The sequence below is a fragment of the Phascolarctos cinereus genome, unplaced genomic scaffold, assembly GCF_003287225.1.
Source record: "Phascolarctos cinereus isolate Bilbo 61053 unplaced genomic scaffold, phaCin_HiC Scaffold_726;HRSCAF=1367, whole genome shotgun sequence".
NCBI classification, from domain to species: Eukaryota; Metazoa; Chordata; class Mammalia; order Diprotodontia; family Phascolarctidae; genus Phascolarctos; species Phascolarctos cinereus.
In genome coordinates this window covers 75,534,708-75,606,796 of record NW_027556098.1, presented here as the reverse complement: position 1 = coordinate 75,606,796, position 72,089 = coordinate 75,534,708, and the positions used below count along the sequence as shown (strand labels likewise).

General features: G+C 34.6%; 1 pseudogene; it reads right to left on the bottom strand.

The window, feature by feature from the left end:
• Window positions 1-27,658: 27,658 nt before the first annotated feature.
• On the bottom strand, window positions 27,659-47,223 carry LOC110210864 (large ribosomal subunit protein eL20 pseudogene; annotated as a pseudogene).
• Between the last annotated feature and the right edge of the window lie 24,866 nt (window positions 47,224-72,089).

Here is a 72,089-nt window from a genome sequence, read left to right as displayed (position 1 = left end):
TCCTGCCCTCCCATTTATTTATTCTTTCTTTTAACCCTGTCCCTCCTCAGAAGTATTTACTTCTGATTACTCTCTTTCCCAATCTGCCCTCCTCTCTATCATCCCCCTGCTATCTTGTCCCCTTCTCCCCCTATTTTCCTGTAGGGTAAGACAGATTTCCATACCCAATTGAATGTGTACGTTATTCCCTCCTGTTGTGCTGCATTGTATGCTGTAACATTTTAATGTTTTGGAAGAGTATGATGCACACTATTTTCTAGAAATTTGTTTCTTTTTTACAGATTTTTTTTGCTACAATCTATGTTGATGGCTGCTCGACTTGATTTATTTTTTTTCCTCAATTGGTAACATTAGTTATTCTGATTTCATTTGTTTTTTCTTGTTGTTTTGTTTTGTTTTTACTTGTTTTATTTTTTCTTTTTTTATTTTTATTTTATTTTTGCTCTTATTAACATTGGTCAAGGATCTGAGTATATGACAGAAAGGTGGAATAAACATTAATTGTGTGCATTCTTTGGGTTTTTTTGTTTTTTATTTTTGTAACATTAGATCTTTGCTACAAATTTATGCATTTCAGTCAAATCAGTGACCTATATGTGATTTTCTAAAGATAATTATGTATTTTAAAAAACTTAACATTACAATTAAATTCCTAACTAGATATAGTATGTCTGTTTTTGTATTTATGCTTTATTTTAAAACTTTGTATTATTTAGGTTATACTTTGTTTAGTTAAAAAATAGCTCAAATAGATGGCAGAGTAAAAGCAGTGACTTCCTTGAGCTCTCCCCCAAACCCCTCCAAATACCTATGAAAAATGGCTTTAAACAAATTCTAAAGCAGCAGAACCCACGAAAACACAGAGTGAAACAAATTTCCAGACCAAGATAAATGGATGGTTGATCAGAAAGATATGTCGCACCAGGCTGGAAAAGGAGTGCAGTTTGATGTGCACGCAGGCCGCAATGAATCTGGAGCAGGGCTCAGAGGACTGAATCACAGGCAGCTGTGTCAGTTTTCAGACTTCTCAACCCATGAACGCCAAAGACAACTTGGAAGGTCAGTGGGAAAAGTCTGTTTCTGTAGTGAGAAAGAAGTATGCGATCCCGGCCCCATTCCTTAAGCTTGGCCCTGGGTCAGTGGCTGCCTCCTGAGCTTCTGGCCCACAGACTGAGGGCGAATTGAGTGGCTGATCAGAAGGGGATTACAAGGATCTCTCTGCTGGTGCAGAATTCTCTTGCTTTGCCCATGCTTGGATCTGGGTCACAGCTCTGGGTGACTGTCCTGGGGTGAGAAGGAGTGCTGGCATGGTGGAGCTCATAGTGGTGAAGGAGAGAATCCTCCTCACAGTTCCAAGACAGAAAAGAGTGCTTGTGATCACTCATAGACCAGAGCACAGGCCAGAAAAGGAGTAAACTCCTCGCCCTTGATCATAGCACCTTGGAAGAACTGAAAATTTACAGGTCCCCAGAAGTATCTTTGAAAATAGCTGCACAAAACCCCTGAAACTTGGGACAGTACATTCTCCACACTGGAAAAAGACCTCTACCTTAACAAAGAGTTTATAACTCAAGTAATTGGCTGGGATCCTGAGGAAGAATCACAAGAAGAGTCAGACTATATCATCTTATTTTGGTGACAAAGAAGATCAAAATGTACAAAAAGAAGAAGACAACAAAGTAAAATCTCCTACATCCAAAGCCTCCAAGAAAAATATGAATTGGTCCCAGGACATGGAAGAGCTTGAAAAGGATTTTGTGAAGTAAGCAAGAGAAGTAAAGGAAAAATTGAGAGTGATGCTAAAGGAGACCCCCCAAAAATACTGAAGAAAATAACATCTTAAAAATAACCTAACCCAAAGGTCAAAAGAGGTTCAAAAAACCAATGAGGAGAACAATGCCTTAAAAAGCAAAATTGGCCAAATGGAAAAGGAAGTCCAAAAGCTTACTGAAGAAAATACTTCCTTAAAAATTGGAATGGAGCAACTGGAAGCTAGTGACAATTTGAGAAATCAAGGCACTGTAAAACTAATCCAAATGAATAAAAAAAGTAGAAGAGGATGTGAAATATCTCATTGAAAAAAGAGCTGACCTGGAAAATAGATCCAGGAATGAGAACTTAAAAAATATTGGACTATCTGAAAGTCACGATAAAAAAAAAAGAACCTAGACATTATCTTTCAAGAAATTATCAAGGAAACGTGGCCTGATATTTTAGAACCAGAGGGCAGAAATGGAAAGAATCCATCAATCACCTCCTGAAAGAGATCCCCAAAGAAATACTCCTAGGAATATTGTAGCCAAATTCCAGAATTTCCAGGTCAAGGAGAAAACATTGTAAGCAACCAGAAGGAAACAATTCAAGTATTGTGGAAACACAATCAGGATAACCCAAGATTTAGCAGCTTCTACATTAAGGGACCACAGGACTTGGGATATAATATTCTGGAGGACAAAGGAGACAGGATTACTACCAGGAATCATCTACCCAGTAACTGAGCATAATCTTCCAGGGGGGAAAATGGACATTCTGTGAAGTAGAGAAATTTCAAGCATTCTTGACCAAAAAACCAGAGCAGAATAGAAAATTTGACTTTCAGATACAAGACTCAACAGAAACATGAAGAGATAAACAGGAAGGAGAAATCATAAGAGAATTATTAAGGTTGAACTGTTTACATTCCTTCATGGAAAGATGATATTTGTAACTCATGAGTCCTTTGTCAGTATTAGGGTAGTGGGAGGGAAAAATTATATAGATAGATAGATAGATAGATAGATAGATAGATAGATAGATAGATGGCACAGGGTGAGTTGAAGATGAAGAGTGATATCTGGAAAATGAAATTAAGGGGTGAGAGAGGATTATACTGGGAAAAGGAGAAAGGGAGAAGTAGAATGGGGTAAATTATCTCACATGAAACAGACAAGAAAAGGCTTGGAGGGGAAATGGGGGAAGGTGAGAGGCAATGAGTGAATCTTATCCTCAAAGTATTTGGCTTAAGGAGGGAATAACATACACAATGGGATATGGAAATCTATCTTACCCTACAGGAAAATAAGGGGGGAAGTGGACAAGAGAGCAGGAGGTCGATAGAGGAGAGGGCAGATTAGGGGAGGAGGTAATCAAAAGCAAACACTTCTGAGGAGAGGCAGGGTCGAAAGAGAGAATAGAATAAATGGAGGGTAGGATAGGATGAAGGGAAATATACTTAGTTTTTTTCACAATGTGACTACTATGGAAGTGTTTTGCATGACTACACATATATAACCTGTAGCGTGATCCTTGCCTTTTCAATGAGGGTGGTGGGATGGAGGAAAAGAGAAAATTTGTAACCCAATGTTTTAAATACCCATGTTAAAAAAATGTCTCAAATAGAAATGTGGTCCCATTCATATTAAGACAGTGTACAAAAATGTAAATAAAGTGTGTACAGTGAATTGCCTTTAAAAAAATAAATTATCATGGAAAACTGCCAAGATGTCCTAGAAGCAGAGGGCAAAATAAGCTTTCATAGAATCCACTGATTACTTCAGGAAAGAGATACGAAAATAAAAACTCCAAGGAATATTATAATCAAATTTCAGAACTATCAGGTCAGGAAAAAAATACTAAAACTGGCCAGAAAGAAACAGTTCAAGCCAGAAAGAAACAATTCAAGTATCAGGGAATCATAATCAGGATCACACAGGACTTGACAGCTACAACATTAAAGGATCAGAGGTCATGTAACATAATATTCTAAAAAGCAAAGAAGCTAGGAGTACAACCAAGAATCACTTACCCTGAAAAATTAAGCATAATACATCAAAGGGAAAATGGTCATTCTATGAAATAGAAAGATTTCAAGCCATAATAAAGAAAAGACCAGAATTAAACCAAAAATGTAATCTCTAATATCTAGACCCAAGAGAAGCATAAACAAGTAAAAAGGGAAAAAGAGATTAAAGAGAGCCAAACTGTTTACATCCCTATATGGGAAGATGATCATTGTAACACTTAAAAATTGTATCACTAACAGTGAAGATGAAAGGAGTAGACAGAGAGTATGGGTATAAGCTGAATTTGAGGAAATGACATAAAAATTAAGGGATGAGAAAGATGAGCACAATAGATATGGAAGGAAGAGAGAGGTAGAATGGGTATATTATCTTACGTGGAGAAGTGAGAAAGACTTTTAAAAGTAGACATCAGTGTCATTGTTATTTGCTCAGAGAGGGAATAATACATACAATCAGTTGAATATCAGGAGACAAGGAGATTAAGTAAAAGGGGATTGGAACCTGACAGAAAGGAGAGCAGATCAAGGGAAGTAGTAAACAGAAGCAAATCACTGTTGAGGTGGGAAAAAGTGAAAGGAGACAGAGGACAAACAGGAGGATGAATAGGATCAAGGAAAAAACACAGGTAGCAATCATAACTGAATGTAAAAGGGATGGACTCTCTCATAAAATGGAAATGGAAAGCAGAGTGAATCAAAAACCAGAATCCTACAATATGTTGCTTACAAGAAACACACTTGAAACAGAGAGACACATACAGAGTAAAGGTAAGGAGCTGGAAAAGAATCTACGATTCTTCAGCTAAAGTAAAATAAGCAGGGGTAGCAATCCTGACCTTAGACAAAGAAAAAGCAAAATAGACCTAATTAAAACAGATACAGAAAGAATCTACATCTTACTAAAAGGTACCATAGAAAATGAAGCAATCAAATTGGAAGATCAAAGAATAGCATACCTGTCAGATCTATGGGGAGGAGAAGAATTCATGACCAAACAAGAGATAGAAAGCATTATGAAATGTAGCACAGATAATTTTAATCATATTAAATTTAAAAAACAAAAACTATTGTAGAAACAAAAGCAATGAAACCAAGATTAGAAGGAAAGCAGAGAGCTGGGGGAAAAATATTTACAAGTATCTCTGGTAAAGGCCTCGCTTCTCAAATATATAGAGAACTGAGTCAACTTTATGAGAATATAAGGCATTCTCCAACTGGTAAATTATCAAAGATATGAACATGCAGTTTTCAGATGAAGAAATCAAAGCTATATATAGACATATAAAGAAGTGTTCTAAATCACTTTTGATTAAAGAAATGCAAATTAAAACAACTTTGAGCTACAACCTCACACCAATCAGATTGGCTAATATCATAAAAAAAAAAGGAAAATGACAAATGTTGGAGAAGATATGGGAAAATTGCATAATACATTGTTGCTGGAGTTTAGAACTGATCCAACCATTCTGGAGAGCAATTTGGTACTATGCCCAAAGGGCAAGCAAACTCTGTGTACCCTTTCATCTAGCAATACTATTACCAGGTCTGCATCCCAAAAAGATTTTTTAAAAAAAGGGAAAAGGATCTATATGTGTGTGAAACTATTTATAGCAGCTCTATTAGTGGTGGCAAAATATTAGAAATTGAGAGGATGTCCATCAATTGGGGAATGGCTGAACAAGTTTTGCTATATGAATGTAATGGAATACCATTGCACTATAACAAATGATAAATAGCCACATTCCAGAAAATCCTGGAAAGACTTGTAGGACCTGATGCAAAGTGAAATGAGCAGGACCAGGAAACATCATAAGCAGTATCAGCTACATCATGTGATAATCAGCTATGAAGCACTCAGCTTCCCTCAATAACACTATGATCCAAGACAGGTACAAGGGACTCATGAAGGAAAATGCTCTCCACATCCAGATAAAGAACTGATGAGCTCTGAATACAGATTGAAGCATATTTCTTTTCACTTGCTTTATTCTTTCTTGTGTTTTTTTTTCTTTTGATGTTTCTTTTTCCTCAACTGTGATAAATATGGAAATATGTTTTGCGTAATAGCATATGTATAAACTTTATGGAACTGCCTACCATTTTCAGAAGAGGGAAAGGGAAGGAAGGAGAAAAATTTGGAACTCTAAATTTTGTAAATATGATTTTGTAAATAAAATTGTGTGAAAAATAAGATACTATTTAAATAAAAAAAAGTAAGGGCAGCATGCTATTAATAAAAGGATGGTCATTCGGCCACCTCTTTTAGAGAAAAGACAATCATGGCAGTGGGCTCAGAGTTTATATGTTCTTTTGGAAGAAAATTGTCCATCAACTTTGATTGATTAACAAAATAGGAGTTGAGCTATATTAAAATGAGGGGTTGAGAGTGACATCTTGTTACTTTTGTACAGAGAACGTATCTCTATAGTCAGACCATCCTCAGTTTTGGGCAATCTAGACAAAAGTATCTGTCTCTACTCAATCTTGATTAAATGACATCACCTGAGACTAGAGATTCCTTATAAGGTCAGAATTGGGTCAGATAGAGGGAAAGTTTAGCTTGACCTTCATAGACTGAAGTCTTGAAAATAGGAAATAAAGGGGGTACTCTGAATCTCCCAAGTCATTAAATATTAATAATCATCTCTCTCCTGATCATTACTCTGTTGGTACAGGACCACTATCAAACCTTCCAAAATGACATCTGTGTGGAGAAGAAAAGTTTAGTTGGGTCTCCATAAGCCTATATTGGTGCATAGGTAAGGCAGTTGACTAAGTTCTAGAAGGCTTATTCACATTTGTCTTCCCATTTATCTCCAAAAAGTTTGGTAGGACAAAGGCTTGGAGAGACAATTTTTCCTTTCTTAACTTCATTTCTGGGGTCTCTTCAATTACATGTTTACAGATGAGGTCATTTAATGATTTAGTTCTTGGCAGATTTGTGATAGTAACCACAAAATTCCCAAAACTTCTTAAATTTCTAATGTTTTCTGGGTGTAGTCACTTGAAAGCTGCTTCTACCTTGTCTCAATCAATCCTTATCCTTTTTGGGAAAGAATGGGACTCATATAATTAACAAAAGCTCTGCAAAATTGGCATTAGTTAATTGAGAGTTTTAGACCAGTTCCCTTTAGCCATCTAACAAACATCTTCCTTCCAAAGTTGCTTCCAAAGCACAGGAAAAATAAATCAGGCTATTTGCACAAAATAGTTCCTATTTAAATCCATTCCAGGTCAGCAAAATTAGGTGGAAAATCTAAAACAATAGTTTTATAGAATTGAAGGCTGGAGTTTTCAGTAGCCATTCAGTAAAATCCTTGAGTAATTTGGGCTAAAAAGTGTAATCAAGGAGCTTCATTCTGAAAGCAATGTAGTACTCTTGAGATAAAATATGTATAGAACCACAAAATGACATGAAAAAGAAATGCCCAAGGCTCTGAAAACTAGCAAAACTGCAACAATATCTTACAAAAATAATCAACCAGAAATTTTTGTTGTATTTCTATCAACAGAGCTTCCACACATAGCATGGAGTGTCAGTTGTGTGGTTCATGGACAAGAATACATATTTCTATGCTCTCTTTCCCTGACCCTTCTCCAGAGGAGGCTTTATTTCAGTCTAGGAGGGAAAGCACGAGGTTGGAGCTGTGGGCTGGTCGAAGAGATGGAGTACCAGACTGGAATTATATCTATTTGCTTCCTTAAGGATTGTTAGTTTGAGGGGAGTATATGTAAGGTTCAAAATAAACTCCTGACTACTATTCATTAATGGAGAAATGAGTGGGGAAAGGAAAAAAAATTAACTCTAAGAATGTTCCTTTTTAACCAAATACCGTTTCCTCAATTAACACCTACATAGTGAATAACAAAGAAATCTGTTTGTCCAAGGTGATAGTACCACAAAATTAAGAGAAAGTATACATCTGAGAATATGTTGTAGATAATGCAGATAACTCTCCTGGAAGAAGTCATATGACCTAGACATCTCACAGTATAGATTTTTTAACAGATGCTTAGTTCTTCTGAGATCTTTCATAGTTTTGGTCTTTTCCCCTTATATTTCCTATCGCTATTATTCTATACTCTTCCTTAGCTTCTACTGGGTGCAGAATAGTTTTGTTATTGAAATTTCTTCTACGTTAGAGGTCTGTTCTTCCTAACTTCAAGAATTTCATATTTTTATTGTAATTCTTAAATTCTGGCACTGTGTTTTGGATTTTGGAGAGTATTTTTTTCCTGGAAGCCATATGCAGATTCTTTCGATTTTTACTTGGTGCTGGATATCTTTCTTGTATTATTTTTGGCCTTATTGTGTTTAAGGTATTTAACATGTGATGATCTTCTGGGAGGCTCCTTGGGGAGGATCATCAAGCTGTCTAAACACATTCTGTATTCCTGATGAACATGGTTTGGTTTTCCTTGTATAGATATCTTCTGTTTCATTTAATTTTTTGTTCTTCTTCTGCTAAATTGTCTTTCATTTCAGTACGTTTGTATTCCTAGCAGAGTTTTCTCTCCTTTGCTTTTTTGGAGAGACTATCCACTGACTTCAGTTCTACTTACATGTTGCTGAACAAAGCTGGAGAAAATCAGCACATCATTCTGACTCAGTCCACTACAAATTTATGTTACATAACCTCAACAAGACTTTCATATGGCAAGGCAATATTTTTAAACCTCATTAATTGGTTCACTATTCCATTCACTACAGTGACTTTTCCAACCCTTTTCATTCTCTCTTGAAACTTTCATAGCACCCCTTTCCCACTCATGCAGCTAGGAACATTGCCGTATGTTTCACTGAGATAAGTAGAATCCATTTGCTGAAAGCTTCTTCTTTATACCCTCCTCATCTCACATCATTCAGGTAGCTTATACCTCTTTCACCACTATTTCTCATGAAGAGATGGTCCTTCTTCCAAGGACAATGTCTCTTCCCTTCTATTATCCCTTCTCCTTTTATATCCAAAATCTCCCTAAGTCTCCATTTCCTTGCTTCCTACAGATATGCCCATATCTCACCATCTGTGAAACAAAATAAACAAACAAAAAACCCTTACTTTATCCACAACCCTACCAGATACAATCCATGGTTTCTTTTCTTCCCCTTTCACTTTTTTCTTAGTCATTTCCATTTTGGTTTCTGGCCTCTTCCTTATTGTTTGAATAATAAATTGATTTAATCTATCAATCCATATATCTTGGGCAGACATCAAGCGTGGGCAAGGAGCTATGGTCAGAAATGGAAGAGAATAGGCTGGATTGCTTTTAGGAAAGGTAATGATCCTTTCAAAGGTCTAGAGCACCTCCATGGAACAAAGGTCTTTTTTTTTTTCTGTCCATAGACAGAAACATAGATGGACAGACAGACACAAAATCATGTGTCTGGACAAGAGATAGAGACAGAGAGATAGAGTGATCATATTGCTGATTAAATTATATTTTTTAATTAAGAATATTTTTCTCCCTCTCACATGCTTAGTTCATTAGAAAATAAAAAAGAAACATAAATCAAGTAAAACTAATTCTGACACTGGCCATGTCCAAAAACATATTTCATTCAGTATATTAACGATGAAAGGGATTATTTCAGAGAAAACTGCAAAGATTTGTATAACCTGAAACAAAGTGAAGTGAGCAGAACAGAAGAGTAATTTATAGATTAAAAAAACAACAATGTAAAAAAAGGAACAACATTGAAAACTTTAAAAAAAGACAACCTCCCATATAACGATTAACCTGCTCTATATGAAGCTAATAGATAATGATTAGAATTCTACAACACTATTGACTAATAATGTTGCCCAGTTCCTGACAGAAGTATCACATTCAATTTCATCAGTGTAAAGGAGCTTCCAATGAGGAAACTCCACCTAACAGAACTGATTAGCACATGCTTTGCATTTTATAGTTTAGAGCAGACCTGCACAATATAACATCCATGGGCCACTTGTGGCCTGCCAAAGGATTGTGGATGGCCCACCAAAAATGTAGAGAATGTAAAATAAAGTAAAGATGTAACGAGTACATTGTCTGTGCTTTGCTTAACCCACCTTCTACTAGTCACTATTGTGCCTGTCATGTAACTTGGTGGGTGGGTTGCCACAATGCATTCTCTCCTGTTTGTCACGTGATCAGTGGCAACCAAACATTGTCAGTCTGCCTCTAGTCTGAGAGAAGCAAAAGTTGTATCTTTTCACTGTGTTTTCAGTCATTGCTAAATGAAAACAGTAAGAAAACCTGAAAAATGTATTAAATGTATTAAATGTATTAAAAGGTGTATTTTTTAACATTAATATGATTCTTAAGTAATCTCAAGAAATCTTAAGTAATAAGTGTAATTAATTTATATTAACTGAAATTTCTGTTTATAAAAAAATATGGTTTATTTCCAAAATAGTTTAATAATAAATTATACCTTTACTTGGAAAGTGAGCTATTAAAAATTTATCTGTGACCCAAAGAAGTTTAACCTATTTCAATTTTGGCCCTAAGCTACTGCTGAGTTGCACAGATTTTGTTTAGAGAGTTGTCTGAGGTACCAAGTAATTAAGCTATTTTCCTAGGGTCCAAGCAGAACTTGCTCCTAATTCTTCCTTACTGAAACTAACTCTCTATGATAGGTTGTTTTTACTTAAAACAATTCCTAACTTTACCACAAGTGTTAGCTATCAAGAAAATATGCAGATCTAGAGGAATCCTCACATCCTAACCACCAGGGAGTCAACCTTGGATCTTGCACTAATGCCTTTGTTGTTGTTATTCAGTTAATTTCAGTTCTTTGTGACCACATTTTGGGATTCTCTTGACAAAGATACTAGAGTGATTTTTCATTTCATTCTGTATCTCATTTGCAGATGAGGAAATGGTGGCAAACAAGCTTAAGTGACTTGCCAGGGTCACACAGCTAGTAAATGTTTGAGGCTGGATATGAACTCAGGTCTTGTTTACTCCAAAACTGGTGTTCTATCCACTGACCCAGCTTTAAACAATTTCTTTTTCTTATACCTACCAAGAAGTGATTTTCTTCTTATTACTTTATACTCTCTAGCCAAGAGAGTAATTCACTTAAATCCAATGAATGAAGGCTTCGCACAGATTAGACCCTAGTGTTAATACTGTAATTATAGTAACCCTGAGGAGATGTTAGGATATGGCAAAATGCTCTGTAATTGTACTACTGTCCTGAAGGCATGCCTAAGTGATAGTGCTTGGGATATTCAAGGAGGCTGAAAGTATGGTGACTTGCTGGCAGATAATTTTACTCTATTTGGCTGTTTTTGAAAAAGGATTGGTTCCAGGTTAGCCTAAGGAAGTGGAGAACTTTACTGTAAAGTTTCTTGGGAATTTTCTCTAATACAGCTATCTATTTGCCATCTCTTGGGAAGACAGCCACAGAAGCAACATTTTGTGTCACTAGCTTCTCTGTTCCTAAGAAATCATAGAAGATATACAATAATGCTTGAGAACAGTTTCTATCCTTTACTGCAATCTTCTCTCTCATCTGTGGAGAGATCACGTTCTTAGTAAGAGATCTGTGATGATAAGACAATTGAGATAATAGATTGTGATATGGGGGGTAGCTACTAGTGCCTTATTGCCCAAATGTTGTATTTATTGTGTGTACATATGTATGTATGTGTTTGTGTTTATGTGTGTATATATATATGTACACACTTATGTAAATATATGTATATATGTGTGTGTGTGTATATATATATATATATATATATATATATTTATACGTGCTATCTCTTTCATAGAATGTTGACTTCTTGAGGAGAGGGACCATTTAATTTTCAACAATTTGTTTCTAATACCTTGCATAGTACCTGGAATATTCTAGGCATTTAATGAATGCTTATTGTTTGATTAATTCTTCCATAACCACATCTAGTCTCCTTAGATCAGGGAAAATACATAGAATAAATATACATAGAATAACAAAAGAACCTAATTAAATTGAAATATGGTAATTTTTTAATTTTGTTTTTAATATGTAGATTCTAGTAAAGGATCCTTGCCCTGGGGCTATTTTATATTTCCAGACAGATCACTTAATTTACAGTAGATGTGAAATATTTAACAGCAATGGCAACAGAAAAATTTGTTATAATATTGTCAATGTCAACACAATCCCCATAGCTTCTCTCCTTGGACTTAGCAGCAAGGTCAGTTATGGGTGAAAATGAGGCTCATGGCAGCTCTCCTTGGGAAGGTAGGGGCAGTTAGCTCACAAGGCCTGAGTTACTTCTGGTGTCCAGTAATTACTCTGATTTGTGTCACTGTGTACCTAGAATAGTAGCCAGATTCAAGTTATGCAAAAAACCAGAAAAGTTGTTGGTGACAGGCTAGCTGTTGGGTGAAACATGCCCCCAAGAAAAGCAATAACTTGGCCACTATAATTTATCTCAATATATTCTATATGAATAATAGGAAATCAAGAAAAGGTAAATTATAAATCTTGATTTTTGAAATATTTATTCTTGTTAACTTAATTCTTTTCCCACTTGTTTCAAATGCTTTAACTAGCATTGGCTTTTCAGGAACAGAAGTCCAGAAATCAGAAAGAGGATGTCATTTATCGCACATCTAAACTGTAAAAGATATATGATACACTTTCTCCTCCAAGGCAAAATACGTCATGTTCATAGTACCAGTGACAAATATGAATCATTATTGTCCATAACTAAGCAATATACTTTGAAGTGATCTTGCTTTTTTTTTAATGACCTATTTAGACAGTTATTTCCCTTAGTCTCTTATATGCTGCCTGAAAAAAAAATGCACAGAGAAAAGGGCATGTGTAAATGTATAATTGTGAACAAAGTGTTTACTTGTGACCTTTATCTGTGCAATCATGAAGTCGATTGCATTAAAATTGCTATAGTACAGTATTTTATCTGAAACATATGCCATTTCTCTTAGTAATGCTGTCATAGGCCAAAATCTGAGGGAGTCTTTTAAGGATTTATGTAGAGAAGGTTTGACATTTTTCAAACAGAAGGATTAAGTGATTAAAAACAAAAGTTTTAAACTCTTGAAAAGATGAAAAAGACAATTATGGAACAGCTTGCTTACAAAGTTATGAAAATTGTTTGGTAGTATCCAAATGATTGTATAGCCATAACAGTAGCCAGAGTTTACAAAATTGTTAACTTCCCAGTCTATTAATAATGACAAGTATTCCCATAATGGATGAGGATTTGTCCATACTCTTATTTATTTACCCCGCTATTCTTTATGGAACATCTATTATGTATAACATTGTACTAAGCTCTGTGGGGATTCTAAATTAGTGTAATACAATGTCTCTAGCCTTAAGGACCTAGTGAGGAAGCCTAGTCATTCCCAAATGACAGGTACAGAAATAATAAAAGAAAGCTCTCTGGGCAGCATATGTGTCAAGTAGAGGTACAGTCAATTAGAACAGTAAGTTCAGAGGAGGGTAATATCTCAGTAGTCTGCAGTGGTCAAGGAAGCAAAAGAAGAGCTGTTCAATGACCTTAGCATGGGCAAAATTCAGATGGATGTTTCCACATCAACAAGTTCGGTATTGATCATCAACTAGATTTTGTTTTGATTTTATTCTTATCTTTTCAAATGGCAATTATGACTAGGGAAGAAGTGTGATATAATGAAAAGAGTACTGGATTAGGAGTCAGAGGATATGTTTAAATATTGATTCTGCCACCAGTTGTCTGTGTAATTGGGCAGGTCAATTAACCTCTTTGCACCTCAATTTCATCTGTAAAATGAGGTGATTATACAAGGTACCTGAAGATCCCTTCTAGCTCTGGATCTAAGATCCTATAAGCATTATGCCCCTCTAATATTTGGTGTACTGAACAGTAAAAGTCAATATCTGGCTAGCACTGTTTGCGATAAGTTTAGTGTCAAATATATTTCTAACAAAATCTGATTTGTGCTTGTTTTGGAGCTCAAGACTCTTCTAGAGCATTTTTATTGCATTTGCATGGAGGAAAATACTCCCTTGGGAAGAGCAGAACTGAGAATCCTGTTCACCTCTGACCCAGCAGAGTTTATATTTAATATTTCATTCCAAATCACTGTTGTAATTTTGTTCTCATCTAATAGAAATATCCTACATAAGTCTATTCAACTGCTTTCTTGATTCAGCTGATTGAGTTCATAATATCCAGAGTATTTTTTAATCATTGCCTACAAATTAAAGGCCTAAAGATTGCTAAATGCACATAAAAATTCAGTGACATAAAATGAAAGGAAGTAGAACAATGACAGCCTAAAACATTAAACATAAAACTTTTCATAACTTATTGAGATATCCATTATTCTAATGAACTGTCTTCAAATATCTGAAGGGTCATTAGAAGGAAGGTGAGGATGATATCATAAACAGAAAAAAAATCATCTTCCAAGACCTTTTTGCCTATCTCTACAGATGATAGAATTATGGGGTATAGGTTTAGGAAACAATGAAAGGAATTCATGTGGCCATAGGATTTAGAGATAGAAAGGGCCTTAGATATCTAGTCTAAATCCTTCATTTTACAGGTGAGGAAATTGACTCAGAAAAGTTATTTTTCTCTTGTCACCCACATGGTAAATAGAATAATTGGGATTCAAATCCATGTTTTCTGAATCCAAATAAAAAATTATTTCTACCATACATGCTGTTTCTCTGAAATCAAGAATGATTAGATGTTACAGCAAGCATGAGAAAGGAAATTCTTTTTTTGTTTTGTTTTGTTTTATCATTAATGGCATTGTTGTGTTATTCATTAATTTAAGTTATTTCCAACTCTTTGTGACCACATTTGTTTTTTAGTTTTTTTGCTATTTCATTCTCTAACTCATTTTGCAGATGAGGAAATTGAGGCAAATAGGGGTAAGTGACTTGCCCAAGATCACACAATTAGTAAATGTCTGAGGCCAGATTCAAACTCAGGAAGATTCTTCCTCACTTTAAGCCTGGCATTCTATCCACTGTGTCACCAACCTGCCTCATAATAGCATAGACCAAAGGTTCCCAAACTTATTTGGCCTACTGGCCCTTTGCAACCAAAAAAAAATTGCTCAGTGCACTCTTGGAACTCTCCTTCCTTTCTTTCCTTTCTTTTTTTTTTGTTTTGAAATTTGTGTTATTTCAATACATACATACATACATATATATATATATATATATAAAACATATATATATATATAAAACATATATATATATATATATATATATAAAATATATGATGTGTATTAAATTTAATATAATTTATTGTAAATTTGTGGGGATTTTCCTGCATTGAAATTTTGATGATGCAATATTGCATCATGTAACTGTATAGAATCATATTGTAAACAAGTCATGACACACGCATATTCCTGCCAATGCATGCTGGACTTCTGTACAATGTGTGACATACGTGCCTGCCAAAACTTATTTGTTAATACTTGTCAGCAGACTTACTGATTGGTTACAAATTGCATTTTGTGTGTTTATTTGGAACCTAATGAATCACTATTACTTTAACTCTGTTACACAACAGATGAAATATGTACAAATAGCTTTTCAAAATTTTCTTATCTTCTCTCCTTTCCTTATGATTCCATCACTTCCTTACTGTTATTCAATGCCCACCTGAGGCTATTACTGCCCCCCTAGATGGTTCCAGTGACCCCCAGGGGGCAGTATCATGCTGGGAATATATAGTAGACCATGAATGTCCTTTAATGATCATTTGAGTCTTCTTCCAATTATGCGATTTCTGGGGGGAAAAATTTTCAGGACACCAAACAGTTTTTGATGAATTTGTTTTTCAGATGTCATATCCATTCATTCACTTTGCTAGTTGTATACTTTTTATTTTATTTTATTCAAACAAAACAAAACAAAAATGAGGTTGAATATTTCAGGAATAACAAAATTCATTGGTGGATATTCCATTCCATTCACCAGTATCTTGGACCTAGGCTGCTCCACATTTTGCACTTGTGTCATCCATCAACAGTCCTATACTCAAAGCTTTTATTGCTTTGTAGGACCTTTGTAGGACCTTTGTAGGATCTTTGTAGGATCTCTGTGCTTGTGCCCTGAAAACACAGCAGCTTTTGAGAACCCACAGGCACCTTGACAGCATAAATAGGCATCAGACTAGGATGGTAGTGGAAGAAAATAAGCAGTATTTTTTCTATGATACTTCAAGTCTTGTCTGTGTCACTTGTATCTGTATTGCAACATGCAGATGTGTGCATATGTATATGCAAATATATATATATAAATATATGTATATATACAAGTATACTCATGTGTATTTATATGTGTGTACAAATGTGATATATATGTGCATATAGATAGCTTTATGTTTATCCATATATCTATATTTACATTTAGATAGATAGACTCATTTATACATAGAGTCTGCAAAAGCCTAGATAGTTCCTGGTCAAAATTAAGAAATAATTTTAAACAATTCAAAGGTATTGTTAATATTATCTGACTTCAAGTAAGCATAGTAATTACCATCTCAAATGGAAAGTAGTCTTTCTATTGCTCACTTAGTTAAAAAAAAATATTAAAACAATGTTCTCAAAACCTGGATACTTTAACTATATCTTTTATATTTTCAAACAGACATTTCATCTTGGACTTTGAAAGCCTATAAAACAATACAAATGAAAGATTTATAGTGTCATTGAGTAGAAATGTTCACCACAACTTTAGAAACAGTGATATATAATAGCATATCACATTAAAATGTATACATGATATACACACACAGGACTTCTTTTAAAATGTGTTGAAACATTTGCTGGTGTTGAATGAATGAAAGAAAAAAAATGAATGTATGATTTAAAAGCCCTTATTAAAACCTAATTATTTACAAAGAACTATACTAATCCCTGGTGATACAAAAAGAAAATCAATTCAGTCCCTGTTCTCAAGGAGTTCATATTCTAAAAATGGATGACAAAGCAAATACACAGTTTCAGCTGAAAGTCAAATGGATAGAATGCAGTGGCAAAGCAGATGATAATTTCTCTTCTTTCGTAATGTTTTCATTGGTAAATACCAAAACTATTTCTGACATTGAACTATTTAATAGTGCCAAGGATTTTTGTGGAAATAACTTTCTTTGCCAAGTCTTCAGTAATGATGGCTGTTGAGGGGACAGTGGTTGCAATGCCTCAAGAGTCATATTTCCATTGCTTACCCAAATGACATGACAGATGAGGGAAGGAAGAGAAGTTGGATGGGGAACGCTGGTAGCAGGATTGTTGACTTGGGAGGCACTGCTTTCTCTGGGTTTTTGAGCTTTCTTATTCAGTGGTGGTCATTGGTTAGTAGCTGATGGTCAGTAGAGCTGGTGGGTCCTTTCTCCACAGTTATTTCCTTTTGATGATATCTGAGAGGCTGGCTTAGAAGTAAGAATAATGATATGGACAGCTGAAATTCTCATAACTTCACCTCTAGGTACTGGGATATTGCCACCAGTGTATGAAGGGGAAAAGAGGGAGTGATTCACCTGTCACGTGCCACCTCCTGTCTTTCCTTCATTATTCCTGGCTGGATTGTCTGCTCTATCTGTGGCAATTGGTCAAAATGCGGGCCTCAGTCAACAATGTGCTGGAGCCAGCCCTTACCATCTCATTAGAGAAATTTGTTAAATTTCCAGTGGGAACATTTGTATTACAGAAATCTGCACACACTAAAAATCAGGGCTTTATTTATTTTTATGTTATGAACTTAAGAAAAAAATGGAGAAAAGGTTAATAATGAAGATTAGACTTAAACGTGTATCATGGGTTTTTGGAGGGCCAAATATTTAATATTTACCAGCACTCCCTTGCCCCAGATCATTCTTTGTACTGTGGCAAGAGACACAGTCATTCAAAAATGGATAAACTTATCTACAAATGAATAGGTACCTGACTGCATATGGGAACATGCAAGGAAAAATCATAAAATTAATAAGTACCACAATATGCCCTATAAACTTTCAGTTAGTACATTTAATTGAAAATTATAAATTTCCATGTTATTAGATGAAAGTGGAAAGTTTTTTTACACATGAATTCTGTCAACTAGATGTCTCTGAGATAACATAGTCCCTTGGGTGAATTGAACTAATGGCAGTAACTAAAGAGGTATTTCATGATCTTTTAGGCATGTAATCCTAGTGAACCAAAAGAAGGAAAAATGTTTTTTTTAATTATCTTTTCTGTAGCTCCTGGCTCAGCTACCCTACTAAATTATTTAGTGCTATCCTCTACTGACTTAGGATTTTATCATAGCCTCATTGTTTTATTCCTCTTTTCTTGCTTTTTTATCCTTCATTTTAATTCGCTTCATTTCTCTATCTTTTCAAATTTTCATTTTCTAGTTTTGTTTTGTAGTTCATATTTCTAATGCTCCTTTATGTGTCTTTTCTTTCCTACCCGATCCCTTTAGAACTGGCACTATGTCATAATTAAATGTGGTCCAATCTTTAGCACTGTACTTTTCATGAAGGACATACTTAAAGAAGGTTAATGTGTTATGTTATGTTATCTTGCTTTGTGTTGCATTTTTTTCTCAACACAGTGTCAAAGTTTCTCCTTCCTCTGAATCCCAGCTACAAAACAAAGAGAAGTGAAGGAAAGAAGCATTTCTATAGCACCTCCTACTTGTGAGGCATTGGGATAAGTGCTTTACAAATATGATCTCGTTTGATCCTCACAATAACTCTGTGAGGTAGGTGCTGTTATTCCCAACTTACTTTAGAGGAAAGTGATTCAAACAGAGGTAAAGTGATTTGCCCACAAACAACCAGTTCTTAAGTGTCACTGACACCTCATTTGAACTTACTACTTCTGACTCCAGGCACGGCAACCCATTCATTGTACCACCTAGTGGCCAGCTTTTGCAAAACAACCAAAAAATCCAAATGAAATTATTAAAAATGCCATTCAAAAAAATACCATATTATAGATGGATAAATGAAAAGCAGTTATTAAACACTTCACATATTTACTTTAAATATTTATTTTGTATATATTGCTTTATATTTAAACATATACATACACACATACACACATATATACTTAGTAATATTGTGAATAGAATTGCAAAAGGGAAGATTGTTCTCAAGGAACTCACATTCTAATGTGGGAGACTACATATGAAGGAGAATAGTGGTCTGAAAAGGGGACTTTGCTCTAGAAAGTTACATGGATGGTAATGGTGATAGAGAGTAGACTGAATTAACCCATCTAGAAACAATAACAGATGTGATGTGATCCTGATTTATTTTTCCAAAGCTAGAGGAAGGACACAAGGCAGTTTAGGGGATAATGTGAATCATGGCTCTGTCTTTCCTGAAGTAGTAGTCCAGGAGTGACAATCACCAATCAGTATAGTGGGATCCTGGGTGAGAAATTTCTCTAGGGTTGCAGCATGGTTAATAAGGCTATGGAGGAGATCATTGGAGATTAGGTAGTAAAATGAGGGCATGGCTGGTGCTACCTGAAATGGAGGTAATAATTCGAACATTACTTTTAGAATGTAATTTCATTTTAGCCCAAAGGCATGGGTATTTGTGTATTCTTTCAAGTAATATTTATTGAATCATGTAATCTTAGAGTGCAAATAATCCTTAGAAGCTCTCTAGTCCAATTCACATCTGAATAGGAAGTCACTTTATAACAGGTTATTTTCAAGTCTATTTGATTAGACACAAATTAATTCACATATATTACAAATATTATTATAAAGTAAAATTCATATTTATTTTATAAACTTCTAAATGATATTTAGCATTTTATTAAATTATTCAAAAACATTCTGAGAAGAGGTTCATAGGCTTCACCAGATTGTTTAAGGGGTCTATGTGAAAAAATAAGTTTAATATTTCTTGTTCTACAACATATCAATAAAGTGATTTCTCAGCCTCTGGTTGAAAAACTTCAATGATTTCATTTTGAAGCACTCTAATTTGAATGTTTTTCTCTATGTAGGCTTTATCCTAAGCATTAAGGAGGATGCAGAGATTGGAAATCACATGGTTCCTGTTCCCCAAGATACAAAGCTTAGTGCTGGAAATAGGATATGCTCATGCATAATTATAATAGAAGGCATTATGAAATATGTAATGAGAGTGCTATTAACAAAACACTTGGCAGGTGGTGGGGTTCAGAGATGTAAGAAATGACTTCATTTGGGGAAATCAGGCTTCATGTAGGAAATAACATTCAAGCTTGTCATGAAAGAATGGATAGAGTTGTGATAGGCCCAAATGGAGTTCAAAGGGTAGAGAATAGAATGAGAAAAGAGATAGAGGCAGATGAGCATATTAATGGAACGACTTATGGTTCTTTTTGGTTGTGTTTATGCGTATGTATATATATATATATATATGTATATATATGTATGTATATACATACATACATATATAAATACATATATGTGTGTGTGTGTGAGAGAGAGAGAGAGCACAGAATTACTATAAAGATAAAATAGTTAACTTTGATACCAATAACCAATTTTCCAAAAAATTGTACACTATTGACTACCATATGTAAGAATGTTCTAAATCACTATTAATTGAAATTAAATAAAACAGCCCTGATGTTTCAACTCACACCCTGCAAATTGGCAAAGATGACAAAAAAGAGGAAGTCAATGTCAAAAAGTTGTGGGAAGATAGGCACAGTAGAGCATTGTTGGTGGAAATACGAATCAGTGAAACAATAGTGTAATGCAGTTTAAAAGTATGCAAATATATGTCCACATCCTTACACCAGAGATTCTGTTTTTATGTAATAAGCCTAGGAACTCATTGATTAAAAAAAAGTACCCATAAGTACCAAAATAGTTGTAGTAGTGTTTTTAGTATTAATAACTTTAAAAAATGAAAACAATACAGAGAACCATTGATTGGAGAATGGCTAAAACATCTATGCAACATGAATTTGGTAGAATATTACTATGGTGTACGAATCAATGAATATGATAAATAAGGAGAAACATAGAATTATCTACAGGAACTGAAAGAGTGAAGTAAGCAGAATTGGGAAAATAATATACATAATAACTACAACAATGGAAATGGAAATAACAATGACCAAAACCTATTTAGTGATTTAGGATTGAGTCTCAGAAGGCACAAATACAAAGATATTAGATACAAAGATGTGTGAATCTGAACATATCAAATGTCTCTTCAGGATTTATCTATTTGTTTGTTTATTTTTAGAATTTGAAACAAATGTTAATCAATCTTTTAAAACCTAAATCAAGGAAATGGTATTTAAATGTTATATCACCCATGTCATCTAATTTAGTAAAAGTGTTAAGCATTGATGAATAATTTTTGGTGGTTTTCATAGGTTCTAAAATGAACCTATAATCCTTTTTCAAATGCATATTTGATTTAGTAATATTCTTTCTCTACATCACACCCCCAGTTTCCCATTCTTTGCTTCCTCCTTCACATTTTCTTTCACTTAACATATGTATCCTTAGGGATATTATTTTAGGATTTAGACTTATGCAACTCTTTTTCTGCTTTCTACAATTTGTATAATGTGGAAAGAAAAGGTGAAATTGGCCAATCTGTATTTGAAAAAACAAGTATCTTTTCTTCCCAATTTAAAAAGTGGACAAGTGAACAATGCAAAACACACATACACAAACATACACATTACCTTAATAACTGAGGGAGATCATTATATATAATCAAATTTTTTTTAAAGTTAAAGGCTAAAAGTTTCTTTTTTTATGCAGAATGAATATTTGAATAAAATGTTTAAAAATATGGTAAAGAAAAACACAAGTAGTTTTCTCAATGCAACAACTAGAGAGTTTTGTTGTAGTTATTGTTCAATAACTTTTCAGTCCTGTCCAGCTCTTCATGACCTAATTTGGGGTCTGATATTAAAATACTTTACTATTTCCTATTCTTGTTCATTTTACAGCTGAGCAAACTTGGGCAAATAAGGTTTAGTGACTTCTCCAAGGTCATACAGCTTGTAATATCTGAGACCATATCTGAATTCAGATATTTGAGTCTTCCTGACTCTAAGCATGGCACTGTATCCACTGTGCCACCTAGCTATCCAACTAAAGACTAAGTAGATCCTTGATAGAAGAGAGGATATTATGAAACACAAACATCCCTACTCTGCTTCCATATTATTATGGAGTATTACGTTAAAATTTAAAGTGGCAATGGAGTTTAAAAAAATTAAGAAAACAAGAAAAGAATAAGTGACCTCTTTTGTTCAGTCTAATATAAATGGTTAACAAAATAAGTCACATTTTAACTTCATTGATGATTTCATTCTATGAGCATATTTTAAAACTCTATTACCTAAAGTCTGACCAATTTAATAATAGATGAAGATACATAATATTCCTTAAGGTTTTCCAAATAAACGGAAGCTTATTTACATACCATATTTACATAATATCAGAACTATTCCAGTATATCTATATACAGATTAAATATGATGGTCATTTTGAGCTTCGCTAATCTACAAGGTAGGAAATCTAAATTTTGAGGATTTACATTTTGAAAATGGTCTATTCCTTGCTGTTGTTCAAACCCACTTTGAAGCACAAGGGGAGCAAAGTAGAATTATATATAGAATCATAGAACCTTTAAATTGGAAGGGGCATAGAGATCATTTAGTTCAACTCCTATAAGAACAGCAGTATCTTTATCTTGTTCCCTGACAAATGGTCACACAGCTTGTACTTGTATATCTTCTATAGCAATATATACATATTTTCAGACATATACATATGTATATATATATGTGTGTGTCTATGTATATATATATATATATATATATGTACATACATACACATATAAACATATTTAGGTATACATTCATATACACATTGATATATGTAGATATAGATATAGCAGGTTCTGGAGCATTAAGCTTTTTTAGGATATCGTGAAATATTTGTTCCAATATCTCCAATTTCAATTATCAATAGATTATTTGAGTCAGTCAGATTGAGGTAGATATTTAGTTGGTTTGTATTGTTTTGTTTTCTCCTTCTATCTTTAGGCTTCATCCTAATTCAACATTAATTTTGATTTTTGTCCTCACTAGTTAATGACCCTGACTATAAATTGTTGATTCAGAAATGACTTTTATATAATCAAACTCTAATATTCTGTCCATTAAGAATCAATTTCCTTTCTTTTTGCGATACCAATTCTTATTTCAACCACCTTCTGAATCTCTTAAGTACTCTTGTTATACTCATGGAAAACATCTGATTAATTTCTAAACCTTTGGCCTCTTTCATTTCTTAAGCCTGAACTATATGTAGTGGGTATGACTGTGAGGAAGAATTTCATGTATTTTATTTTCCATAATGTTTATGAATAAAAGAATACCAGAAATTGGGAGACATTATCAGGACCACATTTCCCAGAAGTCAAAATGACTAGATATAAAGAGGCACAATGACCTGACATTTATTCTGAATGGTGGAGAGTATTTTGGAAGAATAATGCTTTCAAATACAGAGCTTCCATAACAGTGGGAGTAATTAGAGCTGGAGAACTGTGAACTTCAGCAGCAAGAGCTCAGAAGACAAACCACATGGAGCAGTACTCCATATCTGTGTACTCTGTGTTTTTAACACAGAAGACTGAGCAATGTTCTGGTGACCAGAACTGAGGCAGATGATCTTCAATCTGCCCCCAGGCATCAAACATTGCCCAATCTGACTCAACAAATCAAAATCATATCTTTAGATATGGGAAGGAATTCAGAGGCCATCTAGTTCAAACCAGTTATTTCACAGATAAGGAAAATGGGATACAAAAAGATCAAGATCAAGGTTACACAGGTCACTAGATCAGAAGCAGCTGTGTCCCTCACTGTGTTGTGATGATTAGAGAAGGAATTACATTTATAATCACCCCAGAGTCTATAAGAAAGATGACAAATGATTTTACCAATTGATTTCCTCTGGCTATTTACATTTCTTTTTTTATCCTAATTAAATATGCTTGCCATTAATATATTCACTTGTGTGGTAAGATAGGTTTGTACTGTGGGGGTTTGAACCAGGATTTGTATAAGTTATTATTTCAGATAAAACACACTTTATTTAGGGAAAATAGGAAGAGATTCCAAAGCCAGAGTTCTCAAAGGTTTTTCCAAGAAAATTATTACACATATTTATGAATTTCATTTTCACCCTGGTTCCTTATATTCAACTTTACAATGGACTCTCTGAGTAGTAGTTGTTTCTAGAGTTTTTATAAAACTTCTTCATCTCTTCATCTTCTGTAAAATGTATGAATACATACATTGCAATTATTTTTGTGATATTCTTTTTGATCATCAAGTGAACATCAGAGAAAGATAACCAAATATCCCATGAAATTCTATTTCTTCTTCACCTTGGGCAACTGCTATAGAATTTTTCTTATTTATCTATTGAAAGTGAACCTTTGAGTCATTCTTCCATTTAGCTTTAACTTCCTTTTATTTTCTGGTTTCATTTTTAGTGAAAGTCAATATTGATATCAGTTCCTATAGTTAATGTATTGACACATTATTTTTTGAGCAAGGATTTCACATTTATAATATTAACATTTAAATTAATGTTAATAGTCTGAAAACAGTGAGATTTTTAGCAACTTCTGCCCAACCATTTCCTTCTACAACTCTTAAACTACATTTACAAAAGTAAAAGAGCACTACAAGAAATGAGGTGTGTGTGTGTGTGTGTGTGTGTGTGTGTGTGTGTGTATTTTAATGGACAATAAATTTATCACTGAGTGATATCACTGACTGTTGATAATGAGCTTCTTTATACTTAGCTGGGTTGGTCCTTAGAATGCAGAAATGATGTGTTGTCAGATCTGCATTTGAAAATTTTTTTAGTGTAGTTGAATATAAACTAATTTTATATAGCCTTCAAGAACATATGATCATGGCAGAGTGCTGTACTTAAAGAAAACTTCCAGAAATCATAAGAAACTAGTTGAAACAATAGCTTCAGTAAGGTATTATGACAGAAAATACATCTATAGGAATCATTGGCATGAAATACTGTGATTTTTTTTTAAAGCCAACCTCCCTCCCTAAAAAGAAAAAAAAAAGTACTGATGACAAAGAGAAAGTCTTTTAGATAACTACCAAGTACATAAGGCATATGGGAAGCAAACTACAAGACATATGAAAGATGTACATATGTATTTATTATGCAAGTATGTATGTGTATCTACATATACACACTCTAGGGATGTTCTAGCAGGGTCTAAAATCTTCCAGCATTATGGGTATAGGGACACATGTTGAAGTAGAAACTAGTGGCCAAGCACAAAAAAAAATGAGGAAAAAGAAATAGGACCTAAATATTTCATGGATCACTATGTGAAAATGTGGGGTCAGGATATGGCACAAAGCATAGAATCAGGCTCTGAGGCTAGAGACAGATCTAAACAGGAAAAAAAAAAACAAACACAATAAAGAAAATATTACATGTCAAGAGATGACCAAGAAGTGAATCCAGAATAGAGCTACTTCATAAATATAAACAGAGCCTTGGGGAAAATCGCAGAAACTAAGAGTACCTACAACTAAATAAACAGTCAAATGCATGCATGCATACATACACACACAAACAAATAAATGGATAAATAGATAAATGAATAAACCAACTAAATAATTAATAAATAAGTAGCTAAGAACAAAAGATGGACGTATTCAAATACTAGAGTTCCTGAAAATTAGAATGTGGCAAAAAAAAAAATACAGCTCAGAGCAGCTAGCTGGCACAGTGGATAGAGTGATGGCCCAGAAGACAGGAAGGCACATCTTCTGAGTTCAAATCTGACCTCAGGTACGTACTACCTATGTAACCCTAGGCAAGTCATTTAACCTTGTTTGCTTCAGTTTTTCATCTGTAAAGTGAATTGGAGAAGTAAATGGTGAGCCATTCCAGTATCTTTGCCAAGAAATTCTCCAAATGGGGACATGAAGCATTTTTAAATTTCTTCATTTTTATTTTTAGTTCTGTTCGTGTTTTCTTTTGTAACATGGCTAATATGTAAATATTTTTTGTGTGACCTCACATGTATATTCAAAATCAAATTCCTTGCCTTCTCAAGATGGGGAGTGGTTGGAAGGAGGGAGGGAATATGTAACTTAAAATTTTAAAAAGGATTGCTAAAATTTTTACATAAAATCGGGAACTATTTTAACAAAACAAAAGTAATTTTTTAAAAAGTTTCTTTTTCTTTATCTCACGCACATGAATTTGCTACAAAAATATATTAAACTGAATAGACAAACAGGCTGAGGCAGAAAGAGGGGAGTGGTTGATTCAAAAAGAAAGACATACAAGAATACAAAAGTCACTAGCAAAACAAATTTCAACTTAGAAATGAAAAATAAACTAAAAATATCAAAACCTATGATCATGATTTGGGAAAGATGAAGAAAAACAGGATGTTGTGATAGAAGCAGATTACTTAAATTTATACTTGTTTTTATCACATTCCTTTTCTTTCATAGCCTTCTTTGTAAAAAGAAAAGGTACATGGCAAAGAGAAGGAAAATAACAAAATTGCATGATGGCTATAAAAAACGAATTGACATTCATAACAATGAATGCATTGGGATGAAGCTATCTATAAAATAAAAGAGGATAACAGAATTCATTAAGGAGTGGAAAGTAAAATTGCTTACAAGAAAAAAATAAGTAAAATATAAAGTTTCACACATAGTCGAAATTTGATACTGGAAAGACCTGAAACTATATTTTCTGAACTCTAATATTTTTAGTTGATACTGGTTGAAAAATAGAAGAAATGATCAGTGGAACAAGCTAACTCAGTGGTAGAGTGTGGCAAGTTTGTACCAGTTCTTGGGAGAGGATACTTTAGTTCTCATTGTGATCTTTTACACCTTTGAAATTAGCACATGCTACAAATCAGTGTTTGATCTATTGTTTTGTCAATTGTCTAGACTTAAGACAGTGAAGGGGAAAATGTTAATAATCAGATTAATTTTAAGAGATAAAATTAGGTATTTCCTTTCCAGAGATAACAATTTTTGAACATTTACCACCACACTACCAGATTAAACAATCAGAAAACAAGCATTTATTAAGTGCCCACTTTGTGCATGAGTCATAGATCTTGGACACACAACACAACCCTTATTTTAATTGAACTTAGATACTTAAATGTGCAGGTCAAGAAACAAGAAGACATAGTAGCAGAGTTTTGATAAAGTGCCCACATACCTGAGTAAAGACCCACTTCTTGGGGAAAAATGCTGAGAAAACCGGAAAGCAATCTGATAAAACTTAATTGTAGAACATCTCATACTACATACCACAATAAGCACAAGATACTTATACAACCTACGTATAAAGCTAATTAAGGATCAGAGAAATTAACTTTCAGATTTATGGTTAGGGGAAGAGTTCTTGAACAAACAAGAGACAGAATGAAATCATTTACCCTCATCTGAAAAATCTGCCAGCCTAATCAAGTAGTTAAGGATGCAATTTAAATATGCTGTCCATGACTCTGATCCAGAACAGTTCTCTGGATTCTTAGTGTTAGCATAAAGATTCTCCTTTCACTTTCTTCCACAGTGTCATACAAGAAAGAGTCAAAACAGTCCCGCATGTGCCTGCATGTGCAGGCAAAAATCACAGTTATCTACAAGTACAAAGTTTCACAGATTCAGTAAACAAGAAACATTTCATATTAATTCACCAAAGACCATTGCTTAAACAGGCTCGACTTAACAGACTTTACTCATTACATAGACTCTAAGTCTATTCAAATGCAAGATAAATTTTTTGGAAGGCTTTCCAATTGAGAAATTTATTTAAACAGATCAAATAAAACAGGTGCCTCCTTGTCTCTATACTTAAAAGAATTTGTTGGGCCTCTTGGTAGGAAAACATGGTTTGTGCCGGCAATGCAGAACTCTGTGAGGCAGAGGGAACTTGATTTTGTAATCATGAAACTGCTTGACTGCAGACCGGGGGGGCACTTGCTGGCAGGAATTTCTTCCACTTTCGTGATCTGGATGGAGTGGGCCCAGGCATGGTGATGGGCTCCCATAGCTCAGTAGTGCTGACTGACAGCACCAGCAGTGGACAGGTCCCTGTACATGTTGTGGGTTCCACTCCTTGAATCGTAGCACAGCCAGATGTCAAAGTTTTTCACTCTAACAGGGGACTTTTCAAAGACCTGTGCACAGTACACAATTTCTCCAGAAGACTTCTTCATTTTTTTTCAGCTGGGAAACAAAGTACCAGGATCAGGACTTTGCTACAACATGATTAGGAGAAAAGATCCACATCCGAGAAACAGGCAGCACTGGACTCTAGGGAGTAGGCAGGCAGTGTCCAACTACCTTATATTCTCTCAGGGTGCCTGAGGCCTTTATGGTGCTGCCGCTTCACTCCCCGCCAACCTGAAAAAGAAGAATTTTTTTAAATGGCATTTTGCAACTAGGCAGCAGTATTCTAGTAATATAAACTCTATTACTTTTCACATTATATTCAAAATCAATACTTACACAGGATTCAGTAATACAAGTGTCAGTGCTTATATACTGAATGAATCAACAAGTACAGAGTTAGAAAATTTACATCAATGAAAGAGACTTATGGGGTAATGCACATGGGGAAAAAATTCATCTATGTGATTATAGGCTAAATTTTTTTTGACAATTTCTATAAGATCTCCAAAAATAGGGCATTTAAAATTTAAAGTTCCAACCATAAAATCGCTCTAAGGCTACCAACAAATGCCAATTGTATTCAATAACAAGGGATTTTTCTTGCCCCACTTTGAGGTTTATGTAATATTTGGCACAAACCCTCACAAAATTCTTCAGTAATCTTCAGTTATCTGAGCTCTGTCTTCCGAATCATTGACTAGAACCCTTTATCAGTTGGGTTCCTCCCAATTTTAGAGGACAGTGAATAGAAGCCTAATTCCATTTAATAATTTGACATCAGATAAATTTACTTATTATATTCAAAGGTAGAGTAAGAATAAACATAAAAATATTTGTCCCCTTCTCAAACATCTTGAGGAGCTTACTACCCAGTAAACAATCTCAGTCTCTGGAAAGTAAAGCACACATAGGTAACTCACTTCCTACATAGCATTATAACCAACTAGTTCAGGTCCAAACCCTCACTAAGAAAGTTTGTTTTGCAAGTACATATGTACACGCATGCATATATCACATATATGTAATATAACTATATGTATATGTATGTGTGTATATGAATGTCTCTTGTGGACCATTGATTTTTAGGGCTTTTCCTGAAGGGTTTGCTGTAACATCCATCCTGGGATCTTGGGCTCCTAGATCCTCTTGGCTGGAGATCCTGGCTTGTGAAATCCATTCTCTAGTCTACAACTAGAACTGAAAAAGAAAAAAAAAACAGCTTATGAGATGATTTAAGTAGATGTGGAGTGTACAACCCTCAGGCCTTCTTCCATTATCCCATCATGGTACTTGCTTTGAATAAATGTGTACTTCATGTTAAGACACAAACGGAGCTAAGAGAGAGACTACTATCATGGAATTTTAAAAATTCAGACAAGCTACCTATGCAGCCAATGGAAAAAGAGATGCTCCCAACCACATGGTAGGCACATATGTACACATTCTCCTCTCTCCCAGGAGCAGGTCATAAAAACTTTTCACTTAGGAAATGTGGTGATTTTGGCCTGTGACAGAACCTTTTATATTTATATCATTTTCCTTCCTCCTCAAAGTGACCACCATTCCAAATGAAATCTCAGCAGTTAAGTTATCAACACATACATCAACGATGAAAGAGAGGAAGAATAGGAAATAGATGTTGTAAGATACAGTGTAGTTTCAAGAAGTTTGCTGTGGAAAGAAAGGGGAAAACTTTGCTGAATATAATTTTAAAGATCTAAAGCCAAGGCATCTATAACCCTAAATTCTGGGTTCAGTGCCTCTTTCTAGACTTAAATACTGCTAGGAGGGACCTTTATCTACTGTTTGCATGTGAGTTAGAAATAATTTTAAATACAGAGAATATGTAACTAATGCATGTTTCCTTTTTAGAAGGGGAAAGGGCTGTTATTTGGTTACTGAAGAAGACTACAGAAGTGTCATCTAGAGCTTCTTAAACTTTTTCCACTTGCAACCCCTTTTTTCCCAAGGAATTTTTACATGAGCCAGGGTATTTAGGTATATAAAATAGGTATTCAAATCAAACATTTACCAATAATAAATCATAAAGAAATTTATTTTCAAATAATTCTTTGGTATACATATAATTTTACTATTTATTAAAGATGAAAGCAAATTTGCATTCTAATGAGATGGACATGCTTGTTTATTTTCCTATAAGGAATTAAAGCCGGGTGAAATATTTGATACTACAGGACTTGGAATATCTTCAACATTTTTCATAGTTGATTAATATTTTGATTTTTATAATCAAATCAATCAGTGCTGAAAACACTGCTTCTGATAAATATGTAATACAAATGTCAAAAGTATATTTAGGGTCATTTTAGAAATTGTTTGAAATTCTGTCTTAATCCCAAGCCAAAATTCATTTATGATTTTATATGTACAGTAAAAATACTGCAACTCATAACATATAATCATCTCAAATCTGAGCCAAGGTTTTTCTGACAGCATTCATTGGTGTTGCATGGTGTGATGGCATGCACAGTGCAAAGTGCACATGTGTGTTTCAGAACAAAGGCTACAGTGAAGCATAATGCAACATGGACAAGCACTGCCAGAAACACCTTGATGTCATTATGCATTTGATTGTAAATTAAATTTTGGTCATACATTCAGAAACCTTCTATTGTTGCAAATTTTCTGTGATACCCACATTCAGTTACATGACCATATGGGGTTAAGAACCATAGTTTAAGAAGCACTGATCTAGAAGTGTTCTGGTGCCTATCTAGGGACCAATAGCTGATTCCTCAGTAATCAATGATTACTCCAGGGAGTGAATGCTCCATCCAAAGGTGCAGATCCCAAGCCTTTTGCCTCAGTAGATGCTGCATCTAAATAAGGCAAATATAAATACGTATATATGCATAACGTGTGCACACGTACACATATATGTATTCATACATATATATATATACAAATATCTTCAAGTAAAGAAATATGTGTATAAAAGAACATGTTAATAATTTGTAAGTGTGCAAGTAAATTAATAACCAGAAAAACAAGCACATGGTTAAAGAAACAAATTTCTTTGTCACCAAATTTCTAATCAAAAGAATTGCTGTCCTTCTCTAGGCTATTCCTCAACCTTCAAAACCACTCAGCCAATGTCAAGCTCACAAATAATGTCCTTCCAGTGTTTCTAGACCCACCAGAGCTTGTGCTTCCTTGCCACAGTCTTGGAGAATCTAGAGTCATTTCCACTGGAATATGAGGTAATAGAATATCAAAAGTGAATTTTTTAATTGAAAAAATTAACTCTCCTGTATCAAATTAGCTTGGTTTCAAAGCTCTTATACCATCATGTATTCCAAAACAAGATACACCATAATTTGTTTTCTATTTCATTTGGAGTTGTGATTACAATGATGCTTGCTGGTAAGCAGCCTTGGAGGCAGCTTAAGGCTATAGGGACATTTTCCCACCATTCCAAGTTAATTGAAGGAAGGTTTAAAGGCAGAGATTGAATTGAACTTTAAACAACTGAGGGAAATGAGGAGATGTTGAATAGGAGATTGATTTAGACATATAGGGCAACCTAGGAGAAGGCAAGGTATCAGAAGGCCCAGAGGGGGAAAAAAGAGTTAATTTAAGCAAAAAGAGAAGGCAAAGATTCTAGGGTTGTGCAGTATTCTTTAAGAAAAACTTAGGAAAGCAAATAACAGTGTTTCATTTTTTAAAAACCTATTAAGTCCACTAATCAGTCAATATAACATCTAATCAAGAAGATGAAGATGAATACCTTTAGCAGCTGTATAAGAAGGAAACATGGAAATTAAGAGACAAATGTCATCAGGCTTTGAAAAGAAATGCATTTGCTTTTCTTGTCTCTTGATTATCTAGAAATCATAGCTAGAAGTTTTGGCAGGCTTCCCAACATCCAAGAAACACATGCATTTTCAGCTGTCTTTTAATTCCTCTGTGTTATGACCTCTTGACTTCAAACGATGAACACTTCATAAAAGTTTAAAATGAACAGTTTGAATTTTGTGCACAATATTTTAAAAATCCATTTTGATAACTTTTTTACAGTGAAGTAAATTGATTTATATGTTTTGGACCATGGGACTTAAAGAAATCAGTCAATATATGATGGGAATCAGACCATAAGACTAAATAAATATGACTAGATATGACATGTTATAAGTGTTTATTTTTCCCATTTATCTTTTAGAAATGTTGATCATGGGAATTTGATATATGTGTTTTAATGAATATAGGTTTATATTCTGAGCATTACAGCACTACAAGGTGAAGTAATAAACACTTAACTTTTTGAAGGGAGAATTAACTCAAAGTAGTGGCTAGGGTTTAAAAGATATAGGAAGAATATTATAAATATTGCATTCTGGTGAAAATGATTTTTGCTTCTGGAAGTTTTATTACTTTTACCTTCAACCTGGAAGAGCAGATTACAAAATTCTTTAGAAGGTAAATAAATCATATTTTGAACATTTGCTATATGTTATACTAAATGTTGCATGCAAATAAGACAATCTCCTTCAAAGAGCCTACTTTACAATAAAGGAAAATATTATATAAAAGAATTCTGGAAAAGATATGGAGAAAAGAACAATGCTTTGGAGATTGCCCATGGTGTAGAAGTCTAGTTTCTGGAACTATAAAGTAAAAAATTCTTAGTATTGAAATAGTTTTTATTTATTTCCAAACCCCAAATATGAAGTTAACAATCATGTATCTCTTCCTCTTAAATATTAATTTTTCTTTTCTTTTTTCTTTTTATATTTTTGAGATTAATTAATTGTTCATAATTTATTTGTTTGTTTATTTGCATCCACAAGATTTTGAGTTCCAAATTCTCTCCCCATTTCATCCTCCCTAACCTCAAGACAGTGTGCACACTGAATACCATTTCCCCTAATCTGTCCTCCCTTCTATCTCCCCTTCCCTTCTTTTATCACCTTCCTCTTATGTTTTCTTGTAGGGCAGGATAGATTTCTATACCCCATTGCCTGTATATCTTATTTTCCAGTTGCATGTGAAAACAATTTTTTAACATTTGTTTCAAAATTTTGGATTCCAAATTTACTCCCTTTCTCCCTTCCTACCTACTCTCATTGAGAAGGCAAGCACCAGGTTACAATTTCTTAATCATGTAAAAAATATCCATAGTATTCATGCTGTGGAAAACTAACTTTATTTCCATACATCCTATCCCACTTCCCATTTATTCTATTCTCTCTTTAGACCCTGTCCCTCCTCAGAAGTGTTTGCTTCTGAATACAGCCTCCCCCAATCTGTCTTCCCCTCTGTCATCTCTCCACTCTCTCATCCCCTTTCCCCTATTTTCCTTTAGGGTAAGATAGCTTTCCATGCACAAATGAGTGTGTATGTTATTCCTTCCTTAAGCCAAATCTGATGACAATAACATTCACTCATTCTCTCTCACTTTCCCCACTCCACCTCCACTGTAAAAGACTTTTCTTGTCTGTTTTATGTGATATAATTTACCCCATTCTAGCTCTCCTTTATCCTTCTCCCAGTTTAATCTACTCTCACCCGTTAATTTTATTCTCCAGATATCACCCATTCATCTTCAACTCACCTTGTGCCCTCTATATATCAGTGTATCTGTACATATAATTTTTCCCTCCAACTACCCTAATACTGACAAAGGTCTCATGAGTTACAAATATTATCTTTCCATGAAGGAATGTAAACATTTAAACCTTAATAAGGCCTTATGATTTCACTTTCCTGTTTACCTCTTCATACTTCTCTTGAGTCTTGTATTTGAAAGTCAAATTTTCTATTCAGCTCTGGTCTTTTCATCAAGAATGCTTTTAAGTCTTCTATTTCACTGAACGTCTATTTTTCCCCCTGAAGGATCATACTCAGTTTTGCTGTGATAAGTGATACTTGGCTGTAATCCTATCTCCTTTACCCTCTGGAATATCATATCCCAAGCCCTCTGGTCCCTTAATGTAGAAGGTACTAAATCCTGTGTTATCCTGATTGTGTTTCCACAATACTTGTATTGTTTGTTTCTGGCTGCTTGCAATATTTTATCCTTGGCCTGGGAACTCTGGAATTTAGCTATAATATTCCTAGGAGTTTTCCTTTGGGGATCTCTTTCAGGAAGTGATCAATGGATTTTTCCACTTCTATTTTAACCTCTAGTTTTAGAATATCAGGATAGTTTTCCTGACTATGATAGGATTTATACCAAGAATGCAGGGCAGGTTCAATATTAGGAAAACTATCAGCATCATTGAGCATATCAACACCAAAATTAACAGAAACCACATGATCATCTCAATAGATGCAGAAAAAGCTTTTGACAAAATACAACACCCATTCCTATTAAAAACATGAGAGAGCATGAGAATAAATGGAGTCTTCCTTAAAATAATAAATAGCATCTCCCTAAAACCTTCAGCAAGCATCATATGTAATGGGGACAAGCTAGAAGCATTTCCAATAAGATCTGGAGTGAAACAAGGATGTCCATTAACACAACTGTTGTTTAATATCATACTGGAAATGTCAGCTTTAGCAATAAGAGAAGAGAAAGAAATAGAAGGTATTAGAATAGGCAAAGAAGAAACAAAGCTATCACTATTTGCAGATGATATGATGATATACTTAGAGAATAAAATTTAAAAAACTACATGAAATAATAAACAATTTTAACAAAGTTGAAGGCTATAAAATAAACCCAAATAAATCATTGGCATTTCTATATGTTACTAACAAAGCCCCAAAGCAAGAGATAGAAAGAGAAATTCCATTTAAAGTTACTGTAGACATTATAAAATATTTAGGAGTCTACCTACCGAAACAAATGAAGGAACTATATGAACACAATTACAAAACACTTTTCACACAAATAAAGTCAGATCTAAATAATTGGAAAAACATCAGTTGCTCATGGGTAGGTAGAGCTAATATAATAAAAATGACAGTTCTATCTAAGCTAATTTACTTATTCAGTGCCATACCAAACTACCAAAAAAAAATATTTTATAGACTTAGAAAAAATAAGAACAACATTCATTTGGAGTAACAAAAGGTCCAGAATATAAAGGGAAAGAAATTCAAAGAAAGTAGCCTAGCCATTCCAGATCTTAAATTGTATTATAAAGCAGCAATCATCAAAGCTGTTTGGTATTGGCTAAGAAATCGTATGGTGGATCAATGGAATAGCTTAAGTATGCAAGATAATTTCTTGAAAGATGATATCTAGCTCTTTTTTTTAATCATGATTTTCAGATAGTACAATAATTTTTAGATTCTCTCTCCTGGACCTGTTTTCCAGGTCAGTTGTTTTGCCAATGAGATATTTCACATTGTCTTTTTTTTTCATTCTTTTGGTTTTGCTTTATAATGCCTTTATTTCTCATAAAGTCACCAGCTTCTAATTACTTCATTCTGACTTTTAAGGAAGTATTTTCTTCAGTGAGCTTTTAGATTTCCTTTTTCATCTGGCCAATTCTGCTTTTGAAGGCATTCTTCTCCTTTTGCGGCTTTTGGACCTCTTTTGCCATTTGGATTAGGCTATTTTTTAAGGTGTTATTTTCTTCAGTATTTTTGGGGGTTCCTTTAGCAAGCTGTTGACTAGTTTTTCATGATTTTCTTGTATCACTCTCATTTTTCTTCCCAGTTTTTCCTATACTTCTCTTACTTCCTTCTCAAAATCCTTTTTGAGCTCTTCCATGGCCTGGGACTGATTCATATTTTTTCTTGGAAGCTTCAAATGTAGGAGCTTTGACTTTGTTGTCTTCTCCTAGTTATATGTTTTGATCTTTGTCAGCAAAGAAAAATTCCACCATCTGAGGTTTTTTGCACAGTTTGCTCATGATCCAAGCCAACTACTTGAGTTATAGACTCTTTCTTAAGGTAGGGGTCTTCTTCCAGTGTGGAGAACGTACTGTCCCAAGCTTCAGGGTTTTGTGTAGCTGTTTTCAGAGATATTCCTCCTTGTCCCAGGATTGTCACCCAAACTGTGACCCATATCCAAGCACAGGCAAAGCAAAAGAATTCTGCCTCACCACCAGCAAAGAGATCCCTACAATCCCCCACTGATCAGCCAGTTGATTCTCCCTCAGTCTGTGAGCCAGAAGCTCCAGAAGCAGCTACCACCCAAGACTATGCTGGGACTGTGGCTGGAACCAAGTTTCTTTTTCACTGCACTGACAGACTTTTCCAACTGACTTCTAGGTTGTCTTTGGCCTTTGTGGGTTGAGAAGTTTGGAAGCTACCACAGCCACCACAGTCCTCTGAGGCCTGCTTCTGATTCACTGAGGCCTGTTTTGACTGCATGCCCATGCTGAACTGTACTCCTCTCCCAGCCTGGCATAATAGACCTTTCCTATCAACCATCCAGGTTGTCTGGGCTGGAAATTTGTTTCAATCTGTATTTTTGTGGGTTCTGCAGTTCTAGAATTTATTTAGAGCCATTTTTACAGGTATTTGGAGGAGTTTGGGGGAGAGCTCAAGCAAGTCACTGCTTTTACTTCACCATCTTGACTCTGCACCAAATACTCCTTTTTCTAATTAGAAGAGGTTAAAAGTAATTTTTAAAAATCCTCCTCATAATTTTAAAGAATTGTCTTTATATGCATAAAGCTGTAAGAATGGTAATGTAGTTCAATGGAAAAGAGACTATTGGATTTCTGAAGAAAAATACTAGGGTCAAGCACAAGTTCTGCTTACCTGTGTTCTGTAAATGTAAGTAAAATTGTTCAATAGAATTCTGGAGTTGGAAGGATAAAGAGAGGCCTTCTGTCCAAAATATATAATTGTCTGTATAATTCACAATAAGCAGTCAAGCAGTATTAGCTTGAATGGGTCCACAATCATTTCTTATAATATGAGGTTGCCCATTCCACTTTTACCAAGCTCTTTTGTTCAAAAGATATCAAGTTATATTAAGCCAAAATATACTTCCCTTAACATTCCACCTAATTATTCTAGTTCTGCCTTTTGGGGACCAAACAAAACAAAGAGTTTTTTTTTTTTAAATCCTTTGCAATATGAGAACACTTTAAATATGCATATATATGTACATATATACACATGCATGTATACAGATATATGCGTGTGTTCCCCCCAACATAAGCAACCAGGTGGTACAGCAGAGAGAATTCAAGGCCTAGAATCAGGAAGACATCACTTCAAATCTCTCCTCAGATATGACTTGTGTAAATTTCCTAAACTCTGTCTGCCTCAAATTCCTCAGCAATCAATTGGAGATAATAATAGCACCCTCCTAGGTGAGAAGTTGTGATATAATGTTTGTAAAATATCTGGCCAGTTTTCAATGTTTGATAAATGTCTTTCTTTTTTGACTTGATACTATTAAAATAAATTCTCTATAGTGTCTCTTTGGCATAGTTTAAGATTCTGTAAGATTCCCTGATGTATATAACCTAAAAGAACTGCATTCTTCTATGATCTTCTGATTAGCATGAAACATGACTAGAGATGCATTTACCAAGTATTTAATTTTTAGCTAATGGTGTGGAGGATATCTTTTTTTGAGGCAATTGGGATTAAGTGACTTCCCCAGAGTCACACAGTTAATAAGTGTCTGAGGTTGGATTTTTAACTTAGGTCCTCTTGATTCCAGAATTCATGCTCTGTCCACTGTGCTACCCACCTGCCCTATCATAGAGGCTATCTTAAAGAAATTACAAATGATGAGATGTCCTCATCTGGTTCTTGAAATTATCCAGGTGCCCCTACTTGCATATCTCATCATATTGATTATATCAGTCTCCCTAATAGTGCAGAAACATATAACCAAGATCCATAGCTACATAAAAGAATGATAATCTGTGCAAAAAAATGGATTAAGAATGACTAATGTCTGGACTATGATATGCAGGCCAGTGAGCAACCATTCAAAATGTTATATAAATTCATTGACATTGACCACTGTCTCTAGATAGTCAATGAGTTGGTGTAAGATATGACTAGGAGAAAGAGAACTTGGATTAACTCGACAAATATTGTCCTTTCTGTAATTCCAGCTTGCTTTCTGATACACAAACTTCTCTCCTCTCCTTTTTTTCTTCTCCTCTCCTTACCTCTTCCCTTCCCTTTCCTGTTCCCTTCCCTTTCCTTTCCCTTCCAGGCCTTTCTCTGCCCTGCCCTTCCTTTCCCTCTGTCTCTTTCTTTGTCTCTTTCTGTCTCTGTTTCTCTGACTGTGTTAACTATTTCAACTAGTTTGTTGCTTTGGTTTTTTTTTATTTGTTTCTTTGGTTTTTTGTTTGTTTTTGGTAAGGCAGTTGGGGTTAAGTGACTTGCCCAGGGTCACAAAGCTAGTGAGTGTTAAGTATCTGAGGACGGATTTGAACTCAGGTTCTCCTGACTCCAGAGCCAGTGCTCTATCTACTGCACCAACTAGCTGGCCCATGGGTGCTGTATTTTGTCAAAAGCTTTTTCCACATCTACTAAAATAATGATATGATTTCTGTTAGTTTTGTTATACATATGATTAATTATTTTGATAGTTTTCTTAATATTAAACCTGCATTCCTCATATAAATCCTACCTGGTCCTAGTGTATATCATCCTGGTAATAAGTTTCTGTAATCTCTTTGCTAATATTTTATTCAAAACTTTTTGCATCAATATTCATCAGGGAAATTGACCTATAATTTTCTTCCTCTGCTTTAGACTCTCCCTTGGTTAGATATCAGCATTGTATTTATATCATAAAAAGAATTTGGTAGGACTCCTCCTTTGCTTATTTTTCCAAATGGTTTGTATAGTATTTGGAATTAATTGTTCTTTAAATGCTTGTAAAATTCTATTTTAAATCCATCTGGCCCTGGAGATTTTTTATTAGGGAGTTAATTGATGGCTAGTTCAATTCAATTTTTCTAAAATGGGGTTTTGGTATTTTATTTTTCTCTTCTGTTATTCCAAGAAATTTATATATTTTTTTTGTTAACTATTCATCCATTTCACTTAGATTGTCGGATTTATCAGCATACAGTTGGGAAAAGTAGCTCCTAATTATTGTTTTAATTTTCTCTTCATTCATGGTGAAATCAGCCTTTTCATTTTTAATGCTGGTACTGTATGTGGATGGAGGCATGGGGGGAGAAGCTGAAAAATAACTCCATCAGTCCTGACAGAAAGAGTAAAACATAGACATGAGGCCAGTTCTAACTACAAAAAGGCAGTTGAGGAAGAGACTTGGGCTGGTGAACTGCCAATTGGTCAGCTTGGAGTAGGCTAAAACACCTTGAGAATTATATAGCTCCCAAGGAAGCTATAATCAAAGGAAAGGAAGTCAAAAAGTGAGCAATTAGATAAAGAAGGGGTGGGAAGATCAAAATTACCATAGATTTCAGGCAGAAGAAAACTCAAAGACCTTGAACATAAACATAAGATAAGTCAACAGAAAAAAAAATAATAATGCTAGAAGGATATATGGCCTCCTTTTCTAGTCAACAATTCAGGCATCTATGCATGCATACTATAAAACAAATGAAAATGATCCAGCACTTAACAAGACAGATGATCTTGTGGAATTTGAGGATAATATGCAACCAGAACAGTTCTTGAACAGTTCAAAAAGGATGTGAAAATTATGAGAGCAGAATTTAGGTCTGTGTTGCAAAAAATAATGAGTAGAATTGAAAAACTGGAATCTGTAATAGCAAGCCTCACAAAAGGGGGGGGAAAAAGGTAAAAAGTAACAATAGATTGTCAATGAAAATAAGTGAAAGATAATCTAAGATTATCCTAGGAAGCAAAAAACAATAGAATTAAAAGAAAATGTGCTAATAAGGCAAAGAAAACATACTGATCTCAAATACAGAATGCATAGCAACAACCTAGGCATCATAGGTGTCCCATTAGAAAATAACAGCAATAGTGACAAGAGATACTAGTGATTTTTTTTCCTGAGTGTAGTCAAGGAGATAGGGGTGAAGACAGAAATCTGGTAGAGTTAACAGTAAAAAAGGAGATAGAGGATATTATGAACTAAACTTGATGACATCTTACCTGAAAGGTAATGAATTTGTTTATTTATTTGTTCATTTGTTTTTGGTGTGTGACTATATTACAATGTTGCTGAAAACATGAAATGTGGCAAGTGGAACATTATCGCAGTATGTGCTATACCAGGATTAGATAAAGGGCTAGCAAAGACTGGAAGGTGACCTCTGTGGTCTCCATAAGAGAAGAGCCTACAGGGAAGTGGATGAGTAGAGAGGGAAAAGGTTTGAAAAGGAGATGAAAGAACGAGGCCTTACTGCGGTGAGGGGAGTTTTTCACTGATGAATGCTCCTGAAGGGAAGAGAGATGGTCTGTGAAAGGAAATAGGTACCTTAAATTGGTTGTGTACTGAAGGATTTGGTGCTTGAGTTCATGCTACATTGGAAAGAAGTGGTTATTGTTCCTAGGGGCAGACCATGGACCTACAGAGGAGACTTTGAGGCAGATGTGGGGGAGGAAAAGGTAAACAGGGGAAGGTATAGATCAGTGGTAGACAATATCATCAAGGAAGTGATGGGGAAGGGCCCTACCTGAAGATAGTACTCTCTTTGACACCAGCAACAATTGGCTGTTCTGGGAGTGAATCACAATTGAAAAAGTGAATTCAGGGGACAAGCCTGACAAAGTAGGTGAAGAAAGTGCCTATACTGCAGAGATTAGAATGACTATATTGTAAGCTTTTATGGTATGAGGAATTCAGAGAAAAGAGAGACAAGATAATTATAAAGGTCTTGAATCAGAGAATTAGATTCTAGAGTAAACGGGAAGGATGGGCAATGAAGAAAGTGAGAAAAATTCTTCTTGGAAGGGGTGCAGAAAATTAGATTAAAAGAAACAGGAGTAGTTGAAAGGGAAGTTAAGGGACAATCTACTTGACTAAATGAAAGAAAAGAAAAAAAAGTAAGAAATATAAGCAGATAAAAGCAGGAGAGAAAAAGAAACTAATAAATGCAATACCAAAGGGAAAGGGGTAATAAATGAAAGCATGGTTTTAGGGGTAATGGGAGCCAGTGGGAGCAAGGATACCTTAAAAAAGATTGCTAACTGAAGGAACAGAATGCTGTGTTTATAGCAGAAGAGGAGAAAAAAAGCTATAAAGTTGAGTGAGGTTTTATTTTCTTCTATTAATCTTTATTTTTTTAAAAAATTAGGATTCGTTCCCCACTTCCTTTGTAGAGAAAGTACTGGGTTCCTTCAGTTATTTTAGATTAATCTACATTAAGGCAGCCTGATCCCTACCAGCTGTTTTCACCCTCACAACTTTCTTCCTCTCCTTTGTTACCCCAGCCCTAGTTTTGAAGTTTTGCTTAACTTATTAAATTCATTTTCTTTCTTTTTTATGTGGGTATCTAATTCTTCCCTTCTTTTTTCCCCTCTCAGTTACGTAATTAAATACAATTCAATAATTTGTTTTGTTTGTTGGGATTTTATTTCATTTTCTGCACCTTTTTCTAAAGATAATTTCTTTCCCTTGTTCTCTTCATTATTTCTCTTCTCTTTCTGGAGATTCTGTTCCTTTATTCTTTAACTCATGTGCTTTATATTTATTTATTCCTTCTTTAAACTCTGAATTCCTCATGGAATTTAAGCTTCAAAGGTACCTATTTTAAGTTACCTCTTCTAAAGAGTTTTTATGTTATTGCCTTATAGATCTTGTTCTCTGGCCCCATTTTTGTTCTGCTTCACTCTTAGAAATCTCAGTCCCTGTAGGTAATAGGACAGAAGGATTAGTGTATGGTTAGAATTTTTCTGTCTTTTTGCAATTCATTTTAACTTTTATTCTCCATGTGACCATTCTTTAGTCCATTTGACATTAAATTTCTCTTGATCCTTGCTCTCCCAATCATCTGGGTGTCAGTCGTTTGCATGAGTTCTGATTTCTCCTTCTCATTGGGAAGGACAGGTAGAATGTAAGTTCCAAATCCCTGAATGCTATATCCTTTGTAATATTCCCATCTCCCATTATAAAACATATATTTTCCCCTCCTAGGGAGCAATCTGCTATGGGGCCTTCTTCCAAAAATGAAACAAGATCTTTTGCTTTTCTGTCTCCCTGTTTCAATCACTTTCTTTGCCTTCTCATACATTTTCCTATATGGCTTCTTTCCCCTGAGATACTATTATCCTGAGAGATTATAGTATTAAGTTATTATTCTTCCTTCATTATTAATCATTGATTTGAATAGAGTATATAAAATATTTCACTTTTTCTCTACTCTTAACCCTTTAATGTGTCCTCTGATTTTGTAATGTATATGTATTTACACATCCTCCCCTCCTCAACAACAAAAAAGAATCACCTGTAGGCTATATGGTGAAGTTTTTCCATTATATTTGAGGGCTTTTGCTCCACAATCATTTCTTCTATTTGATTTCTGCTTTCGTTCTTCTCTCCTTGTTTATTTTTTAGAAATAAATCATGTAGGAGAGGAGGAGCCAAGATGGTTGAGTAAGGCCAGGGACTCACCTGAACTCTACCCCAAACACCTTCAAATACCTTTGAAAATGACTCTAAACAAATTATCGAGCAGCAGAACAAACAAAAAGACAGAGTAAAACAAATTTCCAGCCCAAGAGAACTTGGAAGATCAGCAGGAAAGGTCTGTTGCACCTGGGTGAGAGTGGAGCTCAGTCCAACACAGTTCACTAGCACAGCCCCGGCCCCCAGCAAACCAGGAACAGGCTTTGGAAATGACTAAATCAACAGCAGCAGCCATAGCTACTGCTTCTGAATCTCTCAGCCCACACACAGTAGGGAGGATCTAACATCTGGTCAGAAAAGATTAGAGGGGTCTTATTGGGATCATTGAGGCAGGATCTGGGTTGCAGTCCTAGGTGGCAGTCCCACAGTAAGGAGAAACACTATCATAGTGGAGCTTGTGGCCACAGTGAGAAGGTAACCTGCTTACAATTCCAGGGCATAAAAGAGTACTTGTGGTCACTCATAGACCAGAGCACAGGCCAGTAGAATAGCAAACACCTCTCTTTAGATCATGCCACCTTGGAAGAACTAAAAGCTTAAGGTCCTTAGAAACATCTCTGAAAATAGCTGCACAAAACTCCTGAAGCTGGGGACAATTCCATTCCACCCTGGAAGCCGAGCCCTACTTTAATAGAGTTAAAAGTGCTAAGATAATGAGCAAACAACAGGAAAAAAATTCTGACCATAGAAAGCTACTTTGGTGACAGGGAAGATCAAAACACATACTAAGAAGAAAACAAAGTCAAAGTTCCTACATCCAAAGCCTCCAAGAAAAATATGAATTTATTTCAGGCCATGAAAGACCTCAAAAAGGATCTGGAAAATCAAGTAAGAGAGTTAGAGGAAAAATTGGTAAGAAAAATAAGAGTGTTGCAAGAAAATCATTAAAAATGAATCAGTAATATTGGTAAGAGACACAAAAAATACTGAAAAAAAATGTGTCCAATGGTAAAAGAGGTCTAAAAAGCCAATGAGGAGAATATGTCTTAAAAAGCAGAATTAGCCAAATGGAAAAGGAGGTCCAAAAGCTCTTTGAAGAAAATAATTCCTTAAAAATCAGAATTGAGCAAATGGAACCTAATGACTTTAGAGAAATCAAGAAACAATAAAGCAATGTTTAATAGGAATGTAGATGTAGAACCTATATCACATAGTGTGCCATCTTGGGAAGGGTGGTCATGAGGAAGGGGGAGAAAATTTTAAACTCAAAAGCATATGGAAATGATTATTGATAAATCAAAGTAAATTAATAAAATTTTTAAAAAAGAAAAAAAGAAACAATAAAACAAAACCAAATGAATGAAAAAAGTAGAAGATAATGTCAAATACCTCATAGAAAAAACAACTGATCTTGAAAATAGATCCAGGAGAGATAATTTAAAAATTATTGGATTACCTGAAATCAAAAAATGAGACTTTCAAGAAATTATCAAGAAAACTTCCCTGATATTCTAGAACCAGAGGGTAAAACAGGAATGGAAACAATCCACCAAACACCTTCTGAAAGAGATCTCCAAAGGAAAACTCCTAGAAATATTGTAGTCAAATTCCAGAGTTCCCAGGTCAAGGAGAAATATTGAAAGCAGCCAGAAAGAAACAATTCAAGTATTGTGGAAACACATTCAGGACAACACAAGATTTAGCACCTTCTACTTAAATGACCAGAGGGTTTGGAATATGATATTGCAGAAGTCAAAAAGCTTGGATTACAACCAAGAATCATCTACTCAGCAAAACTGAGTGTAATCCATGAGGGGACAAATTAATATTCAGTGAGATAGAGGACTTTCAAGCATTCTTGATGGAAGGACCAGAGCTAAATAAAAAATATTGACTTTCAGGTACAAGACTGTAGAGAAACATAAAAAGGTAAACAGGAGTGGGAAAACATAAGGGGCTTAATAAGTTTAAAATACTTACATTCCTACATGGAAAGATGCTATTTTTGTAATTCAAAGGCCTTTTTCATTATTAGGGTAGTTAGAAGTAGTACGTGTATGTATATATCTATATCTATACACACACATACATACACACACACATATATGTATATATGTATGTATGTGTATAGGTGTGTGTATATATATATATAGGTATGTGTATATGTATCTATATATGTATATATGCATGTGTTTGTGTATATATGTATGTGTATGTGTGTATGAATATGTGTATGTGTATGTATATTTGTATATATGTACATGTATTTATATACATATGTACATACACATATATATGTATCTATGTATAAAGATACATAGATATGTATATATATATGCATAGATAGATAGATATACAGAGAGACAGGCAGAGGGCCTAACTGTTAGTTGAATATGAAGGAATGATATCAAAAAAATAAAATTAAGGAGTGAGAGAGGAATGTAGTGGGAGAGAGAGGAAGAGAGAGATAGAATGGGGTAAATGATTTCACATCAAAGAGGAAAGAAAAAGCTTTTATAGTGGAGGGAAAGATGGAGAAGGTAAGGGGAAGGTAATCAACCTTACTCTCATCAGAATTGCCTCAAAGAGGGAATAACATACACACTCAACTGGATGTAGGACTCTATTTTACCCTACAGGAAAGTAGAAGGGGAAGGGGATAATAAGAGGAGGAGATTAATAGAAAATAAGGCAGATTGGGGGAGTGGGTATTCAGAAGCAAAACTCTTTTGAGGAGTGTCAGGGTGAAAGGAGAGAGAGAATGGAATAAACAGGTGGGAGGGTAGGATGGAAGGAAATACAGTTAGCAATAGTAACAGTGAAAAAAAATTTGAAGCAAGTTTCTCTGCTAAAGGCCTCATTTCTCAAACATATAGAGAACTAAGTCAATTTTATGAAAACAAGTCATTCCCCAATTGATAAATGATCAAAAGATATAAACAGTTTTAATATGAAAAAATTCAAAGCTATCATATGAAAAAGAAATACCATTTATTGGAGAAATACAAATTCAAACAAATCTGAGGTACTACCTCATACCTATTGGATTGGCTAATAGGACAGAAATGGTAAATGATAAATGTTTGAGGAGATGTGGGAAAAATGAAACGTCAATGCACTGTTAGTAGAGTTCAACCATTCTGTAGAGTAATTTGAAATTATGCCCAAAGGGCTATATAACCAAGTATACCCTTTTACCTAGCAATACCACTACTATCTCTATATTGCAAAAGAGATAAAGAACAAAAAAAAAGCTATATGTACAAAAATATTTATAGGAGCTCATTTCAGGGGACAAAGAATCAGAAATTGAGGGAATGCTCATCAATTGGAGGAATGACTGAACAAGTTGTGGTGTGTGATTATGATGGAATACTATTATACTATAAAAAGTGATGAACAGTATGCTCTCAGAAAACCTGGAAAGACTTGCATGGGCTGAAGCAAAGTGAAATGTGCTGTGTATAAAGTAACAGCAATATCATAAAATGATAAACTGTGAATGACTTAGCTGTTGCCAGAAACACAATGATCCAAGTCAACTCTGAAGGACTTATGATGAAAAATGTTATCCATCCCCAGAGAAAGAACTGAAGTATCTGAATACAGATTGAAGTATACTTTTTTTTTTGGTCTATATTTTCTTTTACAACATGACTATTATTTTACACATGTATAACCTATATTGAACTGCTTGCTTTCTCCATGAAGCAGGGTGGGGAGGAAAGAAGGGAGAGAATTTGTTACTCAAAGTTTTAAAAATGAAGGTTAAAAATCATTTTTAAAGTAACTTGGGGAAATAAAAAAATAAGGTAGAAAAAATAGCCTTCTATCACTTAATGATTTCACTGTTGCTATTTTGCATTTCTTCTGCTCTTATTTTGTTTTGTTTTGTTTTGGCAAGTTTGTTTTTCTTCTTATTCCTCCAGGTGTCTTTCTTTTTTAAGTTATTTTAAAATTTTTTCCTCTTTTGTCTATGATAATGTATTTTATTTCTGGTGCTTCCTAAGTTGTGTTTATAAAGCAAATCATTTGCTTTGTCTGGGTTTTGTTTTTTTGTAGGGTTACTTCAAATATCTATGTTTATTCATTGTTTTTTTTTAAAAATTTATAGTTAGGCCCAAGTTTTCAGAATATGTCACCTTCAGCTGTATCTTGAGGGGCCCTTTGCTCTTTACAATATATTATTATTTTCTCTCTTGTGGTTTCTGGTGGGCATAAGATGGTCTTGGGTTATTCAGATTTCCTTCCTTTATATTTAAATTTAAATTGAATTACCCTACTTTCTTATAGGGTAAGATAGAGTTCTATACCCAGTTGAGTGTGTATGTTATTCCCTCTTTGACACAATTCTGATGAGAGTAAGGTTGATTCATGTCCCTTTACCTTCCCCCTCCTTCCATCTACTATAAAAGCTTTTTCTTGCCCCTTTGATGTGAAATAATTTACCCCATTCCATCTCTCCCTCTCTCTCTCCCACTACATTCCCTTCTCACTCCATATGTGTGTGTGTATGTGTGTGTGTGTGTGTGTGTGTGTGTGTGTGTGTATACATGGTCACTTGTAGGATTTGTTGTTTGTCACTGGAATTGTTGGATTTAACAATTATATGTCTTGGATTTTGCAAAATATATTTTTGCTAGAGGCTATCTGTGAAATCTTTCATAGATAAGTTTTTCTTTTCTATTTTTCATGGAAGATCTTTTTGTATTATTTATTACGTCAACATGTTCAGGATTTTTGACATCTGATATTCTTTCTGGAGATCTTTATTCCTTGAACTGTCTCTATTCATTTTATCTTCAAAATCAAAATGTTTTGCTTGCATGGGGATCATGTTTTCTGTTAATGTTATTGCATTTTTTTGCTTCTGTTTTTTCCATATTAACTTTTATTTCTGCATATTTCCATTTCCAATCGGTTATATGTTCTTTTATTTCTTTGGTGACACTTGCAGCCATAGATTCATTTTTTCTCTTCTGCGAAACATGAAGACCATATATTTTATTTTCAAAATTCTCATCTGTCTTTTAGATCATTCAAAGATCTCCTGAGATCTTTAGTAATTGTGGGTTTGTTTTCCCTTATGTTCCACTTTGGCACACTTTCTAGATGATAGATTGACAGTTAGCTGAACCTGAAAGTTGAATCAGCTTCTTCCCACACTGGAGAATTATCATTTGACCAGCCTCAGTCTTTGCCCCAACTAATTTTTGGTGGAATAAACCTAGTTTCAACTAGATGACAGTCCTCTTCCTTAAAGGCCTAGGGAGCATCCTGCCCCAGTTCCCTCTATTCCAATGTCCTCTGTCTCAAGTCTGTTCCAGCAGGGTGCTGCTATGTTAAATTTCTAGAGTCTAAGCCAGAGCAAACTTTGAACTTTTGTTTGTTTTTTTTTTCCTGCTGTAGGGGTGGGGGAAAGGCAGAGATGAATTCTGTTCTAACCTATAGGTCAGCTTGCACAGCTAGCTGTTCCAGAGAATAATGATCTATGGAGGAGTGAATGCTAAGTGAGAGCACATTAGGAATTAGGAAATAGCTTCTTTGCTCTTAGTTCATTGAATTTTATCTAGCTAGAGTTCTTGGTATCTTAGTCTATGGATATAACTTAAATTGTTTGATCTGTTGTGCATAATTCTTATTTTAGAAATGTTTGAGAGGTCATGAAAATAAGGAATATGTCCATTTCTCCCTCTTATTGGTCCTATAACCATGAGTTCACCCTTGAATGTTAAAATAATCAGAAGAGATCTCTGCAATATTGTCTACATCCTCTAAGAATTTAGCAATGTGAGAACATTTCTTTTTTGTAATCTAAACCACTGAAGGGACTGCCCACATCGATCACAATATTCATCCATTGATATATTTATGCAAAAAATAAAATTAGCATTTAAGGCTGCCATTTCACAAGGTTGGCATATTTTGAGATGTGTGTGTGTGTGTGTGTGTGTGTGTGTGAGAGAGAGAGAGAGTGAGAGAGAGAGAGAGTATTCCTTAACTGCTTTTTATGTGCCATTCACTGTAATTTTAAAGCGATAACTCCATTAAAGTATTTTTGGGTGGTTCAAAGAAAATAATCAATAGAAATGTCCATGGAAGTCATCAAGTGTGTGAAAATGTTGTTAAGGTAGAAATGTTGTTTCTGTAAGGATGTTAGAGACACTGCCTAAATGTTTTAAATAAATTTCATGGACTCTTTAGTTTAAATAAATAAATTACTGAGGAAGATAATTTAGACAATCCCTGTAATCACCATCAATTACTGTTTATGATGTTCATGTTGAGTGCATGACATTGTATGAGCTATTTAGGAAATTGCGAAGCAAGGTTGCTATAGGTCACTCCACAGAAAATAAAATGCAGGCATGTGCCCTTTAAATACCTTGAACTGGACCACATGCTTTTTGACCTGCTGATATATTATGTCTGCAAGTATTAAACGTTTGGATGACAAATTCTGCTTCATGATTGTACTCTCCTTAGAACGTATTATTAATAACACCATTCCTGTTTAAAAACAATATAAATTTAGCAGCTGTCTAATTCCATTTGTATTTTCATTTCAGCAGAAGTATATTATGGTAGGAAGGATACCTGGGTTCAAGTCAAAGGTCTCCTGCTAAGTAATAATATTATCTTTGACAAGTCACTTCAAATCTGAGTCTGTTTCATTTTCTATAAAATGAATAAAATTCTTGTTACCTATTTCATGTATGTTCTATTCCTTCTAATGCATTAATTATAATAAATATAATTTATGTATCACTTTAAGGTTTTCAAAGCACTTTACAAATATTATCTTGCCATTGCAACTCTGAATAGTAGGTTTTATGATTTGTTTTTCATTTTACAGATGAGGAAACTGAGTCAGACAGCAATTTAATGATTTGTCAAGTGTCAGACAGTTATTAAATGTCTAAGATTGAATTTGACTGCACATCTAGGGCTTTGTTTTAATTATTTAGGTCTTTCTTGCAGAACGATAATTTTCATGAAGTCATAGATAGGATTTTAACTAAGATTTGTATCTATTCCAAAATACTGTAAAGGGCTCTATGCAAAATAGACATTTAATAAATGTTTATTCTCTATTAAAGTGAGCTAAAATGTTGTCTTTAGTATCTTGTTTATTCATCTAAAGTCTCTCTTAAAGGAGTTTTAGCTTGGGAAATGTGGTGGAACTAGTGGTAAGAAGTAATATTTAAAATACTTTCATAGTTTTCTTTATTTTTTTCCTTTTAAAATATAATTTATGTTACAATTCTTTTCTTTTTAAATTTTGAATTCTAAATTGTCTCCCTCCCTCCCTCACCCTCTACCTCAATGAGAAAGAAAACACTATCATATCAATTATTCATGTGAAATATGTAAAACATGTTTCCATATTAGTGATACTTTTAAAAAGATTAATAGTTCAATGGTTTATTTATTTTCAACTTTATTAATCTCTCCTTGAAATTACAGAATTTCTATTTTGGTGTTTTATTAGGGATTTTTAACTAATTTTTAAAAATTTTTTAATGGCATGCCCAATTTTGCTCTTTCTCTATTTTATGATGCAAGTGCTTAGTGATACACATTTCCCCCTAAGTACTGCTTTCTCAGCATCATATATTTTGTATGTTATCTCACGATTATTATTGTTACCTTTAATAAAATCATTGATTATCTATTACATTTGTTCTTTGACCCATTCCTTCATTAGTTTTCAATTAATTTTAACCAATGCCTCTATGACCCTTTATTGAACATAATTTTTATGTCATTATTTACTTAAAAGGATTCATTTGACATTTCTTCTTCTCTGGATTTGGTTTTGAGGTATTTGTACTACAATTCACGGTCAATTTTTTTTTCTGAAGATGCCTTTTATAGTGAACAAAAATGTGTACACCCCTCTATTTGCATTCAATTTTCTCCAGAAGTTTATCATATCTAACTTATCTAATTTTTTTTTCATCTGCTTGACTTTTTTCTCCTTTATTTTTGTTTTGATTTCTCTAGTTCTGAGAGGCTAAAGTTTAGGTTCCCTCCCACCTCAAATGTAGTTCTACCTTTTATTTCCTCCTCTAATTCATGTCTTTCTTCATTTAAGAATTTGGATGTTATACCATTTGATGCATGTATGCTTAGTATTGATATTAGTTCATTGTCTATGGTTGTTGCTTGTGTCTAACGCTCCATGACCTTATTTGGGCTTTCTTTTCAAAGACGCTAGAGTGGTTTGCCATTTCCTCATCCAGCTCATTTTACAGATGAGGAAACTGAGGCAAGCAAGGTTAAGTGACTTGCCCAGCATCAAACAGTAAGTAAGCATCTGAGGCCAGATTTCAACTTAGGTCTTCTTGACTGCAGGCCTAGCAAACTATTCACTGCACCACCTAGCTGCTCCATTATTTATGGTACCCTCTAGCAAAATGTAGTTTCCCTGCTTATCTCTGTTAATTAGGTCTATTTTGCTTTTACTTTGTCAGAAATCATTATTGCTACCCTGCCTTTTTTTTTGCCTCAACTAAAGCATAATAGATTCTGCTGTGGTCCCTTATTTTTACTCTAAGTTTGTCTCTCTGTTTCAAATATACTTCTTGTAATCAACATAGTGTCAGATTCTGGTTTTTAATCCATTTTTCACTGTCAATTTCCTTTTTATAAGGTGAGTTCATTCCATTCACATTCTCAGTTATGATTATTAACTGTGTATTTCCCTCCATCCCATTTTCCCCATTTATCTTTTTACTCCATTAATCTGTCTCTTCTCAAAAGTCTATTTTGCTTCAGACTGCTGTTTCCCTTCATTTATCTTCCCTTCCATCAATGCCCCACGTCTATATTTTATTCCTTTCCCCAGCTACTTTCTTTTAGACTAAGATATATTTCTATACCCAACTAAACGTGTATGTAATTCCCTCTTTTAGCCAATTCCTGTGAGAGTAAGTTTCAAGTGTTGCTTACCATCCCCCATCTTACTCTCCACTGTGAAAGCTCTTCTTTTAGCACCTGTTTAATGTGACATTCTTCCACTCACTTTCTTCTTCTTCCAGTGAATTACTCTTCCACAACCTTTAATTTTTTTTTTAATCATCCCCTCACACTCAACTTAATCCTGTGCCCTCTGTTTATGTATGCTCCTTCTAACTGCCCTAATAATGATAAGATTTTTTCAGGATTTCAGGTATCACCTTCCCATATAGGAATCTAATTAGATTGAATTTACTGAATCCCTTATGATTACTCTCTCACGTTAACTTTTTTTTGCTTGTCTTGAGTCATATTTTAATGTCAAATTTTCTATTCAGCTCTCTTTTCTTTTTTAATCAGGAATATTGGAGAGTCTTTTATTTCACTAAATATCCAATCCCACTCCAACCTACCAAAGGATTTTACTCAATGTTCCTAGGTAGGTTACTCTTGGTTTTAATCCATGCTTCTTTGTCCTGCAGATTATGACGTTCCAAGCTTTCTTTAAGGTAGAAACCTCTAAATGAGTGATTTTGACTACAGATCCACAATATCTGAATTGTTTCTTTCTGACCACATGAATTATGTTCTCTTTCACATGAGAAATCTGGATTTAAGTTATATTATTATCAGGAGGTTTTTTTTGGGGGGAGGGGAAATCTCTTCCAGGAAGTGATTGATGTACTATTTCAATTTTTATTTTATCCTCTAGATCTAAGATATTAGGGCAATTTTACCTGATCATTTCTTGAAATATAATGTCTAGGCTCTTTCTTTGATCATAACATCCATGCAGTCCAATCATTCTTAAATTATCTCTCATTGATCTTTTTTTCCTAGTTTTTTCAATTGTTTTTCTAATTAGATATTTCACATTTTCCCCTATTTTTTTCCTTTTTTGTTACTTTCTTTTATTTTTTTCTCAGTGTCTCATCTTTTAATTAGCTTCCAGTTTACTAAATTCTTATTTTTAAGAAATTATTTTCTTCAATTAGTTTTGTACCTCTTTGTTTTGACACATTCTGCTTTTTAAGGAGTTCTTTTCTTTAGTGAATTTTTGTACCTTTTTTACCATTAGGCCAGTTCTTATTTTAAAATGTTATTTTCCTCAGTATTTCTGTGCCTCTTTTATCATGCTATTAATTTTTATACATATATTTACATCATTTTCATTTCTTTTCTCATTATTTTCTCTATTACTTTTATCAATTCTTTTAACACTTTCAGGAATTCTTATTGGGTTTCTCTTCAAATTGACTTTTTTTCCTTTGAGGCTTTGTTTGTAACTATATTCACATTGTTATCTTTCTATGTCTTGGCCTTCCCTGACACCATAGTACCTGTTTATGGTCTTTCTTTTTTGCTTGTTTGTTTGTGTGTTTGTTTGTTTTTCCAGCCTATTTCTTAACTTTCAATTTTATGTTAAAGTTGGGCTCTGTTCATTTAAGGGGGAGGGAAGGCCCTGTCCTAAGCTTCAGGCTTTTTTGTGCTGCTGTTTTCAGTGCTAGTTCTGGGGTTTGCAAGTTTTGGGTTATTCAAAGATGGGGTGATCCTTGGAGAAGTATGGTCATTACACTCCAGGTCTGTGTTCTGGTCTTTACCAAGGAAGGGCCTCTGATTTCCTACAGCCACAAATGCTTGAGCTCTTGAACTAAGACCTGGGCCCTTGATCCTTTGTAACTAAGTTTTACTTCTCCTCTCTGTCCTTGAACTATGACCCAGACCAGTATATGGACAACAGAGTTGCCAATTAGTGCAAACTATACTCAGTGACAGAGAAATGTTTCCTGTAATCTCTTTCTGATCAGTTATCTGACCTCCCCACTCCCATTATTGTCTATTTGCTGAGAGCTTCTGAAGCTGCTACTGCTGCTATGCAGCTATTCTTGTTGCCATGTGGGTTGGGCCTTGGACAAGCCTCCATCTCAGGTTTACAAACTTCTCCTGCCAACGTAGTAAGTTTTCTTGTGCAAGAAAAATGTCCTACCTTGATCTTTTGTCAGCTCTGTTGCTCTAAAATTTGGTTTGAGGAGTTATTTTAAAGTTGTTTGGAGGGACATGTTGAGAGTTAAGTTAGGTTACCTCTAAAACTCCATTGTCCATAGTTTTCACTAAAAAGAACTAAAACAAAGGGTAAGATAGTTTGCTTCTTTTGAACTAACAAAAATCTCTCTTTTTTGACAACCTTCTCTATGTTAGCCTTCAACAACCCAAGCTTCCTCCCAGGTAGAAAGAAAGATATGTCAAGTCTTGTTATGGGTAGACAAAAGAAAGATCCCTACTCTTTGTACATATTAAATAAATCACCCATGAGGACAGAGTCTGGGTCATTTATCTATGGCATTGTTTTTCTATGTCAGTTCATTGAACTAATGAACTAAGTGTTCATTGAACTTCCATGGTACAAACATTATGGTTGAACATATTGGGGGAAATAAGATGATTGAGATAGATTTTTTTTTGAAACAGGGGATTTTTTTTACTTTATTATTTTTTCCAATTACCTATAAAAAATTAGCAACCATTTTTACAAGATTTTGAGTTCCAAATTTTTCTTTCTTTCCTCTTCTGAAAATGCTTGGCGGTCTGATATAGTTTGTACAAGTGCTATCATATAAAAATATTTCCATAGTATCCTAGTTGTGTAAGAAGAGATAGATTAAAAGGGAAAAAACACACAAAAAACCCAATAAATAAGTGAAAAAAATATGCTTCGACCTGCATTCAGAGTCCATCAGTTCTTTATCTGGATATGGATAACATTTTCCTTATTGAATCCTTTCTACTTTTCTTGGATCATTGTGTTGCTAAGAAGAGCTGAGTCATTCTTAGCTGATTATCACACAATGTTGCTGATACTGTGTACAATGTTTTCCTTGTTCTACTCATTTCACTTTGCATCAGTTCAAACTTTCCAGGTTGTTCTGAAATCTGCCTATTAATTATTTCTTCTTGCACAATAGTATTCCATTACATTCATTTACCAGTTTGTTCAGCCATTCTCCAATTGATGAGTATCCCCTCAATTTCTGATATTTTGCCACCACTAATACAGCTGCTGTGAATATTTTTATACATGTTGTTCCTTTCACTTTTTTTTTTAAGACTTCTTTGGAATACAGACCTAGTAGTGGTATTGATGGATGAAAGGGTATTAACAGTCTTATAGCTCTTTGGGCAGTTCCAAATGGCTGTCCAGAAACGTAGGCTCAGTGGTCAACTCCACCAACAATGCATTAGTGCCCCAATTTTAATATATCCTCTCCAACATATGTCATTTTCCTTTCTCGTCATGTTAGCCAATCTGATATATGTGAGAGGGTACCTGAGAGTTTTTTTAATTTTCATTTATCTAATCAAAAATTATTTAAAGTGCTTTTTCATATGCCTATAGATAGCTTTGATAGATAGTTTTCTCATATGAAAACTTCCTGTTCTTATATTTTGATCATTTATCAATTGGGAAATGGCTTGTATTCTCATAAATTTGATTCACTTCTCTATATATTTGAAAACTGAGACCTTTATTAGAGATACTTGCTGTAAAGATTGTTTTCCCAGATTTCTGCTTTTCTTTTACTCTTGGTTGCATTGTTTTTTTTTCCCCCCTCACTTAATAGTATTTTATTTTTCTAGTAACATGCAAAGATAACTCCCAACATTTACCTTTATACGATCTTCAATTCCAATTTTTTCTCCCTTCCTCTCTTCTCTCCCCCCTCCCCAAGATGGCAAACAATCTTATATTGGCTCTACATATACAACCTTATCAAACATATTCCACATTAATCATGTTGTAAAAGAAGAATCAGAACAAAAGGGAAAAACCATGAGAAAAAAAAAAGAGCGAATGGTATGCTTCAATCTGCATTCAGATTCCATAGTTCTTTCTCTAGATGTGGATATCACTTTCCATCATGAGTCTTGGAATTACCTTGGATCATTGTACTGCTGAGAAGAACTAAATCAATCAACACTGGTCATTGCACCATGTTCCTGTTACTATGTACCATGTTCTCCTGGTTCTGCTCACTTCACTGAGCATTAAGTTTTTCTGACATCTTCTTGTTCATCATTTCTTTTAGAACAATAATATTCCATTATACCTACATATATATGTAATATAATATATATATATATGTACACATATACATGGAATATATGTACACACACACACATACACACACACACACACACACACACATATATATATATATATATATGTACACACACACACACAATGTTCAGCCATTCACCAGTTAATGGGCATCCTCTCAATTTCCAATTCTTTGCCACCACCAAAGACAAAACAAAACAAAACAAAAAACCTACTTTAAATATTTTTGCACATGTGAGTCTTTTTTTCTCTTTTTTATAATTTCTTTGTGATAAAGACCTAGTAGAGGCATTGCTGGATCAAAGCGCATGCACAGTTTTATAGACCTTTTGGCATAGTTCCAGATTGCTCTCAAGAATGGTTGGATCAGTTTACAACTCCACCAAAATTAGTGTTCCAATTTTCCCACATCTTTTCTAACATTTATTATTTTCCTTTTCTGTCATATTAGATAGTCAGGCAGATGTGATGTAATACCTCAGAGTTGTTTTAATTTGTTTGCGGGGTTTTTTTTGTATAAAAGCTTTTTTAAAAAAATTAAGATGATCAGATGATCTATTCTACATTTCATAATTCTCTCTGTCTCTTGTTTGGTCATGAATATTTCCCCTCCCTATAGACCTGACAATAGGCTATTCCTTGCTCTTCTAATTTGATTGCTTCATTGTCAATGGTGCATTTTAGTAAGATGTAGTTCCTTCCTTATCTCTTTTTGCTTTTACTCTAAGATCAGATTTATTACCCCTGTTTTGTTTTGTTTTCTGGTTTGTTTGTTTGTTTGTTTTTACTTCAGCAGAAGCATAATAGATTCTTCTCTAGCCCCTTCCCTTTACTCTGTGTGTATCTCTCTGCTGTAAGTGTATTTCTTATAAGCAATATATTGTAGGATTCTGGTTTTTTTATGCACCTGCTATCTACTTCTATTTTATTCACATTCACAGTTATGATTACTAGCTATATATTTCCCTCTGCCCTATTCTTCCTCCTGTTTGTCCTCTCTCTTCTTTCACCCTTTCCTACCTCACCATTCTTTCACTTGTCTACCACCTCCCCTGATTTGTCCTCCCTTTTGCTAGTCTCCACTCCCCCCTTTATTTAGTTTTGTTCCCTTGTATTTCCATGTTGAGTAAGATAGATTTCTATATTCAACTGAGTGTGTTTATTATTCCCTCTATGAGCCAATACTGATGAGAGTAAAGTTTAAGCAATGCTCATCATCCACCCTCCCATCTTTCTCTCCATTGTAATAGCTGTTTCTCACCTCTTCATGTGAGGTAATTTACCCCATTCTACCTTTCCCTTCCTTCTGCATCCATTCTAATCCTCTTTCTCTCATCTCTTAATTTTTTATGTCATTCCCTTAAATTCAGATTAAAAATGTACTCTCTCTCTCAATACATATAATGTATGTACGCATGTATGTATGTATGTATGTATATGTGTATAGTATATGTATATGTGTGTGTGTATATATTTCTCCTATATGTAGTTAGTGATATAATTATTGTTACAAGTACCATCCAAATGTGTAGGGATGTAAATAATTTAGCTCTATTGAATCCCTTATGTTTTCTTGTCCCTTTTTACCTCTTTATGCTTCTCTTGAGTCTTGGTATTGGAGGTTAAATTTTTTGTTTAGTTCCCCTTATGAAGGCTTGAAATCCTTCTATTTGTTGAATGACCATTTCCCCCTTGATATATTATGCTCAATTTTGCCAGGTAAGTGAATATTGTTTGTACTACTAGCTCATTTACACTTTGTAATATAATGTTCCATGACCATTTCTCGTGTTACAGCTGCCAAGTCTTGTGTGATACTAATCGTAACTCCCCAATATTTGAATGTTTTCTTTCTGGCCTTTTGTAGTATTTTTTTTTCCTTGACCTGATAGTTCTAAAATTTGGCTCTAATGTCCCTTAGGATTTTTATTTTGGGATCTCTTTTCTGAAGTCACTGGTGATTCTTTCAATGCCTTTCAATGTCTGGTTCCAGGACACTAGGGCATATTTTCTTGATAACTTCTTGAAATATGCTGTCCAGGTTCAACTTTTTTTTTTCTCTTTTTTCTTCTTAACATATGTTTTTCAAACTTTGGGTTATACATTTTCACCCTTCTTCCCCCCTCCATTGAAAAGGCAAGCATCTTGATACCAGTTATAGATGTGTAGTCATGCAAAACACTTCCATAGTAACCATGTTGTGAAAAACTAAATATATTTTCCTTCATCCTATCCTACCTCCCATTTATTCTGCTCTCCCTTTTGACCCTGTCCCTCCTCAGAAGTGTTTGCTTTTAATTATCCCCTCCCCAATCTGCCCTCCCCTCTATCAACCCCTGTCTCTTGTCCCTTCCCCCTTATTTTCCTGTAGGGTAAGATAGATTTCCATACCCCATTGTGTATGTTATTCTCCCTTTAAGCCAAATCCTATGAGAATACGATTCACTCATTCCCTCTCACCTTCCCCTATTTCCCCTCAACTGTAAAAGCCTTTTCTTGTCTGTTTCATGTGAGATAATTTACCCCATTCTACTTCTCCCTTTCTCCTTCTCCCAGTATAATCCTCTCTAACCCTATAATTTGACTTTCCAGCTATCACTGCTTCATTTTCAACCCACCCTGTGCCCTCTGTCTATCTATACATACATTTTTTTTCCCCTCCCACTACCCTAATACTGACAAAGGACTCATGAGTTACAAATATCATCTTTCCTGCAGGAATGTAAACAGTTCAACTTCATAAAAGTCTCTTATGATTTCTCTTTCCTGTTTACCTCTTCCATGTTTCACTTGAGTCTTGTATTTGAAAGTCAAATTTTATATTCAGCTCTGGTTTCCTCAGGAATGCTTGAAAGTCCCTATTTCATTGAATGACCATTTTTTTACCCTGAAGGATTATACTCAGTTTTTCTGAGTAGGTGATTCTTGGTTGTAATCCTATCTCCTTTGCCCTCCAGAATATCATACTCCATGCTCTCCAGATCCATAATGTAGAAGCTGCTAAATCTTTCCTGACTGTGTTGCCACAATACTGGAATTGTTTGTTTCTGCATGCAATATTTTCTCCTAGACCTGAGAATTCTGTAATTTGGCTACAATATTCCTAGGAGTTTTCCTTTGGGGATCTCTTTCAGGAGGAATTGGTGGGTTCTTTCCATTTCTATTTTGCCATCTGGTCCTAAAATATCGGGGCAGTTTTCTTTGATAATTTCTTGAAAGATGATATCTAGGCTCTTTTTTTAATCATGATTTTCAGATAGTCCAATAATTTTTAAGTTCTCATTCCTGGAGCTATTTTCCAGGTCAGCTGTTTTTCCAATGAGATATTTCACATTCTCTTCTATCTTTTCATTCTTTTTGATTAGTGTTATAGCGCCTTGATTTCTCAAATTGTCACTAGCTTCTAATTTCTCCATTCTAATTTTTTTTTTGGTGAGGCAATTGGGGTTAAGTGACTTGTCCAGGGTCACACAGCTATTACATGTCAAATATTTGGTCTAAATCCAGATTTAAACTCAGGTCCTCCTGACTTCAGGACTGGTTCTCTATCTACTGTGCCAACTAGTTGCCAAAATTCTAATTTTTAGGAAAGTATTTTCTTCAGTAAGCTTTTGGACTTCCTTTTTTATTTGCCCAGTTTTGCTTTTTAGGGCATTCTTCTCCTCATTGGCTTTTTGGACCTCTTTTGCCATTTGGGTTAGGCTATTTTTAAGGTGTTACTTGCTTCAGTATTATTTTTTGGGTCTGCTTTAGCATTACTTAGTTTTTCCTCTACTTCTCTTACTTGTTTCTCAAAATCCTTTTTGAGCTCTTCCATGGCCTGTGACCAATTCATATTTTTCTTGGAGGCTTTGGATGTAGGAGCTTTGGCTTCATTGTCTTCTTCTGGTTGCATATTTTGATCTTCTTTGTCAACAAAGTAAGATAATATAGTCTGACTCTCTTTGCATTGTTTGCCCATGATCCTGGTCAATTACTTGAGTTATGAACTCTTTGTTAAGATAGGAGTCTGTTTCCAGTATGTAGAATGTACTGTCCTAAATTTCAGAGGTTTTGTGCAGTGGTTTTCAGAGACGTTTCTAGGGACCTGTAAATTTTTGGGTCTTCCAATGTGCTATTATCAAGAGTGAAGTGTTTACTCCTTTCCTGGCCTGTGCTCTGTTCTATCAGTGACCACAAGCTCTCTTTTCTGTCTTGGAACTATGTGGATTTCCTCTTAACAGCCACTACAATCTCCACCATGCCAGTACTCCTCACCCCAGCACCACCACCTAGTAATGAGACCCAGATCCAAGCAACGGCAAAGCAAGAAAATCCTGCACCCAAAGAGAGATCCCTGCAATCACCCTTTGATCAGCCACTCAATTCCCCCTCAGTCTGTGGGCTGGAAGCTCAGGAGGCAGCTAGCGCCCCAGGGACAAGCTTTGGAACTGGAGCTGAGACCACCTCACTTCTCTTTCTCATCACAGACAGACTTTTCCCACTGACCTTCTAAGTTGTCTTTGGTGTTCGTGAGTTGAGAAGTCTGGAAATCATCACAGCTGCCCACAATTCAGTCCTCTGAGGCCTGCTCCCCATGTCCAACTTCTGATTATGGTTCTCAGAGAGTTAAATGTGTCTGATATTGTCTCTCCTGGATCTATTCTCTAGGTCAGTATTTTTTTTTCCATGAGGTATTTTATACTTTCTTCAATTTTTTTTCATTCTTTTGAATTTGTTTGATTCATTCATGATATCTCATAGAGTCACTAGCTTCCATTTGTCCAATTCTAACTTTTATGATGCTGTTTTCCTCAACTAGGGTTTGTACTTTCTTTTCCATTTGGTCAATATTACTCTTTAAGGAGTTGTTTTCTTCAGTGGATTTTTGTATCTCCTTTTCCATTTGGCCAGTTCTATTTTTTAAGCAATTTTCTAAATTGTTGATTCTTTTTTCATAACTCTTTTGCATCACTCTCATTTCTTTTCCCAATTTTTCTTCTACCCCTCTTGCATTATTGTTAAGCTGTTTTGAGCTCTTCTACGAGTTCTTTCAGAGCTTGAGACCACTTCCTGTTTTTCTTTGGGGTTTTGCTCTTAAGTGTTTTAACATCATTGTCCTCTTCTGTGTCTGTGTCTTAGTCTTCCTGGTCACCATAATAAATTTATATGGTCAGATTCTTTTTTTTTATTATTATTTTGCTCTTTTTTTTTTTTTGGTCTTTGGCCTTTCTTTGAAATTTGAGCTCTGCTCCCAGGGTAAAAGGGGCACTGTCTCTGGCTTCTTGTGCCATTGGCTGCAAGCCTAGGCTATTTACCTGGCATTACACTGATGATGTCCTGAGGCCCCCAGGGAACCCTTGTGTCTGGTGCTGTGCTGAAGGGATTTGTTGGGGTATGGTTGGTTCTTCTGGAGGCCATAGGTGACTGGCAGCTTACCTGGTGCTGATCTGGGGTCCTAGTGGTGGTGTCTGGAATGTGCTCAGGCCCTCTGGGTTTTTTTTCTGCATTTATCTGTGGCTACACTGCATCATATTGGGGTCTGGTCTCTGACAGCTGTCTATTTGCCCAAATCTATGATGAAGGGTATCCAGGCTGGTGACCTGCTTCTTTGCTTATGCACTGATACGGTTGGTTATCTAGCAGTTTGCCTGGGCTGTGATAAAGAACATGGAGGTCAGCCTCTAGAGGATACCTATTTTTCTTGGGGCCACACTGAAGCTTGAGAAGAGGATTGTATCCAGTTTTCTGTTTGTATACTCATCATATTACAGGGCTTGACATGTAAACACTTAACATTTTTTTTCCATTTATTTTCCATTTACCCATCCTCTTGCTATTTAAGCACAGTCTAATTATATCAGTGTATTTATTGGGACAGGAAACTAGTTTACTTGCATTTTATTTGCCAATAGTCTTAGTCTTCTTGCCTATAATTATTCAACTATTTCATATTTATGAAATGTATGACTACTGCAAGAAAGCTGCAAGAACCAGAAAGACCTTCCCTGATTTAAAGCAATGATAACAATGATAAAGGTCACTAAGTACAGTCTTTGGAAATATGAAAAAAAATCACAAAATGTTTTTTTTTTCACTTGCCACAAAACTGTCTTCTGAATTATGAGTGTGTGTATATGTGTGATGTATATAATATACATTTTATCATACATATTTATATAATACATTAAAACCTTCCATATTGAAAAATAGATTTAATATTTACAGTTCAAGTATTTGTTTAAAAGACCCAAATAAAGACTTTTATTTACTTTTTGCCATTAAATGATAGTAAACCATAAAATATTAGCAGTAAATTATGACAAAAATAACTTATATGATTAAATGTCCTCTATGTAAAATGGGGAAGGATGGAAATCACATCAATTTTCACATGCTGAGGCAACAGGACCACACTTAGTCCTACATAGCAGGGGAAAACATAATAACACTACATGTTGAGAGAACACAATATGAAAACATTGACTGCTGTGAGGGACACCGTTTATGACTACTTCAAGAAAGCCACAAGAACCAGAAAGACTTTCCCTGATTTAAAACAATGGTAACAATGAAAAATACTAAACATTTTTTTAAATCTATGTTCAGATTTGTTGATTTTTTTTAAATGTAGGCAAGTTCATCTTTGACCAAGACCCCAGCCAAGAAATCCCAAGAATGTAAATCCAAGGTTTGAGCAAGATGTTTAACCAGAGAGATATGAGCATTAGATAAAATCTTGTGAAGTTTGAATCCATTTCTTTTCCCTAATTAAAGTGAACAATCTGATTGACTGAAAAAAAATATATGTATGTGCATATATATATATATACATATATATACACACACATACATATTTATATGTGTGTGTGTATATATGTGTACATGTGTGTGTGCATATATATATGTGCATGTGTGTGTATGTGTGTGTGTATATATATGTGTGTGTATATATATATACATATATGTGTGTGTGTATATATATGTATGTATGTATGTATGTATATATATATATATATACATATATATGTGTGTGTATATATATGTGTGTGTGTGTGTGTGTGTGTGTATATATATATATATATATATATATATGTATGTATGTATGTATGTATATAAAACCACTCCGCTGGGGTTTCTAATTAGGGAAAGGACCTCTAAGAGGGTGGTATTTTTCTTGGTGCAAAGTTTTTTTGGCTCAATATCTCTTTTGGAATAATTTCTTAGGGTTGGCTCTTCTCCCCAGTTTGCTTTTTTCTGGGCTGTAAGGGATCTCAATTCTCAAAGTTCCCCACTCCTTCCTGAGTACCTTTATCTTTGTATCACTCTGTCTAGGACAAGTGATCTAAAAATATGTGAACTTAAAACAAATATTTTGTTACTGCATTTCAACATAATTTGTTTCCTTTGTAATCTTATGTATTTTTTTCTAATGCAAGTAAAAATATTATTCTGAGAAGAGATGCATGGGCTTCACTAGACTGCAAAAAGGGTTCATCACACTCAGAAAAGGCTAAGTCCTTTTGAATATGTCTCTGCTCCCTGAACAACCACAGTCTCCTAAAGTTTGAAAAACTCCTCTTCAAAATAGCATGACTAAGCCCAGAGGAGAGAGAAATAGCACCTTCCACCCCCATCCCAGGTTTCTTTCATACTTAGTTCACAACTTATAATGTCTCCAGTTTTCTAGGGCTTAGTTACTATAAACTTCCAGGACCTGTGCCTTATTTGTTTTCTCAGGCAGTGAAGTTATCCCCTTTCATCTTGTTAGAGAAACAGGTTCAAATTTTATAAAGGGTTTATCTGGGTTAATTTCATTCTTAATAATTCAGTAAACACCTCCTTAATTCCATGTGTTTATATTCTGCGCTTTCTTGGCTGTGAGGTCATGAGTAGGGATTATTTCATTCATTATATTTGTCTCCTTTTCTAGTAGCAGGAGAACAAAATATACAAATTAGACACTAATCATAATAGAAATGAGACTTTAAAAATAGATATTGATTAATTGAATACTCAAAGGTCAACCCTCCTACATATATACTAGCTGTATTTATTTGAAATAAAATTTTATCTCTGGTGAAATATCATGATCTTGTAATACAACTTCCTGTGGAAATTATGTATATTTTATTGAATAGAACAAAAAAAATTATGGCAATGAAGACATATATAAATTATTAGCATATAAATCATAGTTCATTCATTTTGATTTGGTATTGAATGTTGGTGCCCAAAAAACATCAGGTACTATTAAAGAGAGTCAATATACCCACTTTTCTCTATTAATAGAAAATGAACAGTATCGCCTCATGATGAGGTGCTACCATGCTAAAAACATGCTCTATTGTTGATATACCCCATCTCGTTCATAATTATAAAAACATGCTCTATTGTTGATATACCCCATCTCGTTCATAATTATGTCTCAAAAATGTCACATGGCAATTTTTTTGTAGTTAAATCTATAATAACCTATGAAACATTGACTGTGTTCTCCACAAAAAAGAGGAAGAATGGTTCAACCCAGTCATGTAAAAAGAAGGACTGCACAAAATGCTACATGAGATTAGAGAGACAGTGTTGGATCTGAAATAAGTGGCACTGGAACTACATCTGTGACGAGTCTCTTAGAGGTTACTTAGATAAGAGACCTAGATTTGGGAGACATTCATAACCCACTATGTTAGGAGGGTATAGAAATTGGCAATATCTGGCCAGCAGCAATGGAATGGAGTGGGACCAAAGTGCAAAGAGGATTCCAAAAAGGGACTGACTCAGAATACAAAAGAAAAGCTGAACTGCTTAAATATCAAAAGAGAAAGTTATGATAAACACCCAGTCCACAAGTAAATAGATTGAGAGAGAATCGCAATGCAGCAAGTGTGATTAAAAACTCAAAAAGAATGTAAATCATATTGAACAAGAACTGTAATATGAAAATAAGTGAATTAATATTAGCTGGTAAAAGATAATTATGAAGACCCCCCAAGATTTATGGTATATAATAACAAGAAACTCCAGAAGGATTAAAAACACAAATTATCCCAATTATCATCATCATATATTATGCCTCCCATTCTCACCAAATATGGACCTAGAGTAGCCATTCATGGGCCCAGTCCAATATTGATTGACACAGAAGCTTTAAGCCATTCCATTTTTCTAACTTAAACGAGTTCACTCCTCCCTAGATATCCTGATGGCCATCTGATCCCTGAAGCTTACACCATATTGTTTCCAGAAAGGGAGAAACGTGATTGACTTGAGCCTCATCATGCCTCAGAACTCCCAAATTCATATCATATACTAACTTTGGCTTCCCCCAGGGATTACAGGCATATACTTCCACATTCAATCTCAGAAATAAAACTCTTAACTGAAGAAATTAATACTGAATTTAGGAAAAATAAATGAGGGGATTGGAGTGTGGACTATTTGAGTCTTATCACTGAGAAATAATGTGAAATAAGAAGATGTTTTTAAAAGGAACTAGATTTTAAAGGGTTTTGAATATTCAGCACAAGGAGATTTTATTATTTAGCATTTTATTCTATAAATAATAGGGAGGCACTGACAAAAATGTTACATAATGTGATGTATCCTATGCATTACTATAAGAAGTTTACTTTGCCAAGACGATAAAAAATAATCTTAAGGACAAGGAGCAAGAGCCAAACTCTCATTCTAGTTCTGTGTAATAAGGACCTTAAGCTGGATGGTATCAGTGAGTGAAAAGGATGACATTGTTGTGAAAGATAGCAAAGAAGTAGAATAAACATAATTTGGGAACTGATTCAAATTGTAATATCAGAGAGAAGATAGAATCAATAATAGCCTGATGTTTTGAGACTGGATGATTGGGGGAAATTGTGGTTTCAGCAGTAAACTTAGGGCATGTCTTGAAAGGAGGATGATGGGTTTGGTTTCTGACATATTAAGTTTTCAGTGGTGGTGGGACACCCAGTAGGGAATTGAAAATATTAGGCTGGACTTCCTGGATAGAGATATAGATTTTTGTAGTAATCTGAAAACAGACAACATAATATAACTAATGGAGTGAATGAGATAGGAAAGAAAGCTTATTTTGGGACAGAGAAGACATTAGCTGCAAAGAAAGGTGCCTTTATCACTCCTTATTTTCTAGTATGCTTATTTTGAAGTCACTTTTCTCACTTCATATCCTAAAATCTTGAGTTTATCATATCAGTAATTCACTATTCTTCACTCTGGAATTACTTATTACATTATTATTCTATCATGCAAGTCTTTCCAATCTGGAGTCCTTGAGGGCAGACAGTGAGAAAATGGAGGATGACAGATTAGGTTTCTCATTTTAGAAATTTAGGCAAAATCAAATGCAAAAAGGCTGAATTATTAAATGCATCCTTTTCAGATTATGATACTATGAAAATTAAGTGGAATAAAGGGCCATGGAAAGACAAACTAAAAATTAATTGGAAACTAAATAATCTAATGCTAAGAATATGTGGGTCTAGCAACAAATCATAGAAATAATTAATAATCTCATAAAAAAAAACAATGGTAATGTGACAACATATCAAAATTTATGAAATCAAGCCAAAAGAGTTCTTAGGGGAAATTTTATTTCTCTAAATGCTTATACAAATAAAATAGACAGAGAAAGAAGAGATTAATAAATTGGGCATGTAATTGAAAACACTAAGAAAAGAACAAATTAAAAATCCTCAATTAAAGTCTATTATAGTCAATCTTTACATGTAATTGGGAAAAAATGAAATAGTCTTAAGTGGAAAGAAAAAGAAATTTAGGAGTGAAAATGAGGAGACATATAGACATACAGCTTTGAGTAGTTGGATTTTCAACATACTTTTTTTTTTTGCAGATTCATTATTCTCTTTGAAAACTACATCTCCAATGTCTTTGTTTTTTGAAAAGCAGAGCAGAAAACTCTCTTGACACAGAAGATATGAGATTGAGAAAAAAAATAACAAGAACTAGTTTCTCAGGATTACCATGAGCAGATTCTTTCTTTCTGCTCTTATTTCAAGAATTTGCTTTTGTAGCCCAAGCAATAAAAAGAGAATAAACAAAAGAAGGCCATGGGAGCTCATCATTTTATAAGTTGTTTTGTAGATTAAGGGGAAAGAACAACGTTTCTGAGATCTTGCCCTTGACTCTATGTCAACATGTCTTAGGGTTACTGTCCCTTCTTCTTCACCCATCTTGCACAGAGGATTTGTACTTTTTCATCTTAATAGCTTCTTGACAGCAAGAGCTAAAGTTGGTATCTGATTAGTATCCAACAGACATGATGAGGAAAAATTGATCCAAGGTTCTACAAAAGGACCAGTGGAAAAGTTGTATCATATGAAAGAGGAACTTTATGATTACCCCCAAGAAGAGGAGGAAAGAATTTCCAGCAACTAGAATGTGTTAGGTATCCTGTTGCCACATGTGTTCTCTGTATTTGAGCCCACTTTCCCCTGGATTTTGTATGTAATGGTGGGAAAATTATAGAGGAATTTTGGAGCTTTTGGAGGAATTCTTATAACAACAAAACTACCATAATAAAATTTTATTTATAAGTTTGCCCAATCAATCTCACTGATAATAGCACTCATGAGCTCTATAATACTAGAGAGGAAAAATAAATCTAGGATAACTCTTAGAACTCAGAGAGGAGACGTCACTGCCTTGCTGTGTGGACTCAACTTGTCATTGAGAATGGAAGTTTTGCATACCCAGGAACTCTATGAACACAATTACAAAACACTTTTCACACAAATAAAATCAGATCTAAATAATTGGAAAAAACATCAGTTGCTCATGGGTAGGCCAAGCTAATGTAACAAAAATGACAATCCTACCTAAGCTAATTTACTTATTCAGTGACATACCAATCAAACTACCAAAAATTATTTTATAGAGTTAGAAAAAATAATAACAAGATTTATTTGGAAAAACAAAAGGTCCAGAATATCAAAGGAACTAATGTAAAGAAATGCAGGGGAAGGTGGCTTAGCAATTCCAGATCTTAAACTGTATTACAAAGCAGCAATCATCAAAACTTCTTGGTACTGGCTAAGAAATAGGGAGGTGGATCAGTGGAATAGGTTAAATATGCAAGACACAGTAGTTAATGACCATAGTAATCAATTATTTGATAAACCCAAAGACCCCAGCTTCTGGGATAAGAACCCACTCTTTGAAAAAGACTGCTGGGAAAACTGGAAAAGAGTATGGCAGAAACTAGGCATAGACCCAAATCTCACACCATATACCAAAATAAAGTCAAAATGGGTTCAGGAATTAGATATAAAGGCTGATACCATAAGTAAACTGGGAGAACAAGGAATAGTTTACCTATCAGATCTATGGAGAACAGAAGAATTCATGACCAAACAGGAGATAGAGAACATTATGAAAAGCAAAATGGATAATTTTGATTACATTAAATTGAAAAGTTTTTGCACAAACAAAGCCAATGCAACTAAGATTAGAAGGAAGGTAGAAAATTGGGAAAGAATTTTTACAAAGTCTCTCTGATAAAGGCCTCATTTCTAAAATATATAGAGAATTAAGACAAATTTATAAGAACACAAGCCATTCCCCAATTGATAAATGGTCAAAGGATATGAACAGACAGTTCTCAGATGAAGAAATTAAAGCCATCTATAGTCATATGAAAATGCTCTAAATCATTATTGATTAGAGAAATGCAAATCAAAACAACTCTGAGGTACCACATCACACCTATCAGATTGGCCAACATGACAAAACAGGAAAATGATAAATGTTGGAGAGGATGTGGGAAAATTGGAACACTAATACATTGTTGGTGGAGTTGTGAAATGATCCAACCATTTTGGAGAACAATTTGGAACTATGCCCAAAGGGCTACAAAAATGTGCATACCCTTTGATCCAGCAATAGCACTTCTAGGGCTATATCCCAAAGAGATCAAACAAATGGGAAAAGGACCCATGTACAAAAACATACATAGCAGCTCTTTTGTGGTGGCAAAGAATTGGAAATTGAGAGGATGCCCATCAATTGGGGAATGGCTGAGCAAGTTGTGGTATATGAATGTAATGGAATACTATTGTGCTATAAGAAATGATGAACAGGCTGACTTCAGAAAAACCTGGAAAGACTTATATGGTCTGATGCTGAGTGAAGTGAGCAGAACCAAGAGGACTTTGTACACAATAACAGCCACATTATGCAATGACTAAGATTGTTAAACTGAACCTTTCTCAGCATTATGAGGATCTAAGACATTTCCAGAGGCCTCGGGATGGATAATGCTGTTCACATTCAAAGAAGGAACTATGGAAGTCTAATTGCTATCACTTATTTTTACCTTCTGTTGAGTTTTGTTTCCTCTTCCTGATGGTTCCTTGTATTGGTTTTAATTTTCACTTACAACTTCATTAATGTGAAAATATATTTAATGGGTATGTAAATGTAAAGCCTATATCAGATTATGTGCTGTCTTGGGGAGGGTGGTGGGGAAGAAGGGGGAGGAAAAGGGAGAAAAATTTTCAACTCAAAAGCATATGGAAAAAATAAAAAAAAAGAAACAAAAAAAGAAAAAAAAAGAGAATGGAAGTTTGGTGGTATCCTAGAGTATATTTATATACTGAGGAGGAACTATGACTCAGAGAGGTAAATCACCTACTTCTTGTCACAGATGTACTAAGAAGCAAGTCAAAGATTTTAATCTAGATTTTCTGAATACAAACAAATAATTTTCTTTTCACTGAACTACATTGCCTCCTCTCAACAAAGGGTCAGAGTACATATATAACTCCATGTGAAATGTCCATCCAACAAATGATCACGACCTGTAATCTTATCTAATTGATTGTGGGTATGAACCAAATTAATCACTGCTCCCTGATCAACTTCCATTACCTTTATTTTGTAGATAAATATATGTCTAGGTAAAATGTAAAGAGACAATAGAGAAGCAGAGAAAGAAGAAATGGGTGAGGGATAAGGGAAAATGAACAATGAAGTAAGATCCAGTCTAGACAAGAATGGATGGAATAAAGGCAAGAACACAGAAGAAGAAATTATTCATATATAAAATCAACAATTTTTACTACTACTACTGCTACCACTAAAATTGTCTATATTTAATGAAATTATGTGTAATTTCATTATATATAACATTTTAAACACTGACTTTAAAATGTATGATTTTTAACATTCTTTTTAAAATTTAATTTTTTTCTCTCTCCCTCCTACAACTCCCTCCTTCTTTAAGAAGGCAAACAATTTGGTATAAATTATATATGTAAAGTCATGCAAAACATATTTTCATATTAGCCGTGTTGTGAAGGAAACATAGAGAAAAAAACAAGAAAAATAAAGAAGGTTAAACAGTATGATTCAATCTGCATTTAGAGTCATTGGTCCTCTTCAAAAACACAGAATGAGTAACAATCTGTAAGGAATAGTAACTGCCCTCCTGGGGACCCAACTGACCAGTTCCAGTTGAACATGTTGCTATTTCCTTCCCTCCTTCCCTTCTTTCTGTTCCTCCATCCTTCCCCTCCCCTCTCCACTTTCTCTTCTCTATCTGTCCAAGTGGGATGTCATATAGTCACATGTGGTTTTGATCACTTATACTTCACAAGATATCTTGGGGCTTAGGGGCTAGATTTTTTTTCTTCTTCCCTATTTATTTATTCTACCATTTTTCCAAAAACTGGGACAGTCAACTGTTTTATCTCATGTAATTTTCATTAATTATTTCTTGACACATATCTCTGATAAACCAAGCTTTCATAAATCCCATTGGTATTCAAATGGAGCACTTGGCAAATAACAGTTCAGCCCAACCTCACTTGCTCATCGTTTGAGTTTTGGTGGCTCAAAGTGATTATAAATAGTAATTTTTTCTATTCTGGCCAGAAACTCTGAGGGTCTTCCCCTTCCAGATTGTTACTTTTGGGAAGTCAAACTAGGTTATTGTTTGCTTCAATTCTTACTGATCCTTTAATCATTGAATAGGTGTTGCCTTAGACAAATTGAGATCCGGGAAAGACTTTAGCTTAAAAATCAGGAACTCTCACTGCATCTGAGGTCATTGCCAGTCATTCTGACATACATCTTGCCACTCTGATGCATCTGGAGGAGAGAGTGAGAATGATGACTTTGCACAGCCCTGCCTCACTAAAATTCAGTTCACTTGCAAGTCAAGACATCACTCTCCTGATGTTATTTGTCCTTTTTGAGGATGAAGAATGAACAAAAACAACAACAACAGAGTTTATCAGTTCTCTTTCTGGAGGTAGATAGCATTTTTCATCCTAAGTATTTCAGAATTGAGTTGGATCATTGCCTTGATCAGAATAGCTAAATCTTTCATTGTTGATCTTCCTTACAATATTTCTGCTACTTTATATACAATATTCTCCTGGTTCTGTTTGCTTCAATTTGTATCAGTTCATATAGGTCTTTCCTGGTTTTTATTAAACCATCCTACTCAGCATTTCTTTAATACAATAGTATTCCATTACAACCTTATACCACGACTTGTTCAGCCATTGCCCAATTGATGGCATCCCATCGATTTCTAATTCTGTTACCACAAAAAAAAAAAAAGCTGCTATAAATATTTTTGCACAAACAGGTCATTTTCCATTTTCTTTGATGTCTTTGGGATATAGACCTAGTAGTGTTATTGCTGAGCCAAAAATTATCTAGCCCTTTGAGTGTAGTTCCAAATCATGTTGTAGAATAGTTAGACTAATTTACAAATTCATTAACAATGCATTGGTTTCCCAATTTTTCCACATCCCCTCCAATATTTGTCATTTTTCTTTTCTGTCATGTTGACCAATCAGCTAGAGTTGTTTTAATTAGTATTTCTCTAGTCAGTAGTGATTCAGAGCATTTTTTCATGTGATTATTGATAGCTTTGATCTCTTCTGAAAACCACAAACACATTATTCTTGACAAAGAGGAAGGCACGCTCTGCCACTAACATTGGAGGGAAGCAAGGGCATCTGAAAGAAGACAGTGAACCAGGCTGAAGAGTGGAATGTGAGGGAGGAAGACTTAGAATGTATATACTTGTGGCCATTACACCAACAAAAACTAATAGTTTTCATTACTATAATATGCAAAGAATAATTGATTAGTAGTTCAACACTCAATAATATCATCATAGACATATATTTTCAAAGTAGTTTTTGTTGTTTCAAGGCAAATTTTCTCTTGGAGCTTTGTGCACTCTGATCCTGAGCTGCTTCCTAGTTAGTCCATCATCTTCTGAAGCTTTCCTAACTTAAGGCACTAGGCTACTTTCTGGTAAATTATTCAGTGAACTGCATTTTTGATAGCCTAATTAGGGTAAAGCTACTCTTCCTTTGGAGGGTTTTGGATGCAATCAAATGTAATCTGTTTTTAATAAAATCATGATCCCTCATGAAAGCATAAAATTATATCCTGAAAAATGTCAAATAGTGGAATTAAGAAGGAAAACATTTCTGAATGATTTTCAATTGCTTGGCTCAAAGCATTCTTTCTTTAATTTTTTTTTCTATATCATTTGTTTACATGGAGCAGGATGATTCATTCTGCAAATCCTTTAGTATACTAATGATCTACGATTTCGTTAGCGTGGGTACTCTATCCGAGGATACAGA